This window comes from Brachyhypopomus gauderio, chromosome 2 (genome assembly GCF_052324685.1).
Source record: "Brachyhypopomus gauderio isolate BG-103 chromosome 2, BGAUD_0.2, whole genome shotgun sequence".
NCBI lineage: Eukaryota > Metazoa > Chordata > Actinopteri > Gymnotiformes > Hypopomidae > Brachyhypopomus > Brachyhypopomus gauderio.
The window spans coordinates 24,496,935-24,559,261 of record NC_135212.1 but is presented as its reverse complement, the minus strand read 5'-3'; the positions used below and the strand labels follow the sequence as shown (position 1 = coordinate 24,559,261).

General features: G+C 46.3%; 2 protein-coding genes across 2 annotated transcripts in view; both read left to right on the top strand.

Annotated features, from left to right (window-relative positions):
- The first annotated feature begins 10,832 nt into the window (after nucleotides 1-10,832).
- Nucleotides 10,833-33,224, top strand: smad6b (SMAD family member 6b). Its single transcript, XM_076992339.1, has 4 exons — nucleotides 10,833-12,403; nucleotides 15,242-15,298; nucleotides 16,299-16,376; nucleotides 32,442-33,224. The coding sequence occupies exons 1-4, from the start codon at nucleotides 11,608-11,610 to the stop codon at nucleotides 32,981-32,983; spliced, it is 1,473 nt and encodes a 490-aa protein (XP_076848454.1). The 5' UTR covers nucleotides 10,833-11,607; the 3' UTR covers nucleotides 32,984-33,224.
- A 27,510-nt stretch (nucleotides 33,225-60,734) lies between these two features.
- Nucleotides 60,735-62,327, top strand: part of smad3b (SMAD family member 3b) — a 17,680-nt gene continuing 16,087 nt past the window's right edge. Inside the window, exon 1 of the mRNA XM_076992336.1 lies at nucleotides 60,735-61,204. Within this exon, the coding sequence (XP_076848451.1) occupies nucleotides 61,002-61,204 (203 nt within the window). The 5' untranslated portion in view covers nucleotides 60,735-61,001. The remainder of the gene's footprint in view (nucleotides 61,205-62,327) is intronic.

Here is a 62,327-nt window from a genome sequence, read left to right as displayed (position 1 = left end):
CTGAGCTGGAGTTTCGCGGCGAGTCAGGCCAGCTCACCCTAAACCCCGCCACTCCCCACAGGGTTCCCCGCCTTAAGTTACTCCACGCCGGCCCCGGCCTGCAGCTATGTTTACGACATGCTCTCACCACTTCTCCTTGTATTTCTTCAAGAATCAGGGGATCAAATGAATTCAAGGAAGTTTTCATATCAACATGGAAAAAGCGGTCAATGCAACCCTAAAGGAAACATCCATAAATCAAGCCCCCCCCCCCCCCCCCCCTCACCCTCCCTTGCCCATTCCCTCTCTGGTTCCCGTCCATATATTTATGACCAAATAAAGTTGCGATCAGGCATTTTCACCATGACAAATGTGTTCCTTGGCACTGTCAGAGGTTCATCTTTTTAAAAATGATGGAGCACGGGTGTAGCTACAGCTCCGTGACCTACCTCTGAAAACCTGTCAGTGCATGAATCAGAAATCAGAAACAGGTGGAATATATGTGCACGCCTGCCATGTGTTCCCTGACAAAATACAATGGCTATAAAAAGAGCATTTATTTGACAGTATGCCTTCAGAACTTAAAGAGGCTTCAGCCTTTCCCTCCGCCAGGATATCCTCCCTCTGCCACCGCCAGCATCTTACCCACAAGGCAACAGGGCTTGCCGCCGTAGGCCGCCCATTGTGCACGAGCCTGTGCGCTGAGGTCATGACGGGAGCCAGACTGGCAGGCACTCCTCAGCTTCCTCCCAGATACCAGATCAAGTCGATCTGAACGAGAAGCCGTCAGCCGTCCGGGAGCCCTGACGACTGTGACCCCTCACCAGGCGCTCCGTGGAACCGCAGAGGCGCACCCCCCCCCCCCCCACCCCCGCACATAACCCCCCCCCCCCCCACATAACCCCCCCCCCCACCCCCGCACATAACCCCCCCCCCACATAACCCCCCCCCCCCACCCCCGCACCCCCCCCCCCCCCCCAGGATCTGAGAGCAGAAAGGGACTATTTGGAGTCACCAACCCACATCAACACGGGTTTCTTGCGTGGTTGACCCGAGCCTGCCTGATGAAGAAAGCCGCTTATGTGTAGATGTTATAGCACAGATGGAAGACATGGCAGTGTTCTATTAGGCCGCTGTGATCGGCAGCCCCGTGTGTGGAGCTGTTACGCTATCGCCCCGTGTGTGGAGCTGTTACGCTATCGCCCCGTGTGTGGAGCTGTTACGCTATCGCCCCGTGTGTGGAACTGTTACGCTACCGCCCCGTGTGTGGAGCTGTTATGCTATCGCCCCGTGTGTGGAGCTGTTACGCTATCGCCCCGTGTGTGGAGCTGTTATGCTACCGCCCCGTGTGTGGAACTGTTACGCTATCGCCCCGTGTGTGGAGCTGTTACGCTATCGCCCCGTGTGTGGAGCTGTTACGCTATCGCCCCGTGTGTGGAGCTGTTACGCTATCGCCCCGTGTGTGGAGCTGTTACGCTATCGCCCCGTGTGTGGAGCTGTTACGCTATCGCCCCGTGTGTGGAGCTGTTACGCTATCGCCCCGTGTGTGGAACTGTTACGCTATCGCCCCGTGTGTGGAGCTGTTACGCTATCGCCCCGTGTGTGGAACTGTTACGCTATCGCCCCGTGTGTGGAGCTGTTACGCTATCGCCCCGTGTGTGGAGCTGTTACGCTATCGCCCCGTGTGTGGAGCTGTTACGCTATCGCCCCGTGTGTGGAGCTGTTACGCTATCGCCCCGTGTGTGGAGCTGTTATGCTATCGCCCCGTGTGTGGAACTGTTACGCTATCGCCCCGTGTGTGGAGCTGTTACGCTATCGCCCCGTGTGTGGAGCTGTTACGCTATCGCCCCGTGTGTGGAGCTGTTACGCTATCGCCCCGTGTGTGGAGCTGTTACGCTATCGCCCCGTAAAGAGATCCATTTTTCACAGGCTGCCTCGGGCTATTAAGACAAGAGACAAACCAATTGATTTTAACATGGCTGACCTGTCAGGGGAGCACAGGAGAGTGGACATATGGAGATTAATCGTACCAGCGGCAGTATTGATAACTTGCCTGATTCATGCCTGGTTACGCTCAGGGAGACAAGGATGAGACATGCACTAATGTAAGGTTCAGTTTCCCAACCTCCTTTTTCACATTTTTGATTGGATCACACGTTCGTTGAAAGCCACAGTCTGATTTTTCCACCCCTCGGTGGGCCACAGTCAGTCATGCTGCTATGGGGCTTTGTGACATACCAATGCAGTGACCTTTCTAAGCACTATTGTCAGCTATGGTATTATGTTGATTTATTGTTTCTGTACATTGTTCTTAATTCCTACACCTTTGGGGAGTGATATTAAAGAGCTGCGCAAACTATTTTTTATGGCACAGAGTCACTGAATCCAAACTACCACAATAAATGGGAACTGAATTGCATCAGTTGGATAAAAGCAATTGGATTCCACTGGATATAGAATTATATTATAAAGTGCCACTGGGTATGAAGCTCTAACCGTCCCTGCAAGAGGAGAATCAGGAGTGAGTGTGGTGACAGTTTATCCTCAAACCTCTACTGCTGCTACCCTAGGCCCTCTGACCAGCAGGGCCCCTGGGCCCTGGGCTTGCCCTGCCTGGCCCTGAACTATCTTTACATGTTTTCCAGCCTGTAGGCCAAATCTTCCTGCTGATAGTCCCTCTCTCTCATGCCCAGTCTCTGAAGTGATTTATTTCCACTAGCTGGAAACAGCCGTATTACACCGGCACTGCTGCCCGTACACTACCAAACAAGTGGCTCTTCTGGGACATCCGGGCTGGGGCAAGGTCAGAGGTCATGGTGGAAAGTGTGCCCGCCGTAGTGGAGTAAATCATTTGCAGGGAGTGAGCGAGGTCACCTGGCTGACCCCGGCAGCACCAGTGGGGGTTAAATCACCCGGCTTCCCTGGGTGGAGAGAGAGAACGGGAGCAGCGTAATGGAAGCAGCATGTTGCAGCAGGCAGGGCACTTGTTCAGGCGAAGGGGCGGCTTCCTCCCGCGTACTCTGCTCAGCATCAGAAGCACATAGGATGAATGATTTTATTCCAGCTCCAGTCAATAGCTAGAAGCATTTTTAAAGTCAGCAGTGTGCGGGTCAGTTTGCAACCTCTGAACGACCTTTCAGACGTTCTGTGTTGCCAGCATATGGTGCGGACAGCTTGTCTGGCTGTTCGATAGAGGAAGTCGCGATGTCTCCAGAACAGGCTCGCTGAGAGTCAGCCCGGTGCCTGGCAGGACTGTCCACACTCATGTGCAGTGGGCCGTCGCTTTATCGCTCCTCTACTAATCTGAACTCTGTGGTATTGTGAGCAGGCGGGGGATGAGGGGTTTTTTTTTTGGGGGGGGGGGTGTCAAGGGCTTGGCAGGGGTCAGGCCGACAGTGCGTCGTAGCAGCTGGGCGTGGCTCACGCTGATCACATTTTGCCACCTCTCTGGGAGCAGTGTTGCCTCCAATTAACAGAAATGAGCCTGACGACGTGTTCTTCCTGCAGCGGCCCCGTGTGGGCCCCCCGGCGGCCGGATGGCACAGCCGATTCCTGGGGCCGGGCGGCTCGCTCTATTTTGGGAGGTTGTTTAGAGCCGGACACCACGTCTCCCCAGTGCAGCCTGTCTCCTGATAGCCTATCACACCGCCGCCTTTAGGAATGGGAGTCACAGCCACTTACTAGGCTGACGCCAGGCAAACTGGTTATCACTATCAGGGCCCCTCGACAGCAGATTAACTGGTCCCTGTGCTAACAAGCACCAACATAGAACCAGCCTTGAGGAGGCAAAGAGGCAGTAGTGATGTTCACCAAAGGATTTGTGCGAGGTGAATAATAACGGCTGATATTCACCATGCCTAGCACACTGTGCACATTCACAGCAAAGACTGCAGTGGCCCCTCGGGACCCTGGCTGCGTTCGTAAACTGAATGTGGTGAGACCCCATCCCCTCTCTTTCAGCCCATGTTCCCAAAAAGCTCCCAGAGTGCAGTGCTGCTTCTCCCTGAGTGTGTTGTCAGGCTGGATCCCTCTCCCACTGGGAAGAGCGGCAGGATAATGACGGCGCCTGGATGCACTTACACAAACATCAGTTCGCATGTTCAATCAGCACGCCTTGCAGGACTGCTGCTGGTCTGAACAGGCTAGGCCATGGAGCAGCTACGACCTCCGTCCCCCCAAGGTTCAAGTCCAATGAACAGCAAATGGGCTTTCACCATCATGCCCACCTAAACTTTCAATAAAATGAAGAGAAAAGGTTTTGTGTTAAATAAACAGTAATGTCCAAGTGGCAACTGAGCAATCGTATCACTGCAGAATTCCCGAGGTGCTTCCAGACATGCTCACTTACAGAGACGATTGGCTCCTTCTGGGCACGCGTGGTGGGTTGAGATACACCGTGGCTGAAGCCGGGATGCCCTGGTCCCACCAGCCCTTCTGCTTCTTCTAAATGTGAAAAAAAAGATAAATAAAGAAAAAAGTGTCTGCTGTTGGTGATGTCATGGTTGGCATTTGGTTTCAGCATTGGGTTTTTAGGAGAGCTGGATTTACTAGCGTTTGGGAAGCATTAAAAGTAGAGCGGCTCACACTGGGAGTGTTTGTACTCTTTCCCCCCCCCCCCCCCCCCCCCTTCATCTTCTGGGTCCTGACACGCAAGGCCGGGGCACCTTATGCTTCCACGTTACAAACACTCTTTCATTAACACTCTCCACACTTTGATTCCCTCGCTTCAGCCGTCAGGGAAGGTTTGCCGGACACCTCCACATCGCTCCCAGCGCTGCGTCCGCATCGCCATTCCTCTGCTCTCTCTGTAATCTGTTATTGGTGCAGGCCTTGTTAAGTGTGTTTAGGGCCTGCATGTGAATGTTTTTGCCCGGGTGTGAGGACTGGGTCTTCCCAAGGTGTGAAAATCTGCTCAGTGCCAGTTTACTTTGGCCTGCAGGCCAAGCTCCCTGTGTGCGTTGGCATCCAGTCTTGTGCAGTATTTTCGTCCCTCACTGTAACGTATCCCGGTTACTTCTACAAGCAGTCCCGAGTAAAACTTTATGAATGTATAAATCTTCACGTTCACAAACCCATAGTAATTATCCACCGAGTCCTTTAATACGCTCAGATATGCACGCAGTTATAAATACTGGTGCTTTGTCAATGGAATATTTAGCGTGGCGGCCGCAGAGAGATTCTGTGTGAGTGGCAGCCTGAAGGCAAGCGGGTTCAGATCTGATAGGAACACAGAGCCAGGTCAACATCTCTCTCATGCTAGATGTGAAAACAAGACAAAGACACCATTGTAAACAATTAATCCGCCAGGCAAAGTGAACCTCCATACAACAACAAACAAGGACTGGGTGGTTTAGCGAGGGAGTGAGTTGCCTCTAAGCTTTCTTCCTCCTTTGCCTCTAATTTGGGGCCCTGAGGAATGCCTGTGTGTGTGTGTGTGTGTGTGTGTGTATGTGTGTGTGTGTGTGTGTGTGTGTGTGTGTGTGTGTGTGTGTGTGTGTGTGTGTGTGTGTGTGTGTGTGTGTGTGTGTGCGTGCGTGTGTGTGTGTGTGTGTGTGTGTGTGTGTGTGTGCGCACGCGTGCTTACTTGTGCCTATGAGTCTGCGTGCGTTTGCGTTTAAATCAATCTGGCAGAGACAGTGCAATTAGAGGCTTTGACTTGGTTATCTGGCTCTCAAAGACAGACTGTCTCCATGACCCACTGAACAAATGCTGATAAAAAGCTGGAAAATATTATTCTTCACACGAGTGTGTCTCCGTTCTACAGGCCACGTCGGTCACAGCCTCGCCGTCTCTGCCAGTCAGGAAGGGAGAGGGGAAAAAACACGGGACACTCAGATAACCGCGCTATTGATCGGCCATCTCCAACCTCAGCCTCCAACACACACACACAAAAACAGCCTCATTTGATAGAGAGAAACCCGAGGCTGCTGGCCTCAGGTCGGGGGGAGCGGGACAACACAGGTGTCCCATTCGCCTCTTCTTCCCATGTTGACAAACATTGATTGGTTGGCTGCTGGGTCTTTGTGATTTGATGATGTGTAGAGTGGGCAGCGGAACCACTGGTGTGTTTGACCCATACGGGGCTGCTGCCAGTGTGTATTGCAAAGAAGAACCTTTTCCTAACCCTGCTGGTGGACCTGGGTTCTGCTAGCATCACCATGTCCAGCAACATATAACTAAGGAGCAAGGATAGAATGGAGAAAGAGTCAAAGAACTAGAGCTGAAGATATTACTGCCTGCAGATACAGGATCATTTCAACATTCCAATAACAAATCCCTAAACAAATATTCTAATACAAATCCCTAAAAAGACTTTCTATAAAAGTCTCTCAAAGGCTTTGACATAGCACTGTCCATTTGGCATTTTGTGGGTAGAGACTGGAGCATGTGTTGTGCACAAGTTGAGACTGTGTCCCTGGCCTCCGGACCAAGTAGCCTGAGCTGAGGCCCTTGCCTAAACACTGATTCCCAGAGAGGCTGAATGGGGCCTTAATGGGCCACATCAGCAGGAATGTGATCATGGTGCCTGGTCCCTGACAGGCAGCCCCTGGGGGCACAAATTATCCCGAGAGATACAAAGAGAAGATGACACACACATTGCCTCAGGCCCCGTCTGTCTCCACTGCCTGTCTCCAACACAACCAAATGAATCAAATTGCCTCCAATTAAAGATTTAACCATCTCTCTTTCCTCCGCCTTTGTGCGTTTCTCTCTTTCTCTCTTCTCGTTCCCTCTCCAGTCTTCTCAGTGTTTCCACGGTCTCATAATACAAACACACCTGAGTGTTCATAGGAGTTTTAGGGAATAAAGTATCTGAACTGAAAGAAAAAAACGTTTGTTGCACCTTTACTTTTTTGCAAAGAACTGAATGTCACACAAACCTGGCTAATCAGTACACAGCTGCAACAGCTTTTCTACCGTCACTGGAAGCTGATGGGTGTTTCTCTTGTTTACATGCACTATAAGGATGATGGAGGATACAGCCAAACTGTCCCCACACCAGTGATCTCTACACCCACTCTGTCCACAGAACTGAATGTATACCTGTTTCTCATTAGCATCTGTCCATATTGCCCCTCCCCCACACATACACTTCCAATTTCCTTATGGAGAATTAATACCTCCTGCCCTTTGAATATATGGTTGCTGTCACACACTGGTGCATTTTATTGTTGTGTTGCCTCTTTCTCTCCCTCCCACTACTTTTCCTCTGACATCAGTACGAGCTTACAGTTCTCTGAACACAAATGAAACAGTATTTTACATTTAAACAAGCAAACACCTGCTCTTTTCCCAGTAGTGTTATTAATATATATATATATATTGGAGTGACAAACTAATCATATATGTGAAATAACACAGATAAAAAAACATGCCTTTGCATTAGCAAAACAATGTAGTAAACTAAATCTCTACTGATATTGGACCAAACATTCCAAACAGGTCTTGAGTGTTTTGATGGTTCAGTACAGTCACCTCTGAGTGTCTCCACTGCAGTGCTGGAAGTTTCTTTTGAGGTGGATTCATGTGCTGCCATAGCATTGTAGCACATGAATCCACCTCCAGATGTCTCTTTCCTGCCCACTCTGCATGCATCTCTCCATTGTGTTTCATTTGATTTGCTCCTCTCTCTCTCTGAAGTATCGCGCCTGCACCGAGCTGACATGACCACCAGGTTATTACCCGTGGTCTCCAGGGGGGGAGGGGGGGATTTGGCCCAGCGGTCACGGCATGAGCAGAGGGCCGTGGGGTCTGGAGGGGGGAACAGCTGGGCCCTGTTTTCAGCCCTCAGACTCTATTACCGCCTCTGCTTTGAAGAGCTCTTTCCTTACACACTTTCACACATGCAACACACATTAGGGTCGGCAGAGTGAAGGGTTCACTAGAAAATGGGGCATCGGACTCCATTTTTTTTCCACTGTTTGTTCACTCAGGACAGGAGACGTAGAAGTGAAAATGTAATTTTGCACTGAAATCTAATTTGCTGGCAGTATAATTGTCTTTATCTGGATTACTGAATTGTTGTTTGAATCATAGGACATCCAGGATATCTGAGACTAGTAAATGTACATTGCTTACTTTTTCACAGGGGACAACTGAAAACAGATCACTAATGTCTTTTTGAAGCCAACGCATGCGGCCTCCTCCTGCTGCAGTGGGAATGATACGCACAGCTCAAATGATGCCGCCTTTAAGATGCCTCTCCGTTCATTCATCGGCGTTCAATTGGAACTGATAAACATGATGGTCGCTGCCAAAACTGTTCTAAATGTGTAAGGCAGAAACAAGGTGGTTTCCTTAATTCTTCCTAAAAATAAAAAAACAAAACTACATCAGCTTCAACCAGTAAATGGTTTGTAGATCTTCCAAGCATTGATCAAACTGAAAGCATGTGCTTCCTGTAGGCAAGAAATTATGGAACATGAGCTATAAATTCAGTAAACAAGCTCTTAAAGAGCAGTCGGAGTAACTCAATGAACACAGCTATTTCCCTTGCTTTCTGTCTGTGCCAGAAGTCTTCAACCCAGTCCTTGACAACTTCAGTCAGTACATGTTCTTGGTCCATCCTAATTTACCACACAGCTCCGAGTGGCAAACAAGCTTTTGCAGTTTCTGATTACCTGGTTCACATGAGATAGGAGCAGGAATAGAACAAACACGTGCACAATCTAAGAGCCTCTGAGGAATGGGTTGAACACCTGTAGTCTAAACTCCTACTTGTCAACACTGGGGAAATGGGAACTATTATCACTTTTACAGAGATACATTTCAGTAGGAAGCTTTTTGTTTCATAGTTTGCTGAAATTGTTAGAATGATTTAAAATGAACCACAGTGCTGCAATAACTGTTTTCTTTGACTTGCATGATGTGTGATTGAGTTACAAAAGGGTTTGTATTTGCAACAGGTGCCTAGAACACAGCACGGGTATGGAGACCTGCTCCCTCTCCCCCAATCTAACCTCCATGAACCTGGTATGGAAACCTGAGTCTACCTCACACATTGGCAAACACCACTCTTACTGATACTGCCAAGGAGGTGTGTGTCTCTCGTTCTCTCTCTCTCTCTCTCTCTCTCTGTTTATATATTTAAAATCTATATTTGGTTTCACACATATTTAATTATAATTTTATAGTACTCAAAATTATGTGTGTGATTATTATTTTTAAATGAAGCCATATATTTATCTGACGTATAGTAACTATGACCACTTAGAAACACAGTAAAGGTTATTAGTTAGATTTTGGTTGGTAACGCTGTGCGTGCCAAACAAACTCTTTAGAGTCGTTCATGCACTTGATCACAGATTATGATAACCCATAGAAAAAACACGTTCGCTTTTCGTTTTGTGTGAACAGCCATTTTTGTAACCTGTTTCTTGCACAGCTTTCTTTCATATCCTGATCACCTGATAAATAAGACTGTCAACACAGCGCCATTGTTAAGGCCGTATTTACATAGCTTCCTCCCGAATAAGCGTGTCAAATACGTGCTCTGCTTCTTGGCAACCTGCCGGGAAATAGGGAATTTATTTCATTCAATGTCAATTCCAACGACAGTGGGCGCGTCTATTTGCATTTTTTTCTATCGTTCTCAACCAATCGCTGTGTCCGGGGGCAAGTCGTAAAATAACGGGAACCAATCAACAGTCCTTAATGCTGAACTTTTGCTACTTTGAGCAAGTTAATACATCAGAAGGCGTGGCTCCGCCTGGCAGACTCCAGTGAAAGCCTTTAACTCTTTGCGTGCTGGTCTGGTGCGAGCACCGTGGGAAGTGTCCAACAAAAATAGTCTGCTTCTGTGATAGAGCGCTTGTTGCAAAAATAGTTACACAATTCCTTTACTTGAATTAAATACTCACGTTGATATCTAAGTCGGATGTGCTTTTAAAAAATATTATAGCTTTTTTTTATTACGTGTAAATTACTACTAAAATGGGTGTTATAATAAACTTTAAGAATGATCTGAAAACAAAAGGTGTATAAAACACGATGTTTCGCTACCAGAGAGCACGGCGACTTCCTAACCTGGACTTCCCCAATATTCACCAACTGAAGAGGCTCACGATCACCCTTATGAAGAAAATAACACACCATGCTGACAGCTAGTGTTTTAGCCTGGAGGCTTACCTTCTTTAACTTGCTTAAGGAGCATTTTTATTTCCCGCATCAACTTATGCATTATGAAACGCTGTTTGACATAGATATATAATAATCTTGTGCATATATGTATACGTGTGTGTGTGTGGGTGGGTGAGTTTGTGTGTGTCTATATCTGTAAAACGAGAGGCAAGGTAAACTCTAATTCACATTAATGAGTACATGTACAAGACCTCATAACCTGTTTATATATGACTGGAATTCGCACCCAAACGCGCCATGAAGTCATTCGTTGGAATTTGTGGGTTCCCCGCACTATTGAAAATATCTTGTGCTTACGTATTATTGTATGATCTATTCCATATCATAAAGCCAAAAACATTGCACAAGATGTGTACTGTGGTCATTCCTCATCTACAAACACTAGAGCAAAGTTGTATACTGTGTATATTAAATTACCATTAAATGCTTATGTGAGAACTTCCTCGCTTTTAAAATCGGCCCCAAATGTACATTATTTTTTTCGCGGAGTAAAGAATCGACACGGTTAGAATGCATAAAGTTAAAGGAAAGAGATGGATGTTACGCCTTTAAGAGTTAAGAAACTTGAAACCTTGTTTGCGCAACAATCAGTGCAGCTCAGAGCCGCCAAAGTGTCTAGACTAGCACATGATGGTAGTCAGCCAATGGCTCCATCGCTCTCCTCAGGGGCCCCGTGTGTGTGTGTGTGTGTGTGTGTGTGTGTGTGTGTGTGTGTGTGTGTGTGTGTGTGTGTGTGTGTGTGTGTGTGTGTGTGTGTGTCGGGGGAGAAAAAAAGAAAAAGGGAGAGAAACGGAGAAAGAGAGAGATCTGGGTTTTAGTTTGACCAGGTCTGAACACGGGATCGGGAGCACACTGTGGTCCACGGATTGTTCCTTTCCTGGCCACAGCACGAGGATATTTTGGATGACTAAATAGTTGTGCTGCAACAGTGGAAATCAACCGGGATCGTGAATTCCGGCAGGATTTTTCTGTGGAATTAATTCTCGGAGGAGCTTCATTCATGTCACGAGCACCGCTATAGTGGATCTGAAGGGGATTCAAAGTCCGAAACATTTAGGAACGTGCAAATAATTTTTCGATATTACTGCTTTTCGTGATTTTTTGCCAGAACGTAACTTAAGTCAATCATTCTCTGTAACCGAAATTATGCGTAATGTACACATATTCCCTATCACGTAAATAGTAAATAGAAGTAAACTTTTTTAAGTAGTTGCATTTTACGTCTTTCGCTGACTTGACGGCGTTCACACTTGAATGCATTTAAATTTCTGTGAAAGGCTGCATTTATTTTGCGCGTTGTATTTTAATGTTACATTACATTGTGCCTTATAAACTAATGTTGTGGTTTTACCACCAACATACGGTGATCGGCTGTGCATATATTGCACAGCAATCCGCAAACATTAATGTTGTACAATCTCAGAAACAGTTTTAAAACGCGGAGATCTGAACAAAAATAAAAGCACATCTAGATTTTTAAATTGTCGTATGTTCAGGACGAAACGATCAGGTCTTGTGCGGCGACTCTGGAGAAGCCGTTTGATTCCAGATAAAGAGGAGGGCGATGGAAATGGCAAAAGTAGCGAGGGGTCTCGGGACGATCTTTTCGGCAACAATCCAGAAAAAATTCCCAAGACGGAACTCGGACCGATGACCCCAAGCGGGTCGCTTGGCGTGGACTATGGAGGAGTGTGTGCCAGGAATCCCAGCGAGAGCGGCGGCTCGGGGGTCACTTTGGACCAAGATGGGGGTGCGGTGTGTGTTCTGGATCAGGGAAGCCCTCGGTCCGTGCAGGACAGCGATTGTAGAACAGTTACATGCTGTTTATTTAAAGATCGGGACCATTCTGGATCCAGGACCCCGGAGGCTGCTCAGGGTAAGGAACCGAGTTCATGTCAGTTCGTGCTGAAGAACCTTGCTTCTCGGGACAACAGTTCTCCTGAGAGCCAAGAGGCAAAGTCTCGCTCTGTAATAGAGCAGGAACTGAAGAACGCCACCTACTCGCTATTAAAAAGGCTAAAAGAGAAAACATTGGATACTCTGTTGGAAGCCGTGGAGTCCAGAGGAGGAGTACCAAGCGAGTGTGTAATGGTGTCGCGGACCGAGCTGCGGTTAGGGAGCCACATGGCGCTGCCCCAGCTGCTAATCTGTAAGCTTTACCGGTGGTCTGACCTGCAGCACACAGCCCAGCTCAAACCGCTCTGTGAGTGCAAGAGCTTCGGGACACAGGATGGCCCGGTGGTGTGCTGCAACCCATATCATTACAGCCGTCTCTGTGGGCCAGGTAAGGATACCTGTTATTGTGTTGTTCAAGCTATAGAATATGAACTCTGTGGTGCATTAAGACAGGCCTCCGTGTAGGTTATAATCGGTTACTTTGAAATGGCTTGGCAGTGCTATGAAGAATGTTAAAACTACCAGTGTTTTGAGATGCAAAGTAACAGAAGACGCAAAATACTGCGGCATGTGGTATGTCACTGTTCCTTGTGACAGGGCTTCTGCTCTCCCTGGCATTGCATGTAAGAAGTGTTGGATTGGGAGAGTTGGCTCGTGACAGGCTGATTCAGATGTTACAGGTGCTTTTGATAACACGCGGCTAGCCCTCTGCTACAGCCCTTATGCGTCCCAGAGTCACACCGGACCACACGCTTGCAAGTGTGGAAAACCTGCTTATCTGAAACCGAGCAAGAAAGTTCAACACGGAAAGGTTTACAGTGAATGTGTATGCATTCGTAACCATTTCCCACACTGTAATATACCCCTGCGATTACAATGGAAAACATTTCATTACAAAGACCTTATATGCATCTAAGTAATTATGTGATTTAATCAACCTTGAATTACCCCACCTAAACCTCATCATGCGTACGCATTCTACTCAAATGTATTAATTGATCTTTTTAACTGAGCGATAGAAATAATATTTCAGGCTCATGTCAGTTGCTTTGTTTGTGATGTGTATAGTTTTATAACCTTTTGACCTGCAGCAGACCTACACTATTCATTAATCAAAGTGCTACATATTTAAGAATTTATGAAAGTTTCGATCCGCGTGGAACTTGTAAACCCATAAACTAAAATAAAAGCATTGAAAACAGAGTAGGCAAACGTAATGCAGATCCTCAAACAGCTCTTTAAAATGTCGTCCAATGCTCTTAGTAGATTTGCACAGCCTACAAGTGAGGCGTATTATGGGTTTTAAGCATTGGCAAAATTGACTTTTTGCAGAGTAGCCTAGGTAACATGGGGACCACGTGCGCATCACAAAACTGCTTGCCGAATACCTACCTACTTGTCGAAAATGTAGCCTTCTGTCTCGTATTTGCACTTTTAAGTAGGTCTAACATTTAAAGGTTTAGTGTTGGGTCTGGTCCATGCGGTCAATTTCTTTCCTGAATGTTCCCTTCGTAGTAGTCAAGCTGGACAGAAACTGCAGAATAACGGTCTAGTTATTCAGATGCTACATGGTCATTTCGTAGGTTTACAAAAATCAAGTTTTTTTAATCGACCATGTATAAATAACACGTGTATTGACCTGACTGTGTTTTTAAACCACTAATCACAATTTCCTTGGTTCAGAAGTGCATATGGAGATCAGCCCCTCCCGTTTATACTAAGGCATTGGGAGGCATTGCTTCATTCGTGTCCCAATAAAGATGGTCTTTCTTCACGCGACGGAGCAAAGGCCTCTCAGTTCAGAAACGTTCTACCCGCTGTTGATGCATATTTATGCGCGTGCTCGCCAACTACGCCAAAGACGCCGATCTTACGGTTCCAAACCGCGCCTGTGCTACAACTGAATCAATCGAAGCATTTAAATGCACTTTTAATTAAACATTGATTTATAACGGAAAAAATGCATTAAAAATTCTTGAAAATTTTAGACACGTTTATCTTATTAGCATTACTTTTAACAAGTTTGTGTACTTTTATATAACATACGTTTATAAAACTTTACATTTTAACGGGTAAATCACAATATCACACACACACCAACAGCCTATTTACTTTTTTTCAGAGGATGAAAACATCTGAAAGCCGATGGTACATTCAACCTGGCTATACGCGGGCAAAAGCCCCTGTTCTTTTCTCTGTTATTTGGTTAGGCATTATCCCTTTGAAATGAGATCAGTTTCAAGTTGCGTTTTAAAAGGCCTTTTGCCTAAGAAGGTCCCCTCATGCTATTTAGGTGAAGGAGTGGTGATAATATACAGTTTGCGTGCTACTGGCGCCAGACTGACTAGCTGTGTATCTGAGTGACTGAGTTAGGATCCTTGCGATTACTGCCGCCACTCTTAAAGAGACAGCAGCTATTATGGCTTTGTGTTCGCTTCTCTCTCCCTCTAGGCGAGGTCACTACGTGTTCACCCACTTCTTTTCTTTCGGGCTGTTGTTGCGTTCCTATGATCAGTTTGTCGTTTGTGGTTGTGAGACCACAATACTTGAGCAGTGTATGATTTTTTAAATAGTTTTAAAACGATCTGAGTCTAGCGCAACAAGTACAACACGTTGTAACCATGTAAATGTCCGACAACTTTTTTTTCCAAATTCCAGAGAGCGAGCATAGACTTTAAAAATAATTATTATTGCAGATATTTATATTTAAAGCACCAGAAAATAAATAAGAACAGGGAATGATTGTACCTTTAAAATTGGTCAGCGTCACTCATTGTGCTTGAGACATCCTTTAACGATTATGTCTAGTTTTTCATGTTGCCTTATTATATTGGGTTGTAAAATGTTGATACAATACAAACGTTATTTTTCTTTTCAGATGAAAATGACTAAAAATTGGGGAATAATACACAGTAGAGCAATGTTTTTGTATTGTATAGCTTTTTGTGTGTGTTGACATTTATTTAAAATAGTAATTTACTTTTCAAAGTTGAAATAGAATTTCATTTATATGTGTGACTCATTTGTTTTCATTTGTTGACCTATTCAGCTTTACACACTGTAGTGGTACTAATCAAAAACAGACACAGTAAACATCAGGAATTTAGAGTGTGTGAATCAGCTGTTTTCCAGTCTTATTTAGACTGCACCATGTACTTAAACACTTGAGGAGTTTGAGGGCAGGAGATGTCCATGATTCTGTGGTAATGTTGCTGTTCCTCTGCAGAGTCACCTCCTCCTCCATACTCAAGGCTGTCTCCCAGCGATGAACACAAGCCACTGGGTAAGCCTCAGGAACAAACACATACATCCACGCACGCACGTACACAAGCATACACACATTCCCACACACAAGTGCTAATTGCCCTTTTCGATGGAAACTCCTAAAATTCACTTTTGAGCGCTGTGCATATGTATTTTGGATGCCACTCATTGAGGCTACTGTTTTATAGGTAGCTCAGAGCAACACTTAAAAGTATGATTTACCCAAAGGTCAACAAAAAAAAAAAAAACAGAGTAGTCTGGGCCTTGTAGTCTGGGCCTTGTAGTCTGGGCCTTGTAGTGCAGCCAGTGGCAGTGGGGCTCTCTCCCGCTGGGCAGAGCGCTGGCTCAAGAGTGAGATGGAGAGGAAGCAAAGAGTATAGCAACGTGAAGAATTTTAATGGTGGCAATTAGGCACAGTGACCAGGAATGTGTTCGGCAGCAGAGAGAGAGAGAGAGCCAGGGAGAGAGAGAGCAAGAGAGGGCTAGGGAGAGAGAGAGGGGGCTAGGGAGAGAGCACAGAGACTACAGCCAGCATCCGGAGGGCCCGTGTTCAGCATGCCAGCATGGAGATGGCCCAGGCCTGCTGTGGGTGGGAGACACTGGAGCCTGCCACGGGGTTGGTGGGATGCCCCTAACCCCTGACACACACACACACACACATACACACACACACACACACACACACACACACACACACACACCCCACTGCCCAGTCCTGGGGGAAGACTTGGGGAGCAAATGTGACACCATTTTAAAGAGCAAGCATTCTTCAAGATGAGCTTTTGTGTGCAATTAATGGCAACAGTTACACATGCACTGTAATGTCACTCTGCACGTAAAGCAATGGGAAGAAGCCACCCGCTGAGATGCTATGGCAACCAACCTGAAAATGTAACTGACATGCTTAAATAGATTGCTGGTAAAAAAATGAAAAATACAAATATCTTTTCTGCTGAGCTGTGAGTGTTTGACAAGTGTTTACACACTGATCTCACTCTAATGGCTTCTGCTCCTTCTAGATCTGTCAGATTCCACACTGTCTTACACTGAAATGGAGGCTGCCAGCTCGCCAAACGTCACCCAAGGGGAATTCTCAGGTGAGTTGTTGTTGTTTTTTTTTTTGTTTGTTTGTTTGGATCCACAGCCCTGTGAGCACTCCATAGCTTAGCCTAGCAACTGTGTCAGCTAGCTGTGGCTTAGCATTAGCATAGCCTGTGCTCTGGTTGTGAAATTCCGCAATGTATTTGCAACCTCTGAGGTAATATCACTGTTCAAACAAAAGCTATGTGCCTGCAACGATGACCTTGCATCAGATGTCTTCTCTCTCTATCTCACTTTTTTTCCACACTGCTAGAAGCAGTGTGTTTATGGAATACATTATACAGCAAGTCATTTCTACCTGAGGCATTGATATGCTCTGGATGTCATGTTTTATCACACCTGTTATGTAAGCTTTACCCTGCACATCAGCCAAAGCAAATGAGTTCATTTTGCCTCCAGCGTGGGGGGGAGGAATGGGTTAACCACGCTGTCCCAGCATGCTAGGAGATCGTATTTTTTGTTGTATTTTTTTGCTGCTTGAGATTACAGCTTCCATGCATAGTGGATAAATGAGCAAACTTTGCAGGTAATTTGGTTTTTATGTTGTGCTTGACAACATAAATGTCGTCAAACTCATTAACGAGCCCGTGGAGTGGGGAGAGTGCGATGCAGATAAAGCTCTCATTGTGAACCCGTCTGTGGTGCAGTGGGCCGGACAGGCAGGCCACAGAGCCGGCCTCCCCCCACAGAGCCGCCTCCCCTCCTCTGTTTTTCTTTCAGAAATATTTGAGTGGGATCAAATTGTAATAAGATCCAAGCTTGCTGGGACACACACTCATTTACTTACACACACACACACACACACACACACACACACACACTCACACAGGGACGATTTAGACGCACACATCACTCTCACACATGCATTCATCCCTGGTAGGCATGCACACGTACACATATGGACCCTCCCCGCCACACACACACACACACACACACACACACACACACACACACACACACACACACACACACACACACAGAGTTACAGCTCTATCTAGGGAGGGTGAAAGTGGGCTGTGGAGAGGGAAGGGGAGAGTAGGGTGGGCAGTTTTCTGCCCCTGTGAACGGGGCCACATCAAGGGGCAAGAGGAAGACCAGCCCCCTCCTGTCTGCTCGTTTGAGAAGAAACATGCATACACTCCTAGCCAAATCAGAAGGAAGGCCTGGGTGCATAGCTCACACTTACACAGCGCATATGAACGGGCTGATTGCTTGCGTGAAGGCTCCGCCCCCAGCCGCTTGGCCACGCTACCCGTTGATGTGTCCCATCACCACTGCTCCATGGGCAAGGGACCTTGTGTCAACAAATGTCAATAATTCTGACCGTGTTGTTGAGCAGTGCACACAGATGGTGTCTTTTTGTCCAAATGGAGTTGTTTCTCTAGTGGGGCTGGAAAAAACAAATTTGAAAACTTGGGCTCACCCAACTGGGCTTCTCTTAAGCGTTGTAAGCTTTAGCTGCTCAGGGTGTAATGACTGGTTTAAGCTAGCTGAAGGACCTAGTAGCAATCTTTAGTGAAGGATGTCATGTCATGCCCTCACAGTTAGGTTGTTTTCCCCAGGGTCTTAAACCCCTCCGGTCCATCCTATTAGCTGCTTCTTTGTGTAAGTAAGTATGTTTCTCTTGGTCTGTACATTGGGCAGAAGTGCTCAGAAACGCTATTCCTCTGGAATTCCATCAGCATGCTGGGGAAGAGAAGAATCCTTCTCCTTTTCTCCCTAAGCACTTATCAGCACTCCCCCACATCCGTCCCTAGCACCGCACCCTTCTGGCCGGCAGAAAGCGCAGATCAACCCCCCCCCCCCTTCACCCTCACACAGCTCTTAAAGTGGGGCCACGGGGCAGAATTTCAGGGGGAAGGCGTGGCGGGGTTATGGCTGCAGCCCCTGGGCTACTGTAATACCTGCTTCTAACACTTAGCCCTGTTTGACAACCACCGTAAAGCACGGAGACTGAGAGACTGAGAGCTCTAAGAGGACGAGGGGACTTGATCACATCAATTTTTTAAATTTGAAACTTGTGTTCAAAAGCCAAAGTTCTTTTGAGAGAGAGAGAGAGAGAGAGAGAGAGAGAGAGAGAGAGAGAGAGAGCGAGAGAAAGAGAGAGAGAGAGAGAGAGAGAGAGAGACGGGTTTGCATCATTCAGTCTGACTGAGAAGCAACATATATTTTATTGTGTATATTTCATTATAGGAAAATAATGAATTGTGATTTTCTCTGATTGATATTGATATAGTGATTCCTTTATAAGTTCTAAGTGTGTAAACCAATCATACTTACTAACTTATCTTGTTCCTATATGAAAAGAATAGAAAACATGATAGAAAGCTTTATTTACAGCAAAAAAAACTTGATTTACAGCATTATTTACATGTATATTGAGTGAATCATACAAAAATCATTTTATTCATTTCGTGTAGCAGAGGATGCTGGGTAATCTCCTTGCTGATGCTTCTCCAGGCCTGTAATTCACTGGTCAATTTCTTTTCATTGTGGTTTCAATAAGTTGACTGTATTATCAGTGGGGTTCATGGCAAGTGATCGATTTGGCCAGCAAAGAACATCCCATTTTTATTTAGAACCGAGAAAACTGCACATTTATTAGACTGTTTGAGATATTCATCAGTATTTTGAGCAGTTAGGATCCTCTGTAAACTTCATAATGAGTCATCAGGTTGTCATCAGTGGTCAGCATTTGGCTTCATGGTCCTTTCTGATACACATCTGAAGATATTGTGAATGACGTTCTTGATCTGAAGTGTTTTTTAATGACTTAAATATTCATCAGTGATCCACTGTTGTAGTTCTCTGTGGATTGTCAGTTCAATTGTTACTCTGAACTAACCAGTACATTCTTGAATCATAGCAATCTAGCAGTTATCTAACATTTGACTGTGACAGCTCATACGATTCGGCCATGTCTCTTGATTTATTCTGGTTTGTCAGCCTCGTGAAGTCCTGCTTTAGTGGCGCTGACGCCTCTCTGATCCTCGTGTTGAAAGACAACCGAAACAGGCTCCAGATGCAAACGGCACGTCTAGAATCAGCTCCAGACATTGTGTTAGCGCGCAAAAGCAGGAGCAAATGTTGCAACGGCACACAGCTGGCCAAGAAAACAACCGCACACACAGTCACGCTTGTGCCTGGCCTTCTGGGAAAGCATGGAAAGGGTTAAATGGCAGTGACTCCTGTGTGGCTTTAACCAGTAGGACTTTTACTTAATTTCAAAACCAATTTGCTGGTTTACAGAGCCCCATAAACAAAACATGTGACACTGTCCAGTTTGAAACATCACTGTTGATCAGTGTTTATCAGTCAATTCCTGGTGGCTCTAGCTTGTGTTTATTTAACTCTATTGGGGGCTCGGATGTGTCTGTCTAACTCTGCTTTTGTTTGTATCAGTCTGGATTTGTGCATATGATAAACTGCACCTATTGATTAAGTGTTAAGTTTTCAGAGAACATCGGTGTGTGAGTGTGTGTGTGTGTGTGTGTGTGTGTGTGTGTGTGTATGTGTACATGCTCAAGCATATGTGTGCTGAATCGGTAGCTGGATGGAACTACAGAACACCTGTTTCCTCACTCCCAGATCTCAGTTGTGTGGACGTTAGAACGGCGATGCCCTTTGAAGTTACTGCTCATTGCTTCCTGTATAACTGAGTGTGTTTCCCCTGTTTTGTGATCTATGTGTTTGACGCATTTGGGCCTCTGGGGGAGTAGCAGTGACACGCTGTTGTCTCCTCACTTCTCCTTGCTGCTCCGTTTGATAGAACGCAAACAAACAAAAGATTGTGACGTTTTTTTAATTCTTCCCCAGATTCACGCTAAATTACTGACCTCATTAATTTGGATGTCATACGAGAGAAAAGCGGCATGTTAACAAGCACGGTAGAACCAGCCGCCAGATGTCAAGTAGGAAGCACAGCCAGACTGTCTGCAACTGCACAAGTGAACAAGTGTACAAGTGTACAAGTGCGCATTCGTGTGGTATTGCATCATAATTGTGTGCATCAGTTAACGGAGTGTGGAGTGAGTTGTGTCATCACCGTGAGGCCAGGCTTGGTGTTTCTCTCACTTGCATCTACTAGAGTTGGCATCAGTCCTGCGTCGTTGGAAGGGGAAAAAGGCCTTTTGCGCTCGCCAGGCACCAACTGCTTCACGAATGACGCTGCCTGTGTTCCCGAACTCGTCTGAGGAGACCTGTATGTTTGCTCTTCAGCTCTGATTGGCCAGGCGCAGAGTTCTGCTCAACCCGTGTGAGAAGTGTGCAGCCGGTGCGGGAAGCTGCCTGTCCCGCTATCTGTCCCGCTATCTGTCCCGCTGCCTGTTCGGTCTGAACGTGATGATACCACAGCAGTACGCTTGCTTTGCCCTCTCCAGAAGGCCTGAAGCGAGAGCTACTAACACAATCTGCATATGGCAACAGCATAAACGAGTGAACAGTGTTCAGGAGATGCAACACAGCAAAATCTCGAGAGCTGAATGAACACGAGACGGAAAACAGCAAGCGACGTGTTAATTCAGCAGTCAGGGTTTTACTGGGTTTTATGTCAGTCACTAATGGTTTGGCCACACACAGACAGTGAGTCGTGTATGATGTTGGTCATGTTTGTTGGCCTGCAGTGGCCTCAGGCTGCAGGTAGGACAGCAGTAGCTCCACTTACAGTGGAAGTGCTGGTCTGTTTTTCCTTCAGGACAAGGGGGGGGTTCTGTTCTACAATGATAAGCTGACAGTCAGACACAAACACACACACACTCTCTCTCTCTCTCACTCTCTCTCAAACACACACACACACACACACACACACACACACACAGAATGTTGTTTTCATGTTGTCGTTCTCTGATGCTCAGGCTGTATAAACACACATGCCTATGTGAGTAGGTCAGTCTGAACCACCTCAAAGGTTTAACTCATTCCTGGTGAGTGTGTGTGTGTGTGTACGTGTGTGTGTGTGTGTGTGTGTGTGTGTGTGTGTGTGTGTGTGTGTGTGTGTGTGTGTGTGTGTGTGTGTGTGTGTGTGTGTGTGTGTGTGTGTGTGTGTGTGTGGCATAATTAAACAGAGTAATCAAAGTAGGCAACACTGTTCATATTAGCCCTGATTAGATTGCATCTGCAAATTCTGTAGTGGCTTTAAAGGCATGTGATATCTTTCTGTGGAACCGAGCTCATTAGCCTATTCACAGACATGTGAAAGTGACTAAGGTGGAGTTTAAGGCCTTTGTGCTTTTTAACGTTATTTTCCACACTTTGTATTATCAGACCGCAAACTGTAAGTGTGGCCACATTCCAACTCTTTGATGCAGAGTTAACTGCCAAAAGGCTGACGAGCTGGTTTTTGTCCTTCACTGACATGAGCCACTACGGTGGGGATGACATCATTCATATGACATCATCTATACAACACGCCTCAATGTACATCTAAGGCATTTATTTAAGTGGACATCATAGTGCAGTGCTTTAATTTTAGCGGTTCTCTCATGAGACGCTGTGCTGTGCGGTTACCTCACTTCCTGCCAGTTCCGCCGCTGTATCCCCTCACACGCCTGAGTCACATGGTCCCGCAAGCACTCCGTCCCAGCCTCCTATCAGGGTGAATAGCCAGACTCCAGTGAGGGTCGCTGGGCTATACCAAACCTACTCCACCCCCTCCCCCCCTTTTCTGCTTTGGTTCAGCCCAGTGGGCCTCCCACCGCCCCTGCCTCCGCCCCCAATGCGCCTGGCACCGGGCCTCAGGTTTCCACCGCAGCCCCCGAGCCCGGCCACACTCCCCCAGGGCCTCGAGAACTCCAGGATACGGGATGTGGAAATAATGTGACTCGAGTACTTCCACCCAGCCTCCAAAAAACCAGGTTCTGCGGATTGTTTATTTGAGGGGAAGGAGGCCTCGGCCAAACATCCTGTTTTAAAAAGCCTGCCTTGGCCGTGTAGCACACACAGGGCCACTGGGCCCCGCTCAATCGCCCCTTTGACGGCAGGGGGAGGATGAGGAATGTTGAAGAGAAGGCCAGTGGCTTGGAGGTGATTGTGTGTGTGTGTGTGTGTGTGTGTTTGTGTGTGTGTGTGTGTGTGTGTGTGTGTGTGTTGTGTGTGTGTGTGTGTGTGTGTGTGTGTGTGTGTGTGTGTGTGTGTGTGTGTGTGTGTTTGTGTGTGTGTGCTTGCGTGTGTGAGTGTGTGTATGCGTGTATTAGTGTATATTTGCGCTCGTTGAGAGAGCCTTCCTGACATGGTTTGTTCTGAGTTTTACATATGCAGCACGTGATACCGAACATCCTGAACAAAAATGTTTTGTCTCTTACAAACATGCACTGATGAACAAATACACAAACACACATGCACGCTCGCACACACACACACAAACACACACACACAGCACAGTGCTGTTGCTTCAGCCATGGGGCTCTCCTTATACGCATGTTCCTGTCCAGAGAGAAGTCTTCCTCTTCCCCTTACATAACACACGTGAAGCAGAAAACACACGTGGGTATCAGCCATCACAGAGCCCCTCCCTCATTGGGTCCTCATCTCCAATCTGGTGCGGTCCGGCTCCCAGGCTCAACCGGGCCACAGTTAGGGCTGTTCCCGAACCTCTGACGCAGGCCCGGGACTGTGTGGAGCAGCTGGGACGGTGTGGACCCGGGACGGTGTTGCTCCAACCCTGCTTGTGTCAGGCGTGTTCAGCAGGGAAGTGGGTGTAGCTTAATGGAAAGCACTGCCACAATAATGTGTTGATGTCTGTAAAATGTTCGTATGTGTACTGACACAGATTGGTGCTGTCTTGTCTCCTTACGGGCAAGTGTGTGTGTTCACAGTGTGCATGTTCTTACATGGGTGTGTTGTGTGTGTGTATGTGTGTCCACGCACTAAACTTGGCCTCCTGATGTGGGATTGGAATGAGATCTCAGGGAAATTAGATTAGAATCTTTTGTTTTCTCTCCAGGTTGTTTGAGTGTTATAAGGATTTCAAGATGTGAGGCTTTTGCAAGGCGTCTGTCTGTGTGTGTGTGTGTGTGTGTGTGTGTGTGTGTGTGTGTGTGTGTGTGTGTGTGCGTGTGTGTGTGTGTGTGTGTGTGGGGTGGCGGGGTCAGATCTTGCAGCTTTTATTTTTTCTTAAGGCAGAGTATATTACATATTTTTATCAGTGCAGCGGCAAAGTACACGTTGTGTTTTAGCCTGTCTGCATAATATTTCATTTGAATGTTTTCTATGATTGCAGATAGCCACTCATCAGGAGGCTTTAGAGTGTGTTTCAACCAAAGCAACCGGGAATCAGTCAGAGGTGAACGGCTGTAGTGTTTCTCCCTGTCTAACGGTTCGCTCTCTGCTCAACTAATAGAAACCGGCTAATCTGGCCAACGGCGCGGCGCCCGGCTCTGACATCAGCTCTGAGTCAACAGAGACCCTGCTGCCACACAACGTGTTTATTCACTTGTTCATGGCAACACTCTCAGGGCAATTCCTGCTCTCCCAGGACCTCTGTGGAAGCTTCATGGAGCTTTTTTATTAGGAGACATTTCAACCTTGAGAGTTGATATGCTGATTCTGTTCTTCAGCCTCATGTTTAGCGCTCCTAAACACAAGTGAGTTTAGCATCCGCACCGACGCGCGGGGTCCAGTACAGTGGGCCACTTCCTGTGCACAGCTGCTATAATGTAATCCAGGCCCGTCCTAACGCACGCAGGCGCTTCTGTCATGTGGACAGCTGCGTGCGTGCCACAGAAACCGGGCCCCGTCCCGCGCTGATCCCACGTGTTTAAAAATACGCGGCATTTGCAGGTGATCGTTTTCACCCGGAGGTTTTTTGTGCCGCGCATTTCCAGCTCGCTAATCCCCACGGCGCGCAGACGAAGGGCCCGGCGGGGTCTGCGCTCGGCCGGCCGCCGCTCCCTCCTCCTCCTCCTCCGTGTGGCGCTCCTGCGCTCCCGCGCGCCTCCTCCAATGGAGCCATTCATGCAGGCCGGGCCATGGGGTTAGGACAACAGATAAAGGGCCAGCCGGGCCATTAAAAATGTATGGAATGTCCAACTGTTGGTTTAGTGTTTTAGCGAGCCTACTCTCAAGGCTGCCTGGGGTGGGGGCGGAGGGTGAACAATGTGGCGTTTGAGTGGTGGGCGCCCTGAAAGTGCCCCGCGGGCCCTGGCCCAAGAGAGCGGGCGGAAGAGGCAGCAGTTGTGGATGCTGACGGTGTGTGTCTTATTTTCTCAGTGTTTTTCAAGGGCGGGCGATTCTAAATGCATGTGCCTGGCACTATCAGGGTGGGAACAGGGGCATTTAGACCTGCGGTCCAATCGGGTGGTTAAAATGAGGTGAAGAATTTTTCCCGCTTTCCTCTCCAGAGGAACTTTGACAGTTGTGGCCGCCGATGGCGGGCGGTATTTTTAAAAGTGCAAAGAGCCGTCGCATTCTTGCACTCCAGAATGAGGCTGACGCAAGGGGCACCTAGCTAGGCTGTCATCTCCACGCTGAGCAAGGTGCCGTGTGAATGACTGTGTGTGTGTGTGAGGGAGATGGGGGGTCATACCAGTGAAAGGTCAGAACTTGGATGTTTTTTTATGACTTTATAAGTCGCTGCCTGTTCGCTCGGCTTGAGACTAACATAATGCTAACAGAGTGGCTGTATTAGCAGCACTCTGAATTTTTCTGATGTGGCTTCTCTCTCTCTCTCACACACACACACACACACACACACACACACACACACACACACACACACACACACACACACACACACAAAACACACCCTTCTCCTCTGAAGATGAACTAATCAATCAAATCAAAGGGTTGAAAGTAGTGAAAACTCAGGCCTACACTGGTGATTCTTAGATACTTCCACAACACCATTGCCATTAGATAAAGCAATTTTCATTTGTGGTGCTTATAAATACGTTAAAAAAAAATTCCAGACCCACTGCTCACCCACGGCTCAGCTGCATCTCACCCACGGCTCAGCCGTGTCTCACGTATGTCTCACCCACATCTCACCCACTGTGTCTCAGTTCTAGGCTAGTGCTAATGGCACTTGGAAGCATGTCTCTATCAGAGGCATGTCTCTTTTGACTGAATGAAACGCCGGATGACTTGTGGACGGTCAGCTGCGCTAGCTTGGTGTCTGTCCCCTGTGAACATGTGGCGGCTTGCAGTTGTGAAGGACTGAGCAGGTCTATGTGGGCATTATGACAGAAGCCATGAGCTTGTAAGATCCAGCCAGCTGATCAACATTCAGGCATCTGGTAATTCAAGCATATGTCCATCACCTCAGACAGTGTCCATATACGCAGCCAGCCTTTGCCTTAAACAAACCTGTGTGGACAAACTCGCAGTCTTTCTTGAAAGCAGGTCCACAGTGTAATGTCCAAGTGGCAGTGACCTTGTGTTCTCACGTGGAGACATGAAGACATGTTCCTTTTGACATGGAAATGCAGTTTGTGTTCCTGTGCAAGGATTACTGCTTGTGTAAGTCTTCTGTACTTACTATACACAGGTTTACATTTTGCATCCCACTCACTCTCAGGCCCCTGCAGAATTCACCTGTGCAGGTGTATAGTGTTGTGCACATTACACCTACACCTGTGCTGGGATCAGCCGCAGCTTGTCCGTTCTGATAGATCCGGCACATACGGCTGCTCTGAGAGTCTGTGTCCTGACTCGCAGGCTGCTGTAGCGTGTAAGTTGCTGGTACATAGTCGGGAGTCCCTCCGGGGGGGCCGGCTCTCTGCCGCCTCGCATGGCTCCCGTGATGAAGTGTGATCGGCGGTGTGTGCCGGGGGGGTTCGGCCGCAGGAAGCCTAACGCGCGGCTTTCCACGCGGCTGAGGTGTGAATCTTGCGGCCATCTGAGCCGGTGGCCGAGCCCGTCATTAACACCGGTTAAACCGGCCCCGAGCTCTTCGGCCACATTACATGTGCCCCTCCTCGGACTGGGCCGGCCGGGACGAGGGAGAGCCCGCCGATCCCACGGGTCTCCCTGGATGTCAGGACAGGAGAAGGTGGGAGAGTGGAGGACACACTGCTCGTGGTGGGCTTCAGCTGTTTCCATCCACCCGTTCACTCCAGTCTGTGCTCATTCATGCTTTGTTAATGTCACAGAACACATTGTGGGGCCCCACAGAATGGGAGAAAGAGGAAGGTAAAGAAGGAGAGGGAGAGAGAGAGAGAGAGAGGGAGAGAGAGAGAGAGAGAGAGAGAGAGAGAGAGAGAGAGAGAGAGAGAGAGAGAGAGAGAGAGAGAAAGAGAGCGCAGATGGGGAGTTTGGAGAGAGGCAGAGAGAAATCCATCTGTGTGAAGGGGCCGGTTAGTGTGTCTGGCTGAGAGACCAGTCTTTGATGGCAGAGATAGCACAGACGCCAGCCTAAATGTAGCCTGCTAGGGAGCTATAAGTTGCCCTGTAGTGATAGTTGTCTAAAACTCAGAGCCTTCCCCTATAGGAGTCGGGGGCTGAGGGCTAGCTGTGTTTATTCTGCTTTAGTTTTTCCCACTCAGAAGAGCTCTGTGGTCCCTTCGGAGTGGCCTCCCTGTCCAGTCGGAGCAGGAATGCTCTGGTCTGTCAGGAGTGGCGTCAAAAGATGAATACCGTGCACCATAAAATGTGCTCTTTCTCTTACCTCTTCCTCCCTCCTCTCTGTCTTTGCCTCTCTCTCTCTCTCTCTCTCTCTCTCTCACCACACACACACACACACACACACACACACACACACACACACACACACACACATTAACATGCTCTCAGCCTGTCTCCCCCTCTGCCTGTCAGCCTAGTGGTAGAGTCTAATAGCTGGAGGGGAATATAATCCTTGGCACAGGATAAGAGACTCCGACTCCCCCATTCCCTCTCTCTCTCTCTCTCTCTCTCTCTCTCTCCCTGTCTCTCTCTCTCCGTCTGTCTCTCTCTCACTCTCTCTTCCCCCCCCTCTCTCTCTCCCTGTCCATCTCTCTCTCTCTCTCTCTCTCCGTCTGTCTCTCTCTCACTCTCCCCCCCCCCCCCCCTCTCTCTCTCTCCCTGTCCATCTCTCTCTCTCTCTCTCTCTTTCTCTGGTTAAACGGACTGGCAACAGTTCTTCTGCTCTGAGCTGTGGAGGAATGAGTTCATCTTTTCAGAATTCCCTGGATTAGAGGGGATGAAAAAGACAGGGCTGTAGGGCCTGCAGTTTGGTGAGAAGAGATGACAGGCCTTCTCAGCCATGCTGCTGTCTCTCTCTCTCTCTCTCTCTCTCTCTCTCTCTCTCTCTCTCTCTATTCTTTTCTCTCTTTTCTTGTTCTGTCCTTTCCTCCCAGCATGGTACTTTTAAAAGCATTAAGGGATCATAAGAGAGTACTGCCATTGAAACTCGCAAGATATTTTTGTGTAGTTACTAGTAATTACTCCCAGCTCACCCCACTGAAGTGTGTGTGTGTGTGTGTGTGTGTGTGTGTGTGTGTGTGTGTGTGTGTGTGTGTCTGCGTGTCTGCGCAGGACTGGGGTGGGCCTCTGCCACCCTTCTCCCCCTTCTTTTCATTTCACCCCACCACATGAAAAGCCTCCGTTCATGAGCAGAAACGCTCTGCAAACAGCAGCGTCTGCACAGTGGACGTGGCTGAGGGACAGAGAGTGTGTCCTGCGTGGTGTGTGATTAATGCCACACCCACCTGGGGCTCGCCGTCCCTTCCTGCCCCGACGACCCCGACAGCTCGTTTCACCAAGAAGCCCAGACGCCGAGCCGAGAGCCTGTGGTGTGATTCATCTGGGGCTGAGGTGGCGGCTCCGCTGTCCGAGCGGGTGGCGAGGGCTTTGATCCTCCTTCTTCCGCCACCAGAGAGCAGAGGAGGAGGCAGAGCCGTGTAGGTCTGGAGTGGTTTCCATGGAGCCCTTTCCTTGTTGGTGAACAATCTCGCTCTTTGCTCCGTAAAGCACGCGATGAGAGAAGAAGCATGAAACGCATTTGTTTACTCAACTGATTGCGCTGTAGTCTTAACAGGACATTATATGCGAGCGTAAACATTCACAGGGAATGCCTTTGTGTGTGTGTGTGTGTGTGTCCACGCACCCTTGACTTTTTGAAGAAGTTTACCAATGAAGTAAAACAAAAGGTGGAGCTGAAATAAATCCTGGCTTGTGGGCGCGTGGACGAATCTGCTGACGGCACACTGGTCTATTTTGTGGTAGCTCCCTCTGTCTTTAACTTTAATTGAATGCAGGCAGTTAAAAAAAGCTGGTCATGCACCTCAGCGATCACCTTTGATCCCCTGTTTGAGGGTGCAGTTTGCAAACACCATTAAATCATCCTGCTTTGACCGAGAGCCCCTGGCTTTAATGTCAACACATTTCACACTGCACAGCCCTTCAAAGGTCTGGCGCTCCTTCCTGTACGTGTTTACCAACCTGTATTCAGATGTCCAGGGACCCTAAGCGCTGATCCGGGATCAGGCTTCGCCGCCGTGTCTTTGTAAACTACAAGGTGCATTCAGCACGTCGCTGTTCTGAGGCGTGTCACGTGCTTCGTGGACGGTGATTGACAGGTCGCGGTGTCACACGATCCTCCCTCGCTCCCCAAGACCTGGATGAGCGGAGAGCGTCTGCTGGTTGGTACGGAGCTGAGACATCTCCAAAGTGTTTCTCCTCTGCGTGGGCGTCGGGTGGTGAGCTCTGGCGGAGAACGCCGTCTTTCTGCCGGCTGTCGGCACCCGGCGCCTCTGAGGAGACCGACGTGCGGAGGAGACAGTTCTGAGAATATAATGGCGATAATAGCAGCCGTTACTTTCTTAATGGGTAAACGGAGCTGTTGGGAGGTGGCGGGGTTAAACAGATGCAAAGTGGAGTAATTGCTCCCAGCTTGCCGGTGCGTGTGGGTCCCTGGGCGGATGTGCGTATCTGTTATTCCCTCTGAAGTGAAGGGAACACCAGAAACGACACGATCAGTCGGTTAAATGTTCGTCTTTAAGACGCGCTTCTGCGTCATGCCCCCTTCTGCTCACGTGCGAGTGTTGTGTGACGATCGTCTACGTCGTGGTCGAGATGTTTCCGCGCCGTCATTAACAGGGACGGGAGCCGCGGAGTCGCGCGTTTTAACTGCTTCTCGAACATACTTGCATGCTCCGAGTGCACTTTGTATCATTAACAGAAAATGGCTTGAGTGCACTCTGAGTGTGGACAGCAGCCGTGTGTGTGTGTGTGTGTGTGTGTGTGTGTGTGTGTGTGTGTGTGTGTGTGTGTGTGTGTGTGTGTGTGTGTGTGTGTGTGTGTGTGTGTGTGTGTTTGGCTCCTTCCTCTGTGTCCTGATTGTTGTCAATGTGACCGTGTGCATTTTCCTGAGCTGCCTGGTCTCCCGCACGGCAGCAAATGTGAGCTCAGTGCTTTAAATCATCTGCCTGCTTGGGTACTGGAGGCTCTATATTCAGAGGTGCAGTGAAATGTGATGGGTGATGATTTGTAGATCAAGTATGTTGGTGATAAAAGCATGTGTGTGATAAAGGAGGCATGTAAATAGTGATTTTTTTTTACATGGGGGAAGACATAGATTGATAGGCTGAGTGTGTGTGAGGGAGATTTAGTACAACAGAAATTTATTGAGGCAGAAAGAGACTGTAACAAACAGAAAGACTGAATGAAACAGAGAAGGATTTAAACATACAGAGAGGAAGAGAGAGAGGTTTAGGAAGCCATTCTGAGCATTTCCAAACAGAACTGTGTGTGTTGGATAATCAGAGAGCATGTGAGGCCAGGGGCGAAGATGGCACTGGGGACGGGGGGGACATGTCCCCTCCAGATTTATATTGACCCCATCTGAAATCTAGCATCTACAAGCATAAACGTATATATTGTACAGCTTGGTCCCCCTCACTTCAGAATTTCCATCTGCGTCCATGTGTGAGGGAGAACGTTATTGACAGAGAATGAGAGAGAGAGAGTCAGACAGAGAGAGAGATAAAAGTAGAGAGGGAGATAGAAGGAGAGAGAGAGAGAGAGAGAGAGAGAGAGAGAGACCTGTTTTGTTAAGCAAAGTATAATGAGTTTGCTCTTCATCGGAAGATTGATCCTCTTCACTGTGTCTTTCCCTTCGTGATGACACACTCACAGAGCAGCTCTCAGCGAGCAGCTCTCCAGCCAAAACACACACATTTTACTCACAAACAAAAACACTTCCCAAGATCCTCCTTGTCTCCCTCATACTTACAGTGCACAGAACGACACACACATACATGCATGTCTATCTCTGGCAAAGGCCTCTGGAAAAGTCCATCTCCTGCTCCTGAGCTAAACATTAAATAGATTATTAACCTTTGTCCTTTACACCTATGTCTAAAGCCATACTCTCTCTCTCTCTCTCTCTCTCTCTCTCTCTCTCTCTCTCTCCTCTCTCTCTCTCTTTCATTCTCTCTCTTTTTTGTATGAGCTAAAGTTATGTGATACTCTTGAGCAAGGGACAAACGTAACCGTTATTCACCATATTCTGTTCATCATTATAACCTCCATCTTTTCTGTAGTTTCGGGTGTACACATTTGACCTGGAGCCATCTCATATGTCCTAGCTTTTCCAAAGCCTTTGTATATAACTTAAATGTCTTCAACTAGCTTGTTCATCACATACACTGTTTACGCAGCCCATAAGGCTGTGGCCTTTTTATAAGCCTCTGAAATGATAACAGACAGATGGCTGTAAAGGCTTTGGAGCAGAAAAGAAAAGAACTGCCTTGCAGCCTTGCATGGGATCTGAGGAATTCATTAATGGTAACGTTCAGGGGCCCAGGCAAGAGGGTACATTTTACTACACTGTGTGTGTGTGTGTGTGTGTGTGTGTGTGCACATTGCCACAATCCTACTCCCACACACATCCAGATCTTGTACGGCAGCCTGACTCACAGTCCTGCTCCCCATCCCACCGCGGACTTGCAGATACAACCAGAGCTTCGCAGAGCTTGCAGTTCATTTCTAACACCAGCGCTGTGTATTTTCAGCTACGCAACATCAAATCGCCATCTTTGCGCGTCTCTACAGCCAGAGCATGTGTTCGTGCGTTGGATGGAGTGTGTGTATGTGTCTGCAATCCTCCACCTTAAACACTCTGAGAAACGGGTCGGCCATTCATTGGGGTCCAACTGCACAGCCAGTGACAGGAACGGGGCAGACCGGCCCTTTAAATCCCCTCGGCCAATGGACTCTCTGAAGCAAAATAATGGCATCACTCTGTGTGTGAGTTAATGGGAGCTGATAGGCCAAAGCCTGGAGGGTCAGGGGGTCACAAGCTTGGGCTAAGTTGTCAAGGAGCTGAATGCCATCGCCCCAGCCTGCAGTGGAAGCAGGAACGGGACCTTAAACCTCCAACTACACCCCCACCTTCAGCCTCCCAGCGGAATGTAGAGAGAGAAAGAGAGGCAGGCGGGGAAATAGGGATGGTCATAGAGAGGCACGGAGTGAGAGGAGAACCTTGGGGGAGGAACAGACCGGATATCGGCTCAGAACAACCCCCCCCCCCCCCCCCTCCCCCCCCTCCTCCCCAAATGCTCTCTCCATCAGCAGTAGAGGAAGACCAGAGTGGCAGAAATGTATACAAACTGTGTGGAGTAGAGTCTTGTGAATACAGAAGTGTGTGTGTGTGTGTGTGTGTGTGTGTGTGTGTGTGTGTGAGGCAAAGTTCAACACCAGGGACCTATAACTCATTGGGAGAGCCAAGGGTTCTGGCACTGAACAGAGTCCATGGACTTGAAGTACTCAGCCATGACCAGTGATTTAGCAGGCTGATTTACGGGGAGGTGTGCATGTGGAGTGAACCTCCTGCACGTATTTCAGGGCTCTTTGACCAGGGAGAGGAGCCTTTCATTAATATCACTTTTGGAGGAGTTTGGTAGCATTTTTTTGTTGTTGTTGTCATGGATTGCAAGACATGAACATGCTATGGTGGTTTTTCATGCTCGGTGGTCAGACAGACATTTTATGCAGTGGCAGTGCAGCACACACACACACACACACACACACACACACACACACACACACACACACACACACACACTGAATCCTCTTGGGTAAAAAGATCCCTCATGTTTGCTTTCCTGCCATCGTAACCTTGTCCTCCCTGGTCTTCTGTGTTTCAGATGCCAGTCTGTCGCCAGACGCCCTTAAGCAGACGCACTGGTGCAGCGTGGCGTACTGGGAACACCGCACACGGGTGGGCCGCCTCTACCCGGTGTACGAGTCCTCCGTCAGCATCTTCTACGACCTACCTCAAGGCACGGGGCTGTGCTTAGGCCAGCTGGGGGGCGAGCGGCGCGGGGGCGCGGCCCAGCGCACGCGTGCCAAAATCGGCCTGGGCCTGCTGCTCAGCTGCGAGCCCGACGGCGTGTGGGCCTACAACCGCAGCCACAGCCCCATCTTCGTCAACTCGCCCACGCTGGAGGCGCCCGGCGGCCGCGGCCTTCTCGTGCGCAAGGTCATGCCGGGATACTCCATCAAGGTGTTCGACTACGAGCGATCGGCGCAGCTGCGGCACCAGACCGAACCGGGGCTCCTGGACGGGCCCTACGACCCCAACAGTGTGCGCGTCAGCTTCGCCAAAGGCTGGGGACCCTGCTACTCACGCCAGTTCATCACCTCCTGCCCCTGTTGGCTGGAAATCCTGCTCAACAACCACAGATAACACACACAGGTGCGCGCAGGAGGACGGATGGAAGAATAGACCCAGACTTAAGAGACATGCCCAGACACTATATGGACCTGACAAACTATCCCAAATATCATCTACTTAGATTTAATATAAAGTTTTATATATTATATAAAATATATATTATACTTGTAAATACTGGAGTCATTTTTACAATGTAATTATTTATGTATGGTGCAATGTGTTCATGGACAAGTGGAAAAAACAGGAAATGCACTTTGGCTTATATATATATATATATATATATATATATATATATATATATATATATATATATATATATATTATAATATCTTTAAAGATAAAGAATCTTTCAATACCGATTTGAAAAATTATACAGCAAAAATAGGATGAGCCTGGTTTTGGTGTATAGTTTTCATATATTATTAATATCCAGACAAAAAGCTAACACCATTCACACATTGATAATAAAGTATTCGCATAATATGTCTTGAATTGCTCACTTTTCTACCTGTAAATGTGACACTCCGTCTCCAGAATCACAGATACGTAGACTATCTGTCCCCATATCACAACCCCCCCTCGCAGCTCGTCAACTCATTCCTCCATCCCCCAAACATTAGCAGTGTGTCATTTTGCCTCAGTGTCACACTTAATGAGGCATTTGTGAGGCATCTCCGTCTGAATATACTTCACAAGCTATGCAGAAAGGGTGGAGCTCCCCTCAGAGCTGCCACAGACACCAAAGTGTCTAGCAGTAGAGGAGCCATTCTGAAACGCAGCCCCAGCGTCTCTGACCGTGGCTTCTCTTTTCCCATCATGCTCTTGGAGACAGAGGGGAGAGTTCCTGTGTTATACTGCTGGCCGTCGTTTCTCAAGATGGCACAATATGTCATTCGTCTAATGTGTGTTCATTGACATCTGAACAAGGGAGTGCAAGGATTCTTTAGCATTTTAAACTCTGCTTCTCTCTCTCTCTCTCTCTCTCTCTCTCTCTCTCTCTCTGTTTTTGTTTGTGCCTCTCCCTTTCAGAAGTTTCCAAGATATTTATTTACCCTCTGAAAATGGGAGAATCAAGCCAATGAAAACAGCTTCATGTAAACTAATGCTGTATATTGGTTTTCGTCCTCTTTCCTCTGGTATTGACCTAAGCTATGCCATTTGGTCACAATTTCTTTAGTCCTCACTTCAGCTCCAGTTATTTTAAGTCTATGTTCTTTATTATATGTTAGCTAGGCCAACATCTCCCATTTCATTCATTGGTCCAAAATGTGTCTCCATGATCCTCATGGTCATCGTTCATCGTTTCCAGCCAGCCCGATTGGTGGACAGAAGATTGCAACCAGAGTTCCTTGAGATCCTTAAGAGCCTGATTGGCCGGGGCCAGAGAGTAAGGAGGATCATGGGGCAGGGAGCTCCAGGCTTGGCCCGCGTTCCCCATCCGCAGCTCCTGCTAAATCCAGCCTGCTTGCCTGCGGAGCGACGAACATCCCTGCGGCTGCGGCAGGTGGTTCCCGGGCCTCCCATCCCCTCCCGCCGGTCCGCCCTTGCCGGAGGTGGTAGTGTCTCTGGGCACATTGATAGATCCTCCATGCATATATACGCGTGCTGGGCCCAAGGTCCTGCGATGGTCACCAGGGTGGGGAAGGCGGCCGGGCTGGATGTGGCCGAGCTGGCTTCCCTTCTAATTGCTGGTGTTGCTTCTCAGACTGGCCAGAGGAGACGGTAGAAGGAGGGAGGAGCTGTAGAAAGAGCGCTTGGCCACAGACTCTCCGGACACCGTCCGGCTCGCGTAGGACAACAATCCGATTACAGCACCCGACGTTGCTTTTCTTGAGCAACAATGAGCGTGCCAGCTCTGCTGGGCCTGTGCCGACCGGGCCTTAAAGAAGACCACTGTTGAGATCATGGAGGTCTTGCTATAAGCGCACAGTGCAGTGATCAATGGAGAAGCGGCATGAAGCTCCACGCTGGGCGTGTGAACGGGCCGCTTAATTGAAACAAGTTGCGCAAACAAGGCAGCGCCCTGCGACCCGTCTGCCCGGCCCGTCCCTGGAGCAGCCGGGGGTCTGGCTTCGAGGGCCCCGCCCCGGCGCCGTCTCCCACCACGCTGAGGGCCGTCGGGCCACGGGGCTCCCTTTGGGCCGCGTGCTGTCTGCCTCCGGCCCCGTGCCGCGTTCAAACGGCCCCGAGGAGCAGCTCCCCCGCCTGCCTGCGCCCGGGGGGAAACTCCTTCGCTTTTGTGCTCGCCTCCGGAGAAGGGGGATGTGGCTGTGGCCTTGGCAGGGAGGGGCCGCTGGCAGGCCGCTCTGCTGGGGCCAAGCGAGGGCCCGGAGACGCACAGTGCAGCCATTACACAAAGCGCCCCAGCGGGTAAGAAAGCCGGCCTAATTAGAGCAAGCTTGGGTAACGTCCAGACAGAGGAAGAGAGAGGGGGAGAGCGAGAGAGGGAAGGAGAGAGTGAGAGCGTGAGAGAGAGAGCGAGAGAGGCCTGGGAAGGCACCCTACTCTTCATAGTTGTGGTGGAGTTGTGGCTCCAGTGAGGATGGGAGGGAGTGAGGGAGGAGAACGGAAAAGACATGTAAGCAGCTTTGCAAGCAAGCTGCTACCTCAGGGATGGTATTGATTAAGGGCCCTTGTAGAGCTCTCCCTCTCTTAGCGCCAAGAGCATTCAGGTTGGCCGGAACCAAGCAGAACCAGGCCCTGCTGGCATCACATTCACTTGTTTTGATCATGGATTCCTTGTGCTAGCAGCTTACAGGCACTGGGAACGTTTTTAAAGACTTCATCCCTACCCCATTCTGAGTGTATGTCAAAGTCAAATTTAGTTATATAGCACTTTTTAGAGCATGTTGTCACAAAGCGGCTTAACAGAAGTATGGGTGCAGATCCCTAATGAGCAGGCCTCGGGCAACAGTGGCAAGGAAAAACTCCCTGGCTGGGGTTAAGCAACAAACCTTGGGAAGACCCAACACACCACATGTGCACACAGTAAAAGTCCTTCACACACAAAAGCATAGATTGGGGATAGCAGTGTTCCTTGTGTGCCAAACTGTCGTTAGTGCTGACTATGGACTAACCCTGTGCTGAAAGGGGCCTGCGGTCCGTCTGTGACGAGGACGACCTTTCCAGTGTGCGTGCATGCACGCGGATGCCTTGAGAGCCTGACGACTTTTTAAAACACATTTCAGAAACCTTGTGATTGTGACCTCTGACCTGCCAAAGCCTCACTGCATTCCATCGACTTCGCATTCCAGGAGTGAGCCGTGTTTGGACAGATTCGACGTAGGTCCCAGTAAATGCACAACTCACTTGGCTATTAAGGAGTACTTATGGAGCCAAGCCATCTAATGGCTTCTGCATAAGCAAGCCGAAGACGTTTTGGAGGTCCTTTGAATAGGCGTCGGTAGAATGGCTGTACAGGATTAATGGATGCACTGGATATGTGGAGCTTGTGTGGTAGAGCAGATAAAGTAAGGTGCCAATATTTCGAAGGTCATAGGTTCAATTCCCAGGGTGCACATGTGTAGTAATATGAAGATCTCAGTTGTTCTGGGTAGGAGTGCCTGCCAACAGCTGTAAATGAACACTGCCTCTGTGCTGAGTTTGTCTTTGGTAGCAAACCAGGCAACAGTTACAGAGCAGTGCAATGCTTAAGGCTTGCCTGCATCCAGAAAATACTCTTTATTGACCTTTAATTGATATGTGACATTAATGTGACATGTTGAGCATTTCACCAATACTCTGGTCAGACCTCAACGTATCAAAGTCCTTAACAATGTCCAATGGCTGATAAGAACAGCAGGATACAGTCATCACATCTGTCCTCATTGCATCTGTCCACTGATTCAACCACACGTTGTATATTATGCAGTTATAGTGGTCTAAAAGCCTTTATGTGCTGGTTTGTTACATGTTGCCTCATCTTAGTCACTCACACACAGCATTCTGATCTGAACACTCGCATATCCTTCCTGGACCTACTCACCCTGACGCTGGACATTCCTCCCTTCTGTGAAGGTGTGCTGGTGCTTAGTGTCTTGCTGGTAAGATGAATATCTTGATGTCAGTAGCTTGGCAGGTCATATAGTTGGTCTGTCCATCAGAAGTTGAAGCTACCTTCAAAACACTGGAGATGAAGGAGACGTTCTCCTAGCTTGCAAACTCCAGTAAACCTTCACCTACTGTTACCACAAAACAAATTGATAACTTAAAATGTTACATTAATTGTCCAATTAGACAAGACCTGTATTGCTCCATCCGAGACACCAATGTTGCCATAATGTCCCACTACATCACACAGCATGTCCATTTACCATGTCCTCAGTTAAGGACACAACTAGCCCTCGGGTAGATATTTCAGCTCATCCTGTCTCAGGATTTATGGCTTGCACCAGTGGCAAAAGAAAGTAATGCACCAACCAAGGAGAGAGTGTCCCAGGTGTGTTCAGGGTCCAACATAGAACGGCAGCGGTGGGCTGTGTGGATGCTACGTTAGCCGCGGTTCTGTACGACAGCCCGAACCAGTCTGGCACATTTGGCCCTGGCAAACACGCGGCAGAGTAATAGCCCGTTGCTGTCTGTGTGTGTGTGTGTGTGTGTGTGAGAGAGAGAGAGAGAGAGAGAGAGAGAGAGAGAGAGATTAGTGGAGAGGCTGGAAGACTTCCTGTCTGCGCTGTCTCACGAGGCCGGCGGCGGAAGTCTCCTCACCTAGGCTTAGAGTGCCCTAATTACAGAGAAGCGCATCAGCACAGATGCTTGCTGTGAGCCTGATGCAGTTACAAGGACATGCACACACACGCTTACACACAGTGAGCGTTGGGGGCAGCCAGAGAGAGAGGAAGATAGAGAGAGATCACAGAGATCACAATCTGGGTTAGAGCAGGACGGGACAGCTTGTTTCTGACAATTATTTTTTATGTGTGCTTCTTAAACACTAGCAAGCTGTGTTCACACCTCACGTGCATTGCAGGAACTTCACTATATAAGATTCTGCTCAGACAGGGGGAGGAGGAACATTCATTCTGTGGCTTTAGTCTGACTGCAACCACTGTTTCTTACATTTTATAGGCTGGGTTGGGATGCATGAGCCATATAGATCCTTTCTTAAGGTTTATTAAAGGTTTATTAAACTCTTAAATCAATCTGTACACTTTTTAACAGAACTCTGCCAGAAAAAGTGCAATATTTAGAATCTAGGGCCCATTTCCAGTGTAGACCTAATTCTGCAAGGACACGGGTGAGCAGGTCGTCACAACAGGGCAGTGCTGCAGGTTACACTCCGGCTGAAGACGACCTTCCATAGTTTGGACTCTTGTAAAAAGCCCACCGACCACAGAGTTGTGCAAAGGCAGCTCTAGAGGCGGAGGTAGCGCTGGAGGCCAGCTCAGCACAGAGCTGGAGGCACGCCCCTCTCTCTCCCACCCCCACGCCGTAATTACAGGGTAAAAGAACAACCACACTGACGTACGTGCAGGATTTATTTTAGCACGTTTCCACAGAGGTTAAAAGAATGCCACAGCGCTCCCTCTGCACGCGTGCACACACACCCCTCTCTCACCCCCCACACCCTCCCACACACACACACACACACACACACACACACACACACACACACACACACACACACACACACACACAGGATTCTGACTTTAATCAGCAGATGCTTTTCCCTCCTCCTGCTGTGCTCTTAGCTCTTACAAGCTATAAGCCCATGAATACCAATACACAATCACCTCTGTTTTAGTTTTTTAGGAACCCCAAACACACACACACACACGCACATACACACTCTAAAAGGCCTTCAGTTGCGAAAGTGCTTGTGTTATTTTTAATTTTGTAAGCTGAAACTGACATATGTGCCATCAGAATTTAAATGTATGCAATATGATTACGTTTCATTGCTATGCAAAATCTCCCACTCTCTCTCTCTTTCAATCTTTTCTTTATCTCTTTCTCTCAGTCTTTTCTTTCGGCAGCACGCACCCATGACACTGCTGAGAGTTTCTCCTCCTGAAACCTGGCCAAGGCCCCTCTTTTTCCCAGCAGAATTAGAAAGGCATTCCTCTTTCAATTAACCCCTACCATGGGACAATCCTCCATTCACACAGCACCAGACTAGAATTACCTCTACTGTTTTTCTTGGAAAGAAAGAGTGGTGATGGGGGGGGGGGGGGGGTTCACAGTTTCTCAAAAGCTGCACACAGTGCAGTGATCTGCATTGTACAGTGGAGAATCTGTCACTCTTTTATTCATATAATGATTACATTTACAATGCAAAGCATCTTGGGAGATATTCATACTTAAATGCTCGGCATTTACATATTTTAGCGTATGGGAAAGTGCTTACAGACTCTAATACAAGCAGGTCAATAATGAAGGTCTGAACATGTTATGGCTTTCACTTAGTTTGTGCAAATGGACCTCTGTGGTACTTTTCTGTGTGTGGCATGGCAAAAAATACAAGGGTCTGGAAAACGACATTATGTTCATGTTGTTCTGAGCTGGCCCTAACTGACTGTCTCAGTCTGTCCCATTTGCAGGAAGGATTCTTTTTTCCAAGGGGGGCTATTAAACAGAAAATGTAGGGTCTCTCTCTCTCCCTCTCTCTCTCCCTCTCTCTCTCCCCTAATATGTTCCATATTGTAACTTTAAATGGGGTGGACTCAGGAAATGCAGTCACAGTCTTGCCTTCCAAGCTTCCAGGCTGGGGTTTGGCCCACTACACCAGTGGTTCTGTGGGCTCGGGTTCTTTGGGCCAGGCCGGGTTGGGTTTCTTCCTCATGGGAGACTGGGTGTCCACATCGTCCAGCCGACTGGTTCTGAATTGTTAGGACTGTGCTTTGATCCTCTGCACACAGAGGACATGCCAAAAAATAAATTTCACATTGCAGGGATGCACATAGTACCTAACAGGAATAATTGTGGTTCCTGCGGTATGTGTACCCCCTTCTGAAACATGCAAACCATCCTTTCTGTGTCAGGGAGATCAAATGTCTTAGGGACACTGCAAAATTAACGTATTGCTGGAGCACAGGACATATGCATACCTGTGCCTTTCTTCATCTGTTTATGTGGAGAACAATTCATGTGCTGCACATGCGAATAGACTAGCTGAGCTTTGTGGGCATGAATGGGAGAAAAAAAATATATATATATATATCTCTCTTTCTCTCTCCCATCTCTCTTCTCTATATGTCTCTCTCTCTCTCTCTCTCTCTCCCATCTCTCTTCTCTTGTTAATCTAACACAGAGCTCATTCTGTTCATGCCAAAGGCTGCTGCACATCTTGCATCGAATCAAACCGTGCAGCCATGTCAGGTCCATTCATGTCTTTGTCTCACACTGTATCTTCCACTGATATGGACATGAGCAGAAAGCCCCAACATGTTAAACACTACTAGTGCACAGTTTGGGATGCGTTGTCCAGTGTCCCAAAACTCAGCATGTGCGTGCATGCGTGCGTTCATGTGTGCGTGTGATTTTGAACCCCTTTCCTGGTAAAGAAACGATGAGTGAAGAGATTCTACTTCAGCTTAGAGGTCAGATTACACATTCCTGGGACACAACACCACCCCCTCTGTCTTCAGTCACATACCTGGATGGGGTATGGGTGTGGTAGTCTGTGTGCGTCCATGTATGCATGCGTGTATCTGTGCATGTGAACTGCATGCACATTTTTTGCACATGTATTTTATTAAATTAAATACCACTGCTGGAAATGTATTCCCTTTATGGAGATTTATGAGTGTATGAAGAGCATAGCTTCTGGTGCTTAAAGAATTCCGAATATTTTATCTTGCATGTAATTGTGATATTGTAAAAGACAAATTCCAGGGTATGCATTTTTGGAAGGTCTCTTGTGTGCAGGACTCCAACATTACAGAGGGAGACGGGCGCAGACCAAATGCTGAGTCCTCCTCTACTGCTGTAATGCTGTGATGAGACTTCACGCCGAGTATTCACAAAAATGCACGATGATATGAGAGTCCAAACAGACTTTATGTGGCTTAAAACAAAAGTATGGCTAACATATGCATTTTGTCCAGTTGCAAACCATGAATAATCACATGTGTGGATGAAATGAAGGGAAGAAGGGAAAGGCAAACAGAGTGCTGCACTCTCTCTCCTATTTGCACACAAGATTGTGCCCTTAAAAATCTGGAACCCAGTAAAATAAACCACAGAAGAAGTTTTAAAGCAATCCCACTTTTTTTACCACCAATATGTAGCAAACAACGTTTACGAAATTATTATTACTTTCACATTTTCCTATAAGGTGAAGTTCACAAGAGATGAAGAATCTAATTTCTTTGTAGTCCTAAATGAACTCATTTATCCTCTATAGAGCAGGTCCCCCACATGGAGGTGGCCGTGTTTAAATTAGATTTAGTACAGAATCTCAGACACATCCAGGCCATTAGGTGTCAGTAATATGGGAGTTTCATTATGTGGAGAAGAATCGTTGGAAAGATGACTTTGTGCTTCTTTGATTATCAGTGGTGCCTACTGGACTGCAGACAGACTGGGAAAAGCATTGCCACACAGCGGCTTTGATTAAGCCAACAATGCTGTTTATCTCACTGTTTTCTGACTGGCAATGGAAAAAAATAACCCCACCAAGGACTGAATGTACAACCACAAATGTGTTGTAGTTTTGCTTTGTTAAACAGACCCACATTCCCACATTTAGTTGATTATCACGCTGACATTGCAAAAAAGTATGGTTTTATCCATCATCAGATGTATCAATGTTCATTTAATTTACCTTTCCTCAGACCACTTCGTGTGAATGAAATGAAAAACAAAACAGCTTCAGTTACAATGACTCTGTTAAATCGTATTTACTAAAATACTGTATACTGCACGTCTGTGTTACTTCTCTAAAGAACAAAAGCAGGAGACAGAATTTATTTGAACATCCTTTACTAGATTCACTATTTGCGTTTCCTGAGGACCAAATGAAGCATCATTTTACCCTGTATTCCCACATTCGTATTAGTGCAGAACTACACAAGTTTGTCCATATTTGAAAATCTAACTGATGTTGTTGTGTCCTGATAATAAAACCATCATGATTTTTTTGGACCAGTTTGAAGTTGTGCGCAGCCCCCCCCACCACCCCCCACAACACCCCCTTCTGTCAGTGGGGCCCAATAGTCTCTCCTGAACAGAAACAATGCTGGGGGCTCAAAGAGGCCCCTGCAGTGCCCCAGTGCCCCAGTGCCTTAATAATGTGTCTTGTTCCTGCGTAACTCAAGTCTTGGCTTGCATTCCTCTCCCCCCTTTTTGGGCTGGATGTGTGGTGGGGCCACGCAAAGCCCCGGAAGCCTGGGGCGCCTCGCTCGGTCCTGCACCAACCCAAACGAGGCTGCAGCGCCACCCTAATCTGGACCCGTCTTTCAGCTGGTCTCGGTTATGGCCCGCGCTGACGGACTGCAATCGCTGACTTCTGTCAACGCCTGGGTGTAAGAAAGAGAGGGAGAGAGAGAGAGAGAGAGAGAGAGAGAGAGAGAGAGAGAGAGAGAGAGAAGAGGAAGGTGGGAAAGCAGGGCCGTGCAGGAGGACACTGAGGAGGGAGGTGGAGGAGATAACATGACTGAAGCATTTCGACCTGGCTCAAAACTGACACCATCTTTAATGAATCTGCAGCCAAATAATGACAAAGCATAACCGTCTGCAGCATCTGGAGGTTATGATCAGGATTAGACTTGATGCTACCCTTGAAGTACTAAAAGCTGGTTATTAGAGGAATATATTTCAGGTCCTTTCTGAGCCTGCAGAAAGTGTTTCCACCTGGCTCGTCCAAAACTAACACGGTCTGACTGATCACACAGATCTCTTTGCAGTGTTTATCATTTTGCCACAGGACGCATGACTAATTCTGTGTCAACTGCTACTATGTATTTTTTAAACGCCCAAGAAAAACATATCAGGTGTGTCATCATGATACTGTTCTGGAAGAAAAGAATTACACTTCCGTCAGCGCATTAAAACACAGAGCACGTTGGGTGTTGCATTTTTGCTTGTATGGGTTGCATATTCTCTCTCGCGGGTGGGACGTCCCTGGTCTGGTTCTCACGGAACCCTTTGAGGGAGATTTATGTGCGCGCCCTTCCCCTGGCCTGTGCCTGCAGGTACGAAGTGGCGGCAGTCTGGCAGCAACGACGACGCTGACAAGGTTCAAGCAGTCATTAACAAGGCCTCGAATCTCCATTAGGAATTAGCCTGTGGCTAGGCGAGAGTGCGGAGCCTAAGCAACCGCGCTGCACGTACTGACGCGCCGGCTCCAAAATACCATAACCGCTCTCTTCTCAACGACTCTGGAGGGGAATGTCACAACGTACACTCATTAAGTAAAATGACAGTGCATTTTGTCAACTATGTATAGCCATGCCAGCAGACCGTGTATTAAATTATCTGTTAGGAAAGTAGGAAAGTGGATAGGATTTTGTGTGTGTGTGTGTGTGTGTGTGTGTGTGTGTGTGTGTGTGTGTGTGTGTTTATCGTTTTGATTTAGGCTGGTTTCTCCATTCTTAAAGCTGTGCACATAATTTTTACAGTGCCTTATCACGGCGCTGTAGGCATTCCCCTTAAATCGTCTGTCGTCTTCTACTTGTATGAACAAAAATTAAGCAGTTCAGAATTAATATAAATGCCGTAATAACCGCCCTGAGGGTTCCCCAAATCAGTGTAATAGCAGGCGCCTTGGAACAGGAGAACAGAGACAGGAGGGTTTAAAAAAACCTCTGCCTCATTACACTTGCTCCTGCATTCTTTAGGGAAAGCCCGCGTGCCGAGGCTTGTCCTTGGTGCAGCCAGCGCGTGCAGCGTGTCTTCTTCCACGTCCATCCCACGCTCGTGGGATAAGCCGAGCGTTGCAGGCAGAGCCAGCCATGCGATTCCTCTTCCACAAGTCATTGTTTATTCTGTAGGCTGTGCTGAATGAAGTAGCTCAAATGTGTTTTTAGCACGGAAAGTGTTTAATTTGCATGCGGTGCTCCTTGATTTAAGGATAACAAAGGCAGTTAACATGTTTGTCATGATAATGCTTTTAGACATGGCCTATCTATTTAGGGCACCTGTTGAATATAAAAAAAACGTTGGCAAAAACTTTGTTATTCTAACAATTCTAACTACCATTAACGATTTACTACTCTGTTAACGTTAACCAGCAAACGTATTTTTGAGCAGTTGACTTTACACTATGCTTTTTACACATATCCGTATTTTTTCATAACTTGCATGTGGTGGGCTCTGCACTGAAAAAAATAAAGCATTGGCTCAATGTAATAAAATTGAATTAATCAATCACACGAATTTTTTTTCATTGAATCAATTAAAAAAACTAAATTCATTTAGTCATGAATTAAGTTTTTTGGATTGAGTCAATGAAAAAAAAAATCGTGTGATTGATTAATTCAATTTTATTACATTGAGCCAATGCTTTATTTTTTTCAGTGTGTCCCCAACCCCCAACATTTGGCGCTCTTTAAGCTGCAACTATGGAGGCTGGCACGTCTACTTTTTCAGGGGATTTTCTAACGTGTCGTACATCGAGATAGACTTACAGTGTTGGGGGAATTTTTCAGCTATGGCTACATGCGTGACGAGGTAAGATGGCCGTTCAGACTGTCTGTGTGAAAAGCAGGTACTGTAAGTGTCAATGCCATCACTGTTAACACCAAACTACCGTAGAGAGAGTTGTTTGTTATGAGGAGACAAGCCAGCGTCGCACAAGCTGTAACTGACTAAGCCCAGTATATAACATGTCAAAGAGCCATTTTTTATTTTGTTTTGACTGGACAAATATTTGTGAGTCCATTATGGGGTTACACCTACAGACACGAGCTCAAGAGACAGTAGGAGTTTGTTTTTATCCTTTTCATCTTCTCACTCCTTCCCTCTCTCTCTCTGTTTCTCCCCCTCTCACTCCAGTTTTTAATATCAAAGTGCACTGTCTGACAGAGGTAAGTCAGGAACAAGGGGGCTTTTGTTGGATTCTTCTAGAACTGGCCAGGAACGACAAGAACTTGTCAACCCTTGTTCAGTGAGAAAGGAAGATGTAAGAAAAAAAGAGGAGGGCAGGATGAAGAGAGACCCGTCTGTGGCGCACAAAAGAGATTTTTCTCCCTCTGTCTGCTTGGGGCACAGGTTTGAAACTGAATAACTTAATTTCACCTCATTGGGTCAGACAACAGAAGGAATACAAAGGTCTCCTTTTAAACTGGAACTACCCTGCCACTTTGTCATTTTCAAGTTCATGACTTTTAATAGCTGGAAAATGGCTACTACTTTCCTAAAGGCTGTTTTGATGAAGTAGAGGAGGCTTTTCTCCTGTGGTTAGGCCTGGCATAGCTCACATGAAAAGCATAATCATGGCCGGCTGATTAAAAGCCTGAAACCTGTACAGTGGAAAACTAGATTTTGTTCAGCAAAACTTGGATCTGGGATTAAAGTTGTTGGAGACAAAAAAGGGAGCAAAGAGAGAAGGAAAACTCTCGTTTCCCGAGGGTATCTCATCAGAGTGCGTGACATCTCCTGAAGAAACACACAGTCATAACTGAAGTGGACACTTGCCTTCCCCAACAAAGGCGTGTTTAGAATGTTGTCCCAACTTTCAAGTTTTGATTTACTTATTATCCCCGATAATGAATGTCTGGAATGTTGCTCTTAAACCCTTTGAATCCTGCCTATTATAACCTTAGTCAATTTGAATGTATGGTTACAGACAATTCTCTTCCTTCCCACAAACAAGATTTATTTAAAGACTAAAAGCCTGTTGAGTAGCACCCAAAAAAAGATTATCAGATATCTCATCACCATCATATTCAACCTTGGGACTATGGCTTGAGCTTTGACAGGTTTCATAATAAATGTCATGATAGAATGCAGAAATACGGGCATGCATCACTCATGGAGCTTCTCACCGCGAATGTTGCAAATGAAATATTTTCAGCGGCACTGATAAAATGCACTGACGGAGTGCGGTGATGATGTATGAGGAGAACAGCCATGGGCTTTGAAGAGCCGCCAGTTCGGTTCTCCAGCGTTTCAGTCAGAGGGGAAAGAGGGCCTGTCCCAGAACTGTGGCAGCAGAGCTGGGCCAGGGAAGGCAGAGAAGCTGGTTTAACCAATAATGGTAGTATTGGATCTATACCCAGTTACACTCTCCCTGTCAATTTCAGATCAGCTGTATAAACACTTGTCAAATTGTGCAAAGAAAGAGATGGAACAAGGTAAACAGAGCAGAATAGTTATATAATTACCAGCCTGGTATTCCAAATGATATGTAGAACAAGTGTTAATTAATCTCCCGTCTATCTTCACATATTTTTAGTGAAGACTACAGTAGGATCAAAAACCAAGTTGGAGATTCAAACAGATATAGTAAACAATTCTCCAGTGGACAACTCAGTGGTTGTGACATAAAAGCATAAAACTACTAAAACACATTGGTATACATGTCAAGTACAACTTGATTGGTCGATTGGAAATCATCGTCAAAAAGGGGCTGAATCTTAAATAAAAAAGGCTGAATCTTCCTTAAGTGCTCAAATTAATTTTCGAATTCATGTCCTTTGTCATTAAAAAGTTATTAACTAAGCAAAATTATGAGTGACTTCTGTCAACCCTTACATATCTCGAAAATATGAAAATGTTTTATATATATACCCTGATCAGCCTGCCTTTGTGTAGTATTGTGCAGGTCCCTCTTGCCAAAACATCTTTGATCCATCAATGCATAAACTCCACAAGACCTTCTTTAGACCTTGTTTGTTACCAAGACATTCACAGCTGATCTGTTAGGTCCTGTTTAAGTTATGAGGCACTCTAACTGGTCTACACATTTACAGTAACTCTACTGCAGGATCAGACCAAGTGCACCAGCCTTCAGTCCCCATGTGTATTACTGAGCCTTGGGTGCCCATGACCTAGTTGACAGTCCATGTGTTGTCCTTCTTTGGACCAATTTGAGCACTGGCCCTTATGAACTTCAAGAACTCACTGTTCAGATACCACAGAGGTTTTTTATAGTTTATACCTTGGTGGATCCTCCTATTTGGACTTGGGGTGTCCACAACATAAGCCTTGCATACATTTCTGTATGTGATCCCTGACACCTGGGGATGTATGCTTTTTGTGCCATCATTTTGCATCCTTTTGTCATGCGCTGGATAATCTTAGAGACTCCTTTGCACAGTCCGCATCTTGGTCTTATCTGTTGTGATACACAATTGACTGACCGAGTGCTCATTGCCTTTGAGTCTTGCCTTTTCCAGCTATTGGTAGGATTGCTTTATGTCTGCCATCTCTGGTATCTGTCAGTGGTACATTGTATGAGAGGCTTATCCTAACATGACACCTTCTCTGCTATAACGATGACCATGTTCCTCGTCCGTCTGAAGCAATCATCAGCATATATCTCTCTTCGGCATATTCTTGGGGCCCGTTACTTGGAATTCATGGATGTTTCGTGTCTTATCCAGGCAGTGGAACTTACACTTTGTAGGCCCCTCCACCTCTTCTTCTGGCGGGCATACAGGGTTTTGGATCTCGGGTGGAGTGTTCCATGCATTGTGAGTTTTCTGGTTTTGATGTTGGCAGCTTCCAGCTCTTCTCCTGGCCAACGTATTGTGCCTGCTGGGTATATGATGACTGGCAGGACATATGTGTTTATGACTTTGATCTTATTATCCCATTCAGCGGGCTCTCAAGCACCTAACTTACCCTTTGGAGGTACTCACATGTTGCTGTTCTACTTGTTTCTGGCCTCTATATGATTGGAGGATCTCCAGATATTTGTAGCTGTTCTCCAAAGCTGTATTATGGCCTTGTGGTAGTGCAGTTCATACTGTCCTGATCTCTTTTCCTCTTTTACACCTGGACCAACCACACTTCTCCAGCATGATTAATGTCCTACTTTCCATGCTGTGGATCCTGGTCAGGTCAATGAGTGTGTCAATGCTCCTTTCTCTCTTGGCCTACAACTTGATGTCATGTATGCACAGGAGGTGGCTGGTGGTAGTTTTCCTCCTGAATCTGTACCTCAACTTTCAGATCACTTGTTATCTGATTATTCACTCTCATATGTGCTCTTCCAGTACTGTTGTGGTTCAGTTCTGGGTGGATCCACAGTCAGGGTTTTATTGTACTGGAACTTCAAGTAGACTTTGCATGGTCCTTTGGCAAATAGGGCATTAACTCCTTTGGCATCTGCTTGTTTCATGTATCTCTGCAGTCTGGATGCCAGTGCTGTTAACCTTTGTTCTGCAGACTCATGGGCTTCTCTTATGGGCTGCCCGTGGTATTTCTTTCGTAGCCAGACCCCATCTTTGATATTTATGCCCCTCTGGAGCTCAGTCCGACTTGCTGACTTCTATCCGAATGGCCTTTATCTTGGTTTCCAGTCTTTGTTTCCAAGTGGGATTACAGGGGTGGCCTGTGGATTTCATATTATAACCTAGCGTCTCAACCATGACTTCTACAGCAGCATATACAAGCTTGTTGGTTTCAGTTATACTGCTGGTTGGAATAATGCTTATTTCTGCATTCTTTGTGTTAGAGCAGTGCTATATGCGCTTTCCTTCAGCTGCCAGCTCTGTCAAACCAAGCACGATACACAGCAACTATAGCTATAATTATTTTCAGCACTATATAAAAAAACATTCATGGCACTTTTTGTCAAGAGAGCCTAAAATGTTTCACAATAAACCTGTGTTGTCTCAGTTAATTACATTTGTGACCTCTCTGTCTTGTATGTCATAACGTTCAGGTAATTCTGTCAACAGCAGACTCTTTTGGATGTATTTCTCTTGGTTTTTTCTTTCAAAAATAGCGTCCAAACAGCTCCATATCACAACAAACACTGCCAGAAATAAACGTGTGGTGCCCAAGACTTGTTTGTCGTTTCATGAACCAGTTCCCCCCAGTTCATGTTGTCTCTAACCAACACTGATGACCCCACTCTCTCCTCTTTTCACCCCTTTATTGCTTCTCTTCTTTCTGGTTCCTCCATAGTCCCCCCCTCTAATTTTGCTTTGTTCTTTTCTTTCTCTTTGCCTCTTCTTGGCTGGAGTGTTTTCCAGCTCTCAGGGAGGAGGCCATCAATGAATCTCTGTCTCCAGAAAAAAGAAATCATCCTAGATAATATCCTTACCCTGTATGTGTATGTGTATGTGTGTGTGTGTGTGTATGTGTGTGTGTGTGTGTGTGTGTGTGTGTGTGTGTATGTACTTTCTTTTCATTAGCATTATGGCCCATGATAGCATTTCTTAGCACTTGCCATTTTTAACCCCTTACATTTAACCCCTACCATTATTATGCAGTTCATAAACACAGAATCATCCATATTTTCCACTTCAGTTGTTTTCCATCTGCTCTTGCTGCCATAGCTCTCATTCACCTAGCAATGTGAGAGGGGTTTCATACTGAGGCTGTATGAAAGATGGACCTTATTGTCCTGAATGAGCTTCAGATACAAACTACACCAGACGTGGGACTGAATACACCCGCCCTTCAGACTCTGGCGCCTGGACACTGTTAGGGTCCATTTGTATCTGTCAGGCCACTCTCACCCGCCTTGTGTAAGCCAAGCGGGTGTGTGGAGAGGGCCCTCTACCTGATGACAAGCTCCGCACAGAGCAACCAGCGAGCGGTGAGGTCCTGTTTCCAGGAGAGGCCAGAGGGGCGCCTGCACTTCAGCAAATGCAGGAGGACAGCAACCGTAAGCGGTTCCGACCTGAGGGAATGAAACCCGATTAGGCTTTAGTTGAATTACCTGTTTGTTTAAAGGTTGAACTCTTCAACTCTGCACCTATGATGACGATAGACAGAATGACAGACGATTCTTTTGATATATGAATTTCTTTCTCCTTTTGAAAATGTTATTTTTATGTGACTTTTTAACTTGTATTCTCTCTGTGTTTTACCTTCTCCCTTCTCCTGGCCTTTATACATATACCCAAATACTCACACACACACACACACACACACACACACACACCTACATGTCTGCTGTTGAAGGAGGGTAATGCTTGTTCATTTTCCAAAGAAGAGATAAAGACTGAGACAAGAATGTAGAGTGAGTGCTACAGCCTCTGCTTCTGGCTTTCTCTCCCTCTCTCCCTCTCTCCATCTCTGTCTCTTGCCCTCCCACTCTTCCTTTCAGTCTCTCTCTGTCTCTCTGTCTCTCTCTCTCTCTCTCACACACACACACACACACACACACACTCACTCACTCACTCACTCACTCTCTCTCCCTCTTTCTCTTTCCCTGGCCTCCCCAAGGGGATCGGATGTTCTCAGCAGTTATAAGCAAGCAAAGCTGGCGTCCGGCAGACGGACTGGCTCCACAGCAGCCCAGGCACACAGACAATGCCAGACCTTCTGTCATGAGGCTCGCTTTCACAGAGGTCAGCTAAAGCAGCCTGCAGGCCATAACACAGACATACTTTAAACACACACACACACACACAAGCTGTTATACATAGTACAAAAACACATTTATAAAAGTTTGCATGCAGCAATGAGAGCTTTGCATGCTTGCACACAAAACGTTCTGGAGGCTGTTAGAGTCCTAAATGATACAGCCCAGCTTAAAGCATTACTCTTATAGGTAGGTGCGGATGCAGAATGAAGGACCTTTGCTGATCTTTTAAAAGATTGCCGCACAGCCCATTTGCTTATTTCATGAAGCCTTTGAGGCCATATGTATAACCAAACACACCCATGTACGCCACTGCCGACACAATGACAAAAGGTCAGACCAGCGATTTCCAAACGCAGATAAACTCATCAAGCCTGTACCTGCCTGAGGTCTGTACTGAGCCTGTTCAGATCTCTACAGTTCTGGTCTAGCCTCCTCCACACGCACTGCGCCATCACGACCTCATCCTGATGTCTTGTTCGGAGAGATAAGCACATGCTGTTTAGATCAGCGTGAGTGTGTAGGCCTGTCTGGGTGTACATGCACACATGTGTATGCTTCTTCACAGATGTGTGTCCAAGGGAGAGTAGCTTTAGCCCCCGTGTTCCAGTGATGAAGTGGGTAGTGTGTTAGGAATTGACCATGGGCCAACATGCTTGCGACTCTTGGGAGAAAGAGTAACTTTCTGCAGGAGAACAGTTCCAGCTGAGGATCTTCACAAGACCGTAGCCTGGTTCTGATTTCACACCCCAACCCCCACTTCCAAACACACACTCACATGCAACACGCACACACTCTCACACACAACATACACAGTAAGGTTGAATCCCGACACACACCACAACAGGTGTTTACACTTCCATGTCTGTTCACACAGGTCTAATGGTGATTTATGGTGGATAAAAGGGAAATTAAGCATGAAGGATTACATTGTCTTTAAGATCCTGGCACTGACAGCTGAGTGTGTGGTGGTAGTGTTGGCTGCTGAGAGCTGCCTGTTCTACCTTCACTCATTCTAAATGGACTCCATATACCCTTGTACTTGGCTGCCATTTGCAGAAAGTAAGTCAGTGTCATAACAAGAACACATCATATATCCCTCAAGTACTAAACGCGCTCAAATCAAGACTTCTGTTTAGAGTGTACGCATACAGTTCAACTAAAATAATGTATAAATATATGCATACACTAAACACTTTACAGGTAATACAAATCATGTTTTTGACTTTGATTCGTGACACACTAGAACTGGGGATTTTAAAAGGGCACTTTAGAAACAACAGCACCAAATGTCATTATTTAAAAACATTGAAGCATACTTCTACCTTAAATCTTTAATCAGGACCCGCTACAGTTCGCAGGTCAGTTCTAAGGCACAACAGTTCCAAAGGTTTCTATGTACCAGTCCAACAAACGGCTTGTGTCTCCCAGCCTCTCTATTAGTGAACTCAGAGGAGAACAGTGTGTGTTGCACTAGCTCTGTTTCAGCTCTTGTAAAATGTAAAAAGTTGAATCTAACATTGTGGAGAAGAACTACATAAGCAGGCCTGCACTTCCAGCATGGGATTCACAGCAGCGTCTGGTTGGTGGGAGGGTTCATTTATTTGCTTGTGTGTTTGGGTCTCGAGGTGCAGCCCAAGCTGTGGAGAGAGAGTGCGCAGACGCTGCTTAGAGTTCCACTGGAGGCCTTTTCCCTTTCCTTCTTCTCCTGCTACCCCCACTCTCTCTCTCTCTCTCTCTCTCTCTCTCTCTCTCTCTCTCTCTCTCCCCCTTTCTTTCTCCATCACCCCCCCCCCTCTTTCTGAATGAGAAACTAAGGAGAATGCTATGAAATTCTAAGCTCTATCAGAAACATGTGTGCAAAGCTGAAAACAGTTTTGGGGGAAAGCATGTGAGGCACTCTCGAAACACACAGGCGGCGACGGAAGACCAGTGCCCAACTCCAGCTTAGACTGAAGCCCGTGCACGACAGTCAGAGTAGAGTCAGAGTCAGAGCAGAGAGTCACGGAGAGGCCAGTCTTAAACAGCACTCGGGACTCCGAGACCAGAGAGAACCAGGAATGGAGCGTGCAGAGATGTTTCTTTTCTTCTTCTCTCCTCCTCTCTTCTCCCAGTGCTTGACGGCATTGGGTCCTGTCCTCCTCTTTGCTCATTTCTCACCCCTGTTTTTTGAGTGGGGGGGGGGGTTCTGGAAGGTATGGCATGCTGATAGTAGGACAGTTTTTTCGAACCCTACCTCAGGAGATTGCCTAGAAGAGTGCAGGCATCCATAACCAGCACATGACATCATGCAGGAATGGAGCGGCCTGGCACATTTACTCTGCTGCTCACCAGGGCCAATATTCCACTGAAACCCATGTCACTACTTTCATTTCAGCTCTCTTGTGCTTCTGTGGTATCCCGTGAGAAGAAGTCTTATGAAAAAGAAATGTTTGTGTGTAGCCCCCTCTTCTCTTACATTGTGTTACATTATTTGTCTTGTACACATTTGCTCCCTGAAGCAGTGCTATAAGAGTAGCATTTTATTGTTCCCCATGTTTGGAAAACTGTTGGTAGAAAATTTTTACGAGAGAACTGTGAAAAATGTCACTTGCAAAAATATTCTACCGCCACCTTGTGGCGAATATGATATTCTTTCATAAAATTCTTTCTTACATCACAGTAATGTAGGTCAAGTAAGTTCGACAGGTTTGGTACAACACAAAACACTACAAAACAATACAAACGCTCAGTACAAAAATACATATGTGTTATCATTACATAAATACACATGTCTGGGAAGTATCTGAGAATATTTATGGCACAACCCTCAAATTTCTTCCTTACGGGGAAAAGGTAGGCCTACTTTAAGTTTTTACTTTTAAAATGGTTTATATTAGAAACCACCTAGTGTGAGTCACTGTGAGGTCTACAAACCTGATGTGCAGCTGAAATAAAGTCAAGTGATCTTTCCCTTTTTGTTGTGAACAGATGTAGTTGTTGGGCTTTCATGCTGATGGTGAGCCAATATAAAAGATGGATGGACCAAGCACACATCCTGTTGTTAACCAGGTGCTAGCTGGACAGATCAGATACACATCCTCCTCCGGGTCGGGATCTCACATAAAGAAAAAAGGCAAACCTGCTCACTGGGTAGTATTTTACGGAAGATGGTTTGCAACAAATGATTTGATACCAGAAGATCTTCATGAGGTCAAAGATCCACCTCAATCTAAACATTGAGCTCCATTTAGGACATTCACTGAGGAGCACTGTTTAATGGTGGGCCAGTTTAACAGTATAACAGTAATTTGGGGAGTTTATGGTAGAAACTTTTTCTTGTCTGTTAAGTGATGTTTTACTGAGTGCATTGGGTAAACATATAAGATAAACTTTCATTGAAACCGTTGTATTGTAGTTACATAGGAAAGGAAAGGTTGCTGTTGTGAATTATTGAGGAGCTGATTGAGGAGCTGACCGTACCAAGGGTGTGTTTACATGAGGCCTCCGGGGCATCGGTCATAGACCTGCGGCCTTTAGGCTGTTGTTACCCCCCCCCCCCCCCTCCTCCTCCCCCGCCCTCTTGTGGCTGTGTGGTTAAATGCGGGACATCTGTGTTTGGCAGCGGGTGCTGCACAGGGTGGAAAGCAAGTGGAAGAATGTGCGGCATTTAGGCAGAGCCTGTCACAAAGCTAACACTAATGAGAGCAGGAGAGGGAGGGGCCATGGCTTACATACGCATCTGAACACACTCCAGCACATCACAGAGAATGAGACGGAGCAACCTTCCTGGACGCATGCGTCAATACACAGAGAGAGAGAGAGAGAGAGAGAGAGAGAGAGAGAGAGAGAGAGAGAGAGAGAGAGAGAGAGAGGGAGAGAGAGAGAGAGAGAGAGAGAGAGAGAAGGAGAGGGAGAAAGAGAGAGAGAGAGAGAGACTATGTGCTATGCTGCTATAAAGAGTGCTTAGAGAGCTATGGTCCCTGCCTGTTATCTGGTTATCTGTGCCTCTCACCACAGATACCATAGATAATGTATTACTACAAGTATTCTTTCAATTTCATAATTATTATTGCTATTTTGGTATAATGAATGGAAGGACCATTCAGGAAGCCGATTTATCTTGATTTTAAATGGTTAACCACAGAACCAGTCAAATCCAACAGCCTTACCAGCTCTTTTCAAAAGTAAAGTCTCTTTTCTCTTTATCACCTGCACTCCCGCCCTTAGTGTCTCTCTCAAACATCCCCATCTTTTCCAAATCTACTGTGATAACACACAGGGCTCAGTCGTCATGCCCACATACGACCGCACCCATGGTCGGAATCCACATATTTTACCAGGTCACTTTGTTACAGGCGGCTGACGAGCTCACACAGATCCGTACGGGTCTGGGTTCCCCCAGCTAATCATTTGACCTGCTCGTACAAACACACGTGGTCTCACACATGTCCACACTGTGTGTACACTGTGCCCAAATGCTCACATGTATAATCATTGGTCAATAGCCGTTCATGTATCTGTATGTGTTCAAATGGCTTGTACATATACTGATTTGTTGGTGGGTTGTTGAATTCTGACTCCTATTACTCTGTTGGAAGATTGTGAAGAATGTGGTCTAGAGTATGGAAGAGGTACACTAATGACAGTGAAAGAGAGAGAAGAGAAAGAGGGAGAGGAAGAGAGAGAAAGAGAGGAGGAGAGGCAGAGAGAGAGACCTCTTTAGATATTCCATAATAAGTCATCGTTAATCATTCACACATTTAAAAAATAACTGACTTTGAACTGGCTGCATGCCTGTCAGTACTCCTGTCAGTACTCTTGTCAGTACTCCTGTTTTACTCTACATGTTTACTTAAAGAGTAGAGGAAACTACATCTTCTGAAATGCAGTATGTAATTCCTTAACTCCTGCATCATTACAATAAAAGACATAAAATATATAAAAATGTGCGTGATCAAAAAGCAGACATTTCTTTTCCATGGGAAAAGTGGATGATTTTTTACTAAACAATAAAGGAATTCTCCAAAGCCAACACGGGCCTTTTGTAATTTACTGGAAAAGTACCAAAAGCAAAGTGTATGACAGCACCATCATCACTCGGTCACATAAAGAGAGTTCAATGCAAAACAGTTCATATCCATTACATTTATTAAACTATAAAAGTAACATTCACGATTTGTGGCAATGGTAGTTACAATTTTATTGCATCGCTTGGAGCATCAGTCCAGAATTGCATCAAATTAATGAAACGATACATGAGGTAATGGCAGTGCTGTTGTGAACTAATTAAGCATTATGTAGCTTGCTTTGTGAGCCTCACCAATTTGTAAGACAATAAATTTTTTATTAAAAAAAAGACTTAGTTGTTGGTGTCGTATTGAATTTGAGGGGTTCTGCAACATTCCTAAACCATTAATGTAAATAAAACCAAAGAAAAATTGAGGAAGAATACAATTTAGTGAGCTGCAAATTATGTATTATGCACTGACATCTCTTCTTTCTAAATGGTTGATTTTATGCAGAACAGAACAGGGACGCCAGATACTAAGCTGACCTCTTTGCAGTTTTTGAAATATTCTGTTTGGAGTTATTCTGTATTCACAAGAGAGGGCACATTCCCCAGCCAGCGGCTGGCCGCAGTAAGCATGTTTTAATGTTCATGAGTAATGCTTAATTACCCATACATAGCCATTTACAAGCAAACCGCTGTAGGGCTCCCTCAGTAGAGAAGGCCCCAATTTCATGGAAAATAACACTGGTGTGCGTCGTAGTCAGAATTATCCACAGCATTAGCCCCATTTCATAACCCATATTAACTTAGGCAATTTCATGCGTACAGAAACACTTTCTCATAGCAGGGGGCTCTATGATTGTGCTAAAAGTAATTTCATAATAATTAGTTTAGTAGGAAGGAGTGCTTTTGATTTTTATGCTGAAGCCCTCATTTGTGTGTATATGTGTGTCAGTCTGTGTGTATGTGTGTGTTTCTGTTTTTTTTTTTTTTTTCGCCACAGACTTCCAAGGAAGATGGGTCACTTTTCTGGTCACTATAAGAAAAACCATTTTATTCGTTTAAATTTGATTGTTTGAAAAAAAAAACCCTAAACAATTTCCAGAACAATCCTCTCTGATTGCTGATGTTAAGCTTACATCTACGATTAAGCAATAACATTTAGATACAGGATTACACGGTTCAGTCGAGAGCGCTCTTAAATATATTAATACAATTGTGTCTGCATGTGTGTGCAGGGTGTATATTGGGCAGCTGCAGGCCAATGCTCCCCCAATCCTCCTTCATTAAAGCCTGAGGCTAAACGTGCTCTCATGCCCTCACTCATCATGAGGCGCATGAATACCCAACCCGCTCGTTTGCCCAACGCCTCTGCCGATCTCCATCTCCTGGGACACGGGCGTGTGCGGAACCGAGCCAGAGTCAGGCCGTGCGGGAGTTGCTTCGTCTCGAACGGCGCAGCACTTAGGATATATGGCACCCAGCTGGCTTAACGTGTCCCCAGAGAGGGGTGCGCCGGGACGGGCATGCCTCTTATACCAAATAGGGGTTTTGCCCTCCTGGTTTTGGAGTATTAGATACCACAGAGCATGCCTACTTTCTCCGCCCCAGTGTGAGACAGTGATCAGTTCCTCCAGGAAAATAAACACTTGTGTTGACCTTTGGACCTCTTGCAAAAGATTGTAATGTGTATGTCTACATGCTGTATAACACGGACAGTTTTTCTAACATACCCAGACAGTCAGCAGGGAAACGTGTGCGTGTGACGATGCATGTGAAGGAGAATAGTGACTGTTTATTATATGCTTTTGGTTTTTTAAATGTTACAATTTTCATCTGTAACTCAGTAGTTATATGCATCGTAGCTAGAGGTCACATATATTGGACATTTAATAGAATTAATGTTTTACACGTTTCTGATTGCTGTATGTCTTCACACTACATCACAAAATTGTATCTTTTAAATATCAGTTTATCTAGCTAAATTGGTCTAACAATGCAATATAAGATCCGACCACTAGATGTCAACACGCAGTTATAACATGAGACTTAATGCTCTTTGTTTATTGCCCATCGAAAGGACGGCTTAGTTGGTCCAGTATACTAAAACTATCTCGTTATTTCAAGACATTAATACAGCATTGATCCAGTCTCAGAATCGTTGTAACTATCTTCATTTGAGGATAAATAATAAACCACGTTTTTTTTCAAAGAAAAGTTAAAACAATCACACACACTCGTGTGAGTCAACAACTGTCGACTGCGTGAAGTAAGGATCGCCATTCATCAGATATCATTTCCTCTGAATCCCAGGTTATTTATAACGTCATGCAATGTCGACAGAGAATGTATAAACAATGGCACCATCTCATAACATCTGACTTTCAGTACTAGAAGTAAAATGAAATTAGAGCAGGGGCGTTTGCCTAAGATGGGTGTGGCCATAATTAAACGTCAGCATGTCACAGGAACTGGCATGTGGTGGCGTGAGCCGTGGCTGCCCTGGAGGATCTGGACGGGGTAATACAGGGTGGCTCAAACAAAACTGCTGCCCCAGATACTGAACCTGCCACCCTGCCTGCATTGACCCTGAGAGGCAGATTGTGAGGAATATTGGATAGAGGATATTAGCATGGATTAAAGATGCGCAGTGGCAAAATGTATAGATGAGCAAACTGTGACAGAACTCTGACTTTGCAATGACTTTAAAGTATGAGAAATAGTGAAGGCGTTCAGGTCCTTAATAAAATGTATTTAAAAGCAAAGACTATCCATCCATCGGTGTTATGAGTTATTATGGTTACACGGAGCGGTATAATCCCCACCTCCCTCCACTTCTCACTGTAGTGTAAAGTCCTGCTGATCCTGCCACTCCCCTCTGAATCTGGGCTGCTTCCCATGGATCCAGTGTGCTGTCCGGCACAATACCTTTGTTACCCATCAGATTGTATACCGTCATTACCCATTCAGCCTTTTGTCCACGCTTCACCCCCTCCCCCACCCCGTAGCCCTGGACCTGAAACTTGCCCTTCTCCTTTGCTGGTCTTTCACAGCCCATCTGCCCCCGATCTTGCACAGACGCGTGCATGCACACACACACACCCCACACAGGCTCTGTCCACACTCCACACCAGCTGTCCTGGTCCGGTCCCTAGGGTGGAAACAGGTGCTGGGCTTGAGCAGAGGCACATGGCAGCACAAGCAGCCCCCAGCTCAGTCTGCTCAGCAACATTCACCCAAGCATTGCTGCAGTGTTCAGCTCTAAATGCTTAAGGTCCTTTGGCCGATGCATAAAATCAACACCTACGTTGCAGGTGTTGATTTTAATCATCGTTCAGTTTGGTAAAAAGGTCTTGAAGGGCCACAGATGTAGAGGTTTGACTTTACACCATGAGATGGTAAACTGGATGATTCAGTGTTGGTGACAGGAAGGACAAAATATGATACAGTTGTCAGCTTGATGTTTCTTTCATCACAGCGTTCTGTGATGGACCATATCATCCACTGTCAAGAGTTTAGAGCTTCTCGCTACAGTTTGAAGGCATGACACCAAAGGACTCTGGGAAAATATAGCGGTGTCCATTGATGGTGTGATATAAATAGATAAAAGGAAGAAGGTGTTTTCAGGACTGGGCTCTACACTGAGGTATTTTTAGCCTCGAGCCAGTTCCGTCCAAAGAGAGTAGCAGGGTCTGCACTTATCAATAACACTCCACCACTGGACCAAAGCGGCCACTAGCCACCAGGATTCATTCAAGGTGAAATGAAAGCGCTTTTACTGTGGGGGGTTGAAGGATTAGCTTAAGTGGGGTCCTCTATATTCGGATCCAGCTCTGCGGGTTGTAAAAGACAAGAACGTGTCGACACTTCACATGTTGAGGGCAGCCAGCTAGCCACATTTTTTTCTTCTTTTTTTTAAACAGCGTACAGCTATATGATACAGTTGAGAACAATGAGTTAGCCCGAGTCATAGCAGTATCTACCTTGACTCACAGTAGCATGATTCAGAATGTCTATTGATTTTAAACAGGGCTCTCAAGTCTCACGCATTGAGCGTGTGACACACGCATTTGACCGTCTTCACACGCCACACTTCCGATATCACACGGCGAGAAAAAAAAATCTAGTTTATTTACCTCCGATCCATATCTATGTCGGCCTCCACTGGCGATCGATCGCGATATACAACCCCCCCCCCCCCCCCCCCCCCGCTCAAAAACTTACGTTCGCCACCCCCGCTCAACAATTAACATTCGCCACCCCCCGTCAACAACTCTCACACTCTGACATGAATCCAAAACTTGAGAGCCCTGTTTTAAACACGTTTGAAAATGAGGTAGATTTCTGAATGCTTAATTTGGATATGTACCTCATTTTTGATTAACAAGGTTATACAATGGGTGGTAGAGATCATGGGGAGAATGGGGCATATACCCAAATCCATCAGAACAATGTTTGAATACACAGCACTGATAGTGGGGAACCACTGAACTCTTCCTGGAAGCTGCTCAATGAAAATAACATTAGCAGGTGAGCAAATGACAGCAGGTTACAATGAGCAAAATGTCACACATTCTGACTTCTCGTGACCACTGTAATGTATAAAACAGACAAGAAGAGAATGACACCATACGTTTAACACCTTCTGTAGTGTTTGGATCATCTTGAGTTCTAAGACACAGAAGGATATCAAGTATTTTTTTTATTGCAATCTAAATAAATACATAAAAAAAAAATAGGTTCATTGTAAGCTCTGCAGCATGTATGTTCTCCAGCTAGCTTAGAGGGCCAGTGTGATCTTGAATAGACATGTACAGATATGGGAGATCCCCCAGTGTCTGCATAGATGGGACAAGCTGCAACAGGCCTGCATATATATCTGAGTGCACGCAGGGATATGGCTGCTTTTAACCCCTCCCCCTTTGTCCTAAGCCACGGTGCTGACACTTTACTCAGGACTTGCCAGCAAGCAACTTAATGAATTTTATTATTTTTGTTTGTTTGCTGGTTCGTTTAAAGGTTATATTTGAGCAGCTGGCACTTTCAAGAGAGCTTGGTCATTGGTCTATGGTGGTAAAATGAAAATGTAGAGGGCTTTCTGAATAAACTGGCAGAACAAATGCTTATTTTTGAGTCAGCTTGAAGATAATTATATAAATTTAGTAAATAAACTGTAAAGTAAACTGCCTAAAAGAAAGATCATATGCACTCATGTGAGGGTGGTGAATGTTACTTTTACTGCCTAAAATGTCAAGCTATGATCTAAGCAAGGAGGGGAAGGAAGAAGAGGAGGAGGAGGAGGACGGGGGCGGGGCTGGGAGGGGAGGGGAGGGGAGGGACGGGGCTGGTTTGCACTGAGCTGCTGAGTATCCAGTACTGATTGTCCACCCTCATCTAGCTGTGTGTCTGCAATAGATAGGAGGAACTTTTAAAAAGTTTCGTTATTTGATGTTTGGGCGAGAGTTTTACTGATTTTTGCAGCTTTCTAAAATACAGGAGTTTTGTTATTTTTTTCCTCGAATCTGACTGGCCTTACAAGCGATAGAGAGAGAGAGAGAAAGAGAGAGAGAGAGAGAGAGAGAGAGCGAGCTGTAAGCGAAACCGTGCCTAAGATGTCTATATTGCCTTTCACTCCACCGATTGTGAAGAGGCTCCTTGGTTGGAAGAAAGGAGAGCAAAACGGACAAGAAGAGAAATGGTGTGAGAAGGCGGTGAAAAGTCTAGTAAAGAAGCTGAAGAAGACCGGGCAACTGGACGAGCTGGAAAAGGCCATCACCACCCAGGACCTCAGCACGAAATGCATCACCATACCAAGGTGTGTGTCGACGGCCCAGGTCTGCTCAGCTAACTTGGCTAGCTGGTAGTTACTGTTGTGGCCCATTAAAACCCAATATTAGCACCAGACAAAATGCGTGCACAATGATACTTGATGTTTGCTAGCCAATACGTGCTGTATTTAGTCTGTAAATTGGGGGGCTACGTGGATAAATAGCCCTGTTAGCTGATGGTTAGCTTAGCTGCGGTGGCTCGTCGGCCTATGCTGGAGCAGCTGGCTTTGCTTTGCTCTCTTGGTGGCTGATGTAAACTTTGCTATGGCTAACTGCTTATCGAAACGTCAGTGCACATAAAATACCTCTTTACCTCATTAAAAAGGAAATATAATATTAATTATCTGTTTAATTAATTACTGTTTACTGTTATTTTTTTTATCAATTTCAAAGGTTACATTAGCAACCGTATACTGCAGGGCTAACTCGCTAACCTAGCTAAGGAATTGTTGTACATGTTTGTAAGTGGAAGAGTGGATATTGGTGTGAGCAGTTCTGAGAGGAAACACGATGTAATCTGTGATCAATAGTTATTGATAACGTGTGTAGTGAAACAGTGTCTAGGGCACCACACAGCCTATTTGCATCGAGTTTGTTTAGATTTTAGAGTTATGAAAGGTTTCAGACGCCTGTTTCCACTACAGTTGTGAACGGTTTTTACTTGGTAACCAAATTTCTCTAGAAACACTTATTTTGCACAAGACAATGTTAATGACTTAATTTACATCTAAACTACTGAAAGATGGATGCATTTAGTCACATTGTTGGAGTCACCTTTAGCAAAGTATGTTTGATGCTGCAAGATGCTGGCATATAATGCCAGGTCTGATGTGTTGGTAGACTTGTAGTCCGCTGAAGTTATTTTCTACAGTGGCTAATTCCATACTAGTCTGCTTGTAGTATGCCAGTGGTGAATGTCTAGAAACAATTAACCTTCAGGAGGAAGTAAACCCTGTTATGGCATACTGAAAGCTGCTTCTGAACGGATTTGACAGCCACAGAAATTTACATACGGATATTCAATCGGTTATTTTCAAAGTTATTGATTAAATACAAAATATAAATTGTTTTATGCCCAGAAATGACATGTGCTTTCTCGTTCTGTCACAG

Coding starts and splice junctions, on each gene's coding strand:
- smad6b (XM_076992339.1), top strand. CDS start 11,608: ATGTTCAGGACGAAACGATCAGGTCTTGTGCGGCGACTCTGGAGAAGC. Junction 12,404..15,241: donor CAGCCGTCTCTGTGGGCCAG/GTAAGGATACCT, acceptor GTTCCTCTGCAG/AGTCACCTCCTCCTCCATAC. Junction 15,299..16,298: donor CGATGAACACAAGCCACTGG/GTAAGCCTCAGG, acceptor TGCTCCTTCTAG/ATCTGTCAGATTCCACACTG.